This window comes from Eleutherodactylus coqui, chromosome 2 (genome assembly GCF_035609145.1).
Source record: "Eleutherodactylus coqui strain aEleCoq1 chromosome 2, aEleCoq1.hap1, whole genome shotgun sequence".
In the NCBI taxonomy this organism is placed as follows: domain Eukaryota; kingdom Metazoa; phylum Chordata; class Amphibia; order Anura; family Eleutherodactylidae; genus Eleutherodactylus; species Eleutherodactylus coqui.
The window spans coordinates 240,835,470-240,907,558 of NC_089838.1; the positions used below are offsets into that span (position 1 = coordinate 240,835,470).

At 44.5% G+C, this 72,089-nt stretch overlaps 1 protein-coding gene across 2 annotated transcripts; it reads left to right on the top strand.

Moving 5' to 3' along the window:
- The first annotated feature begins 2,354 nt into the window (after positions 1–2,354).
- LOC136610766 (cocaine- and amphetamine-regulated transcript protein-like) lies at positions 2,355–59,638 on the top strand. Of its 2 annotated transcripts, XM_066589975.1 has the most exons (4): positions 2,355–2,444; positions 54,244–54,386; positions 58,691–58,768; positions 59,199–59,638. In XM_066589975.1, exons 1-4 carry the CDS (start codon positions 2,417–2,419, stop codon positions 59,304–59,306), a joined length of 357 nt encoding a protein of 118 aa, XP_066446072.1. In that variant the 5' UTR covers positions 2,355–2,416; the 3' UTR covers positions 59,307–59,638. The 2 variants fall into 2 exon arrangements, with proteins under 2 accessions (XP_066446072.1, XP_066446073.1); XM_066589976.1 differs by lacking the exons at positions 2,355–2,444; positions 54,244–54,386 and adding an exon at positions 58,347–58,487.
- The last annotated feature ends 12,451 nt before the right edge of the window (positions 59,639–72,089 follow it).

Genomic DNA, 72,089 nt, shown 5'->3' on the forward strand with positions numbered 1-72,089 from the left:
GCTATGGATATACAAATTCCAAAGGTATAATTATTATCTCTGCACTCATTTTCACTCCTCAGCAGTATGTCTGTGTAGTGGCCCAGCGGGTCCTACAGAATAATCACGCACACTTGTCTTGTCTTTCCTGTCTATATGCTGTCCATGGATACAGAAGTTGCAGTCTATGGGAGAGACCCTGTGTCTCCTCTTCTGCTCTAAGCATAGAGTTCAACTCTGATGTCAGCTGGTCTCTCATTGGCTGACAGTCAGGTTTAATTTCACTGGTGCAGAGCCCAAGGGCGAGGAAGCAGCTTTAAAAGTCCCTATGCAGGAGAAGTCCAGAAAGTGCATGAAGGAAAGAGGTTATAAAAGGGAGTGACGGAGAACAGTTGGGCAGACTCAGACAGGTGTGAGTAAGGAGAGGTTGCAGTTCAGTTGTCGGAGAGGAGGAGTCAGCCTCATCACGTTTGTCACCCAAGGTAGAGTGAGGTGAAAAATACGCTCCCTTGGCATCCTACAGCAGAGAAAAAGAAGAGCCTTTCTAAGGTCCATCTCCACAAACAGTGAGTTATATAGCTACCTGGTGAAATCAAAGCCAGGATTAGCATACAGTCACTTGTCCCTCTACTTCATAAATCCTTCAGTCAAATCAACTATCATTCATCTAATTCCACTAGTGGGAAAATTGTCTAATTAAGCAATATCCAGGAAAGGAAGCGAGAGAGCGTTAAAGTTAGAGTAACTTCAATTCAATACTGTTGTATTTAAATTGCCTGCTTGCTGTTGCATCTTAGTGTACTCATTTCAAATACGTGTTACAGAGGACTTGTGTACTCAATTTGTGTCTGCAACTTTCAAAATTAGTAAATCTGCACACTCTCAGATTACTAAACTACCACTGGACTTGTCTCCATTATTTCTGCAGCATATCATCCTGAGTGTTCAGTTAGAGTGTTGGCGTCACGTGACAAGGATTAGGCCTCCTGCCATACAGATGATAAATTCATTTGGGGTGTTACATCTGCAAATTCTGATTATGCTAATAAGCATCTCTGAGTTTAAAGGTGCCTGCCCATACACATTAGACTAAATTTGATGGACCATCTCAACCAATATGATTGTTCATCGGGTGACATTTAACCAAGAACAATCATTTTAGCTGATGACAAACTGTCAGTATCAACAAGTCAGCCATGTTTGACATTTTGATTCAACAGTCAGATGCAAGATCTTTCATTCTCACTAACATTCTGTTCTTCATTGCCCGTTGTCATCGAACATGTATGGCCGGTCTGAATGACTCTGACAGCCAATATGAACTAAAATATGTAGGATTGTGTCTGTGAAAAGATCATTGACTGGACAGTCATTTGTTCAATAGCTGCTCAACCGTAACCCTACTTCTATTTAATATGTATGACTATACAGGGTACAGGCTATTTCTAGGTTTATTGTAGGGGAATGAATGTGAGTTCAGATATAATAATTGTTTATTTAGGCTCTGTCTTTTCAGCTATCCACACAGGTAGTTCAGGGGGTCTGCATGATCACAGTTATTCTTTAAAGACTGCAGAATATATGTCTACTAGCCCGGGTACCCGATACAGAACGTGTGCTGTGCAAAACGTGACATTTTATGATGTCATTTGAAAACCGAGTTGTACTTCCTCATATTTTCCAGGAAATAATTAGATCCGGAAGATGACCCTCACATAACAGTCTCTAGTGGTTTAGGAGGAGTTCTAAGCGTTGATAGTAAAACCTTTCCGTCGCAGCAACATAGTCGAGGAGTCTCCTTGGGCCACTTTTGAGCATTGCAATATGAACGTGGTCTGTTCATTCATTCAATAGAAAGCTGGAGATGACACTCATAGTTATTGTTTGCATTGTATCTAAAAGCTCCCCCCCCCCCCCCCCTCCAAGAATTTCCAAGCTGTTCTTCACAAAATTGAGTGTCTCTCTCAGGCTGAAGAATGTCGGGCATGCTTTGCTTCGTCAGTTTCTACAATTCAAGCGGTCGCTTGTTGCTTGTGTTGATTCTCGATTCGGTCGTTAGTTGGCTCTGACGTCTTAGCTAGTCAAGCCATAGGCGTAGCGTCAGGGGGTGCTGGGGTCGCCATGGCGACCCGGCCCCTGAGCTCAGGGGGCCCCGTGGCCGCCCTCTGCAATACCAACATGCACATTTAGTGCATTAATCGCTGGCCGCTCTGACCACAGCAAAATTCTCATCATGCGGCAGCCGGAACGGCCAGCGTGAGAGGAAGGCTCGGCAGAGCAGGGAACAGGAGGGAGGTACTCACATGGGCCGGCAGGGGAGGATGGAGGAAGTCACATGGGACGGCAGGGGAGGAGGGAAGAAGTCACATGGGGCGGCAGAGCACAGTGATCATGTGCTGCCCCCTGCTTCCTGCTGGCTTCCTGCTGCTGCAGTCACATGAAGGAAAAGTGGACCGGGCCCTGGGGTAAGTGCATATGTGTGTGTGTGTGTCTGTCTGTCTGTCTCCCTCCTTTATCTATCTGCTATCTATCTATCTATCTATCTATCTATCTATCTATCTATCTATCTGCTATCTCTCTATCTATCTATCTCATATCTATCTATCTATCTCATATCTATCTATCTATCTCATATCTATCTATCTATCTATCTCATATCTATCTATCTATCTGCTATCTATCTCTCTATCTATCTGCTATCTATCTCCTGTCTATCTCTCTATCTATCTATCTGCTATCTATCTCATATCTATCTATCTATCTATCTGCTATCTCTCTATCTATCTATCTGCTATCTATCTCTCTTGCTATCTATCTATCTGCTATCTATCTATCTGCTATCTATCTACTATCAGCTATCTATCTGCTATCTATCTATCTGCTATCTATCTATCTATCTATCTGCTATCTATCTACTATCTGCTATCTATCTATCTACTATCTGCTATCTATCTATCCATCCCATATATAGATAGCAGATAGACTGATAGTATATAGATAGCAGATAGATAGATAGATAGTATATAGATAGATATGGGATAGATAGATAGATAGACAGACAGTGGATAGATAGATAGTGTATAGATAGATACGAGATAGATAGTGTATAGATAGATAGATAGTGTATAGATAGATAGATAGTATATAGATAGATATGGGATAGATAGTAGATATGGGATAGATAGTATATAGATAGATATGGGATAGATAGATAGTATATAGATAAATAGATAGTAGATAGATATAGGATAGATAGATAGTATATAGATAGATATGGGATAGATAGTATATAGATAGATAGACACGTGTTCAGAAAACGCAGCTTGAAATTGTGGCATTTTTACCAGGATTTTGAGCAGCGTTTTCAAACACAGGTTACAGCGTCTGACGGCGCTTTTTAATGCACCCCATCGTTGTGAGGAGGTGTGTTAAAAACCACGACAACGCAAAAATAGAACAGACAGCTCTCGAAAATCACAGCGTTAGAAACACCGTGTTCGAGCGCAGGTTTAAGTAAGCTCATTAAAATCTCTGGGAGTGTTGTACCGCGGTTAGTACGGCGCTTGGGACACCGCGCTAATAGCGTCAAAAAGCGGTGTGTGTGAGTGGCATGCGGGGCTACAAACAAATGTTCATGTGCAGGAAATGCGTCATATTTGGAAAGATTACGCCAAGGGGGAGATCGTGTATGCAGCACGATCTAGGTATTGGTGCGGGGGAGTGTGGGGTGGAGGCCCAGGGGGGGGGCCCCAAGCTGAACCTTTGCACCCGGGCCCCATAGCCCTTAGGTATGCCCCTGAGTCAAGCGGCAGCTTGTCGAGTGCGTTAATTCTCGAGTCGGGCGTTAGTTTGCTCCGGCACTGCAGCTACTCAAGCGGCTTAAGTGCGGCTGTTGTCCTTCTGCCCAAACAGGTACTTCACTTGCTTGGCATCTTATATCTAAAACACAAAGTCTGTTTGTTTGTGTCGTATACAAATCCCCAGTTGTGGTCCGATTTGAGTAAAATTTGGCATTTTCTGTTGCCAATAGCAACCAATCATAGCTCAGCTTTCATTTGTTATTCTGCTGAGATAAAATGAAAGCTGCACCATCATTGGTTGCTATATATTATATTGCTGAGATAAAATAAAAGCGGCACTGTGATTGGTTGCTATGGGCACCAAAAAACGTTTTTTACTCTTTGTTGATTTACTGTTAGACAGTTTTGATGAATGAGGGCCAGTGGTCATAAATTTGCTTCATGTCTTCCTATCTGGGGACAGATCATTTTTGCAAACTGTTATCCACACGGACATCCAAGGTGGAATTACGAAGGACAAAGTGGGCAAATAATTGATGGCTCCACAAGGGTTAGACTGGGGTATTACTTGTTGGAAATAACCAGGAATACTAAATCAAGCGCGTAGACTCCATTGGTGAAAGCAAATTTGGGGGTTGCGGCATTAAAATTCAAGCAAATGCAAATATGATTGCCAAGACAACACAATTTGTCACAAAGTAATAAAGGCATAGACAATCGATTCTGTGGTCCTGGTCAACAATTTCACACTGAGGTTGTTACAGTACAGCTACTTATAGTGTTTCCGCACATACTGGAATATTCCACAATACATAGCAATATGTTCCACACCAGAATCTATATGTTTAACATGCAGATTTTGACGAAGAGTTGAATATAGCAAAATCACCGTGTTAGGCCTCCTGTCCACGGACGAGGTGGAATATCACTAGCGATATTCCGCCGCCCGGGAGCAGGGGAGAGAACTGTCAGTTCTCTGCGGTGAGCCTATCTGACAGATAGCCTTATTGCAGAGAATCGCGGCAAATGGCAGCATGCTGCCATTTGAGTCCCGCGAGCGGAGAATCGCTATGATTCTCCGCTCATGGACAGGGGGCTGCGCTTGGAAAGTGTGCACTGCGTTACTCGCGGCCGGATTATCGCCGCAAGTAACGAAATGCGAGATCAGCCGTGGACAGGTGCCCTTAGATATGCAGATTTTGGTGCCTACTTCCTCATCAAAATATTGCACTGTGTGTTGCAGAATATTCCGGGATATGCGAAAGCAGCTTAAGAGGCAGGTTTTGGTCAAAAAGTGTGAATCGGGGTGTACTTTGGTGGAGAGTGTTCTTTCTCTTCCTTTCAGTTTGTGGAAAAACCTGGAAACTGCTGGGTTCCTGAAATGGAAAAAAAGAAGCTTCCACTCAATTTTTCTGGACAGACTAGGGCTTGGGGGAGAGACATAAAAAAGGTGTGATCTACTCACAGAGGGCTCACTGCCTAGAGACAAACAGGTGATGTCTGCCCCTGGGAGCCATGGTACTGACAAGGACAGATGTGTTTATTTTGAGGTGCTGTGCAGTAGACCTTTCACTTTGATTGTTAAGAAAACTATGATGTATAATCGGTGGGCAGACCGACTAGGATTTTCTTTGTATTGTAAATATGAATTGCTCTTTCTGTATGAGAGGCAAATAAAGCTGCTTGAGGCCAGTTGGAACAAGAAATATCTGCTGTGGATGAACTTCTTGGTGCAGTGATCCTATCTAACCCAGGAGACAGCAATCCTGTCAGTAATGGTAATTCCCCTTACAAAAAGTTTACACTGTTCAAAAAAAAAAAAAATATAGATAGAGAGAGAGGGCTTATGCCCATGGACAGATTATCGCTGCGGAATTCGCGGCAAGACGCCCGACATGAATTCCGCAGCCATGTCCATTCATAGACATGCTGTGTTAAATGATTCTCCCCTGCCCATGAGCGGAAATCAACTGCGATTGTCTGCTCGCGGGGGAGAAATGCAGCATGTTCTATTCTGTGCGGAAAAATGCACGGAAAGCTTCCATTGTAGTCAATGGAAGCTGTCCGTCCTGTGATACATCCGCATGTGCGCCGGATGGCCAAAGGAGACACTCGCGGTGAATCCGGAGAGGTGAGTGTAGGGTTTCGGGGGGGGGGGGGGGGGTGTCTGGGTCTGATTCCGCTGCGATATTTCGCAGGTGGAATCCGACCTAGTTGTGGGCATCAGCCCATAAAGATAGATATTTTTCTGGGGCATATTGGGAAATGAAAGCAACAGCTTTACTGACTTTGCTTTGCATTAATTTTGATAATTCTGCTGTATGCAACATCATTCATCAAACAAATGCCATTTGCATTATACTTTTGAAATATACTTGTTTATTGCATGAATCCACAATTATTCTCCATTTTATCCAATGATTGGTGATCTTTGTAGAATAGTAAGCACTTCCACAGTCCTCTGTAGATTAAGGCCAACGTCGCACACACAAAATTTACACGCGCAAGTCGCAGAGAAGAGAACCCATTGATTTTAATGGGTTTGTTCAGATTTCCTCTGGGAAAAGAACACAGCTGGCACTCATTAGATGAATTAACCATTTCAATCTTTTGTCTTTGTTTGCCAAGTGCAAATGAACATGCCATGCATGCAAAAAAGTACAGTAAGATATGTGCGCAAAAAAGCCTTATTCGGTGCACAAAAAGGTCACACTGAGGCGTATGCAAAGGCGCATACACTAGTGTTACGCCAGCCTAACATACGTGACATTTTGTAGCAGCGCTCCTTTTAAAGCATACTTTAAATCTTATTGGAAACATACGGATGCAACAGTGTCACCTGTTGGCAGCAGTCTAATTTCCTTTTATGAAAGAATCACAGATGTGGTTGATCAGGAAAATGCAGTGGATATAGTATATCTTCACTTCTGCAATGCATTTGATAAAGTATCTCATTCTACCCTTAGGCCTCCTTCCCACGAACGGATTTCCGCCGCGTAATTCGCGGCGAAAATCCGCTGCGTTGCCCGCAGCTATTAGGTTCTATTGAACCTAATAGCACAATGCTCACGATGCGTAATTCCACCGCGGAATTACGCACCGCGATTTCTCCCGTCCTCACCCGCAGCATGCTCTATTTTCTGCGGGTGAGGACGGGCTGTACGCACTGACGGCTTCCATTGCAGTCAATGGAAGCCGTCCATTCACGCTATCTCCCGCTGTAACCAGCGGGAGATAGCGTGAAAAAACGCTTTCCCGCCCACCGCCGAGCGTCATATGACGCCAAATGACGCGGTCCGGCCGCGTCACGTGACACGGCCGGCCGTGCACGTGACACGGCTGGTGACGCGAGGGCGGTGGGCGGTGACGGGCGGTGACGCGCGGCGGTGGGCGGGGAAGCGATTTCACGCTATCTCCCGCAGGTAAGTATAGGGGCTCTGGGGGGCGCCGTGACGGGCTTCACAGCGGAATATTACGCTGCGGAGCCCGTCACGCTCGTGGGAAGGAGGCCTTAGGGTGCCCACCCACTAGCGTTTTTTTACTGCGAAATTCGCAGCGTTTTTTTTTTTCTGCAGGGGTCTTTGGGCTATGGGACATGCAAAGCTAAAATCGCGATCGCGCAAAATCGCGATATCGCGGTAAATCGCGATTTTGCGCGATCGCGATTTTTACATTACAAGTCCCATAGACCCCCTGCAGAAAAAAAAAACCTGCGAATTTCGCAGTGAAAAAAAACGCCAGTGGGTGGGGGCGCCCTTACTGAAGAAATGGCCAAATATGGGATTGACTAGGCAATAGAGATGAGTGAGCATACTCGTCCGAGCTTGATGCTCGTTCGAGTATTAGGGTGCTTGAGATGCTCGTTACTCGAGACGAGCACCACGCGGTACTCGTCTCGATTAAACGAGCACTGACCATTGAATTCAATGGAGCCGGCAATACAGCCGGCTCCATTGAAAGCAATGGGCTGCCGGCGATCGCGGGATGAATTGTCGGGAAGGGCTTAAATATATAAGCCCTTCCCTGCAATTCATCCAGAAATGTGTAAAAATAAAAAAAATATATACTCACCTTGTCCCGGCAGAACGATGTTAGTCCATTGAAAGCAATGGTCTGCCGGCGATCGTGGGATGAATTGTCGGGAAGGGCTTAAATATATAAGCCCCTCCCTGCAATTCATCCAGAAATGTGTAAAAAAAAATAAAAAAAATATACTCACCTGGTCCCGGCAGACGGAGTTCAGCGCGGCCGGCGGCAGTCCTCCTGAACTGCTCTGAACAGCTGTGAGTAGTATTCAGCAGCCGGGGATTTAAAATCCCCGCCTGCTGAATTAGCTGCCTCTAATTGGTCACAGCCAATTCAGATTGGTCCCTGCGCTGAGCCAATGAGAGGCAGCAGTCACTCACCCATTCATGAATTCATGAATGGGTGTGTGAGTGAGAGCTGCCTCTGATTGGTCAGGCTGTGACCAATCAGAGGCAGCTCATTCAGCAGGCGGGGATTTTAAATCCCCGGCTGCTGAATACTACTCACAGCTGTTCAGAGCAGTTCAGGAGGACTGCTGCCGGCCGCACTGAACTCCATCTGCCGGGACCAGGTGAGTATATATATATTTTTTATTTTTACACATTTCTGGATGAATTGCAGGGAAGGGCTTATATATTTAAGCCCTTCCCGACAATTCATCCCGCGATCGCCGAAGCCCATTGCTTTCAATGGAGATGGCTGTATTGACGGCTCCATTGAATTCAATGGACTAACATCGTTCTGCCGGGACAAGGTGAGTATATATATTTTTTATTTTTACACATTTCTGGATGAATTGCAGGGAAGGGCTTATATATTTAAGCCCTTCCTGACAATTCATCCCGCGATCGCCGGCAGCCCATTGGTTTCAATGGAGCAGGCTGTATTGCCAGCTGCATTGAATTCAATGGGCTAACATCGTTCTTCTCTGCCACAGCTGTTACAGCTGTGGAAGAGGAGAACAATCTTTATGCTGACAGTGCGGGGGGGGGGGGGGGGGGCGCTCTTGCCGCTATTGTGGCTTAATAGTGGGACCTGGGAACTTGAGATGCAGCCCAACATGTAGCCCCTCGCCTGCCCTATTCGTTTCTGTGTCGTTCCCATCACTTTCTTGAATTTCCCAGGTTTTCACAAATGAAAACCTTAGCGAGCATCGGCGATATACAAAAATGCTCGAGTCGCCCATTGACTTCAATGGGGTTCGTTACTCGAAATGAACTCTCGAGCATCACTGAAAGTTCGACTCGAGTAACGAGCACTTGAGCATTTTGGTGCTCGCTCATCTCTACTAGGCAACTGTTAGGTGGATTCACAGCTGGCTGAGTGATCGTACTCAAAGAGTGGTCATAAATGGCTGCACATCCAAGGGGAAGAATGTATCAAGTGGGGTACCACAAGGCTCTGTCCTAGGCCCAGTGCTGTTCAACATTTTTATAAATGATCTGGAGGAGGGAATTGATGGGAAACTGATCAAATTTGCCGACAGCAAAAACTAGGACAGATAGCTAACACTAGGAAAGAAACAGAGGATTCACAAAGATCAAGACAAGCTTGAACAGTGGGCGGCGACTAACAGAATGGTATTTAACAGGGAGAAATGCAAAGTCCTACATCTGGGCAAGAAAAAGCACATACAGAATGGGAGGAATTGGGCCAAACAGCAGCACATGTCAAAAAGACACATCTAGAATACTGTGTCCAGTTCTGGGCAGCCCAATTTAAAAAGGACCGACAAACTGGAACAAGTTCAGAGAAGAGCTACCAAGATGGTGAGCGGTCTGCAAATCATGTCCTATGATGAACGGTTAAAGGATTTGGGAATGTTTAGCTTGCAAAACGAAGGCTGAGAGGAGACTTAACCCTTTCCAATCCACTGTCTGACATCTGAAGACATTCTGATTGAAGGCTGTACAGCTCCAATGTCGAAAGAGGTTCGGCAGGGTATTCTTTCTGTATATTACTGGCCGCTCTGTTGTCGGGGGCCTCTCCAGCATGCCCCATACCGCGGTACTGGCTCTAGCCAGCAGATGGCACCATTGTATAATGGCAGAAAGAGAAAACCCCCTAGGAAACCCTGAATCTAAAATTGGATTGCAGAGTGTTAATAGGTGTCTACAAATATCTGAAGGGCTGTCACACTGCAGAGGGATCAGCTTTATTCTCATTTGGACAAGGAAAGACTAGAAGCAATGGGATGAAACTGAAAGGGAGGAGACACAGATTAGATATTAGAAAAAAAAACTTTCTGACAGTGAAGGTGATCCATGAGAGAACAGATTGCCATGAGAGATGGTAAGTTTTCTTTCAATGGACGTCTTCAAACAAAGGCTGGACAAAGATCTGTCTGGGATGATTTAGTGAATCCTGCATTGAGCTGATAACCCTGGAGGTCCCTTCCTACTGTACAATTATATGAATCTATGATGCCAGTACCTGGCATGCAATAGGGTTCTGCCTATCAAGCACTATTAGGGCAAATTTATGTCATAGAGATGTGTAGCTAATATAATCAGAGGACAGAAAGAGCTGTAGAGTGGCTCTCCATCTGGTGGACTTGATGTGACCATGTATTACATGATCACCCATTAAAGCCATGTGATATACGACATTGCAAAAGAAATATGGATGCATAGGCAGCTTGCCCACACCATGACAGCTGATTACCTGGGTTTTCATTGACTTTATAAAACTGTCCATTTCAGGGGGCTGTCTGAAAAATGGGGATGTCCTTGGTGGACAATGTCTTTAAGTAAATGGCTTAATTCTGTTTCTCTATAAATAGTTCATCTACACATTGCTGGGATATCAATGGGTTTGGTTATGAAATATAGTGACACTATGTAATGGCATTCAAAAGTAAAAAGGTCAAAATTAGTGCGGCCCTAGATTTCCCAAAACAAACCCATCACATGATGCTATGTGAAAAATGATGTTGTATAACACAAACGGATGACATAAATACTGAGACAATTATACAATTATCCATTTAAGTCTCCATAAAGAAGCACGGTTACAAAGAAGAGCAGTAAAGGGATATTTTGATCAGGAGTTCATACAGAGGATTTCTTTTCTTGGCTAGTTGCTTCTGCTGAAATGACAAACAGCGTTCTGGCTGATGTAAGGGCCCATTCAAACTGGTGTATGCTAGTTGCGCTTGAGATTCTCGGGCGCAACTCACATCAGAGAGCACACAGACTCATGTCGCCATGGTCAGTGATACAGACCAGAATAGGAAATGCTGTGATCTTTTTCACATGAACCATAAAAACCTAATTGAAATACATGAACAGCATATACAAATCTGTCAAAAAGTAGACATCTTGGTGCATATTCTGACTGCCTTCTCTAAGTTTAAGGGAGCACATTTATGACCGGTGTTCCACTAGAATTGTGTTGTAAGTTATACAAGCCTTATAGCAATGACTGTACATTGATGATGGAGTAAAAACCCTGAAACAGCTGTCTGTGTATGGTATTCTGGCTTGGTTTATAATTCCCAGTCATCGTTATGAGTCTTGTCTAAAAGGTCTGACATTGATTTGCAGGAATGCTGCCTTCCAATAGGTGGCGCTGCAGAGGTATTGTTCAATCTTTCCTGTGTGCGAAAAACTGTTACACCTCTCACTCCACTTTTTAAAAGTGTCTTTAAAAGTGGGCATGCCTTTCTTCTTGGTCAGGATTTAGAAACATTTATAATATGCAACTTTTTAATAGTTGCTAAATTTGTGGCAGTCTCACTCCAAATAGCTGGCTAGTGTACAAAGTGACTCCATATCTCTACTAGAGATGAGCGAGCACCAAAATGCTCGGGTGCTCGTTACTCGAGACGAATTTTTCGCGATGCTCGAGGGTTCGTTTCGAGTAATGAACCCCATTGAAGTCAATGGGCGACTCGAGCATTTTTGTATATCGCCGATGCTCGCTAAGGTTTTCATTTGTAAAAATCGGGGCAATTCAAGAAAGTGATGGGAACGACACAGCAACGGATAGGGCAGGCAAGGGGCTACATGTTGGGCTGCATCTCAAGTTCACAGGTCCCACTATTAAGCCACAATAGCAGCAAGAGTGGGCCCCCCCCCAACAACTTTAACATCTGAAAAGTCCTAATTAGCAATGCATACCTTAGCTAAGCACCACACTACCTCCAACAAAGCACAATCCCTGCCTGCATGACACTCCGCTGCCACTTCTCCTGGGTTACATGCTGCCAAATCCCCCCCACGACCCAGTGTCCATAGCGCACACCAAACTGTCCCTGCCCAGCCTTCAGCTGCCCTCATGCCATGCCACCCTCATGTCTATTTATAAGTGCGTCTGCCACAGGAAAAGCAGGCACACACTGCAGAGGGTTGGCACGGCTAGGCAGCGACCCTCTTTAAAAGGGGCGGGGCGATAGCCCACAATGCTGTACAGAAGCAATGAGAATCCAATCCTGTGCCACCTCCATCTGGAGCTGCACACGTGGGCATAGCAATGGGGAACCTATGTGCCACACACTATTCATTCTGTCAAGGTGTCTGCATGCCCCAGTCAGACCGCGGTTTTTTATATATAGTCACAGGCAGGTACAACTCCGCAATGGGAATTCCGTGTGCACCCACAGCATGGGTGGCTCCCTGGAACCCACCGGCGGTACATAAAAATATCCCATTGCATTGCCCAACACAGCTGAGGTAGTAATGTCATGTTTAATGCAGGTGGGCTTCGGCCCACACTGCATGCCCCAGTCAGACTGGGGTTCTTTAGAAGTGGACACATGTAGTTACAACTCCCTGTGGACCCACAGCATGGGTGGGTGCCAGGAAGCCACCGGCAGTACATAAAAATATCCCATTGCATTGCCCAACACAGCGGATGTAACGTCAGCTGTAATGCAGGTGGGCTAAAAATTCCTTTGATTACACTGTAGGCGAGGGCCCACAAAAATTGCTGTATCAACAGTACTAATGTACATCAGAAAAATTGGCTATGGCCAACCAAGAGGGCAGGTGAAACCCATTAATCGCTTTGGTTAATGTGGCTTAATTTCTAACTAGGCCTGGAGGCAGCCCAGTTAAAATAAAAATTGGTGGAGGTGAAAGTTTCAACGCTTTAATGAGCATTGAAACGTATAAAAATTGTTTAGAAAAATTATATGACTGAGCCTTGTGGGCCTAAGAAAAATTGCCCGTTCGGCGTGATTATGTGAGGTTTCAGGAGGAGGAGCAGGAGGAGGAATATTATACACAGATTGATAAAGCGAAAAGGTCCCCGTTTTTGATGGGGATACAGAAAGATGCTTCCATCCGCGGGTGCAGCCTACCTATTGCTTAGGTATCGCTGCTGTCCGCTGGTGGAGAAGAGAAGTCTGGGGAAATCCAGGCTTTGTTCATCTTGATGAGTGTTAGCCTGTCGGCACTGTCGGTTGACAGGCGGGTACGCTTATCTGTGATGATTCCCCCAGCCGCACTAAACACCCTCTCTGACAAGACGCTAGCCGCAGGACAAGCAAGCACCTCCAGGGCATAGAGCGCGAGTTCAGGCCACGTGTCCAGCTTCGACACCCAGTAGTTGTAGGGGGCAGAGGCGTCACGGAGGACGGTCGTGCGATCGGCTACGTACTCCCTCACCATCCTTTTACAGTGCTCCCGCCGACTCAGCTGTGACTGGGGAGCGGTGACACAGTCTTGCTGGGGAGCCATAAAGCTGTCAAGGGCCTTAAAGAGTGTTGGCCTGCCTGTGCTGTACATGCTGCCTGATCTCCGCGCCTCCCCTGCTACCTTGCCCTCGGAAGTGCACCTTCGGCCACTAGCGCTGTCGGATGGGAATTTTACCATCAGTTTGTCCGCCAGGGTCCTGTGGTATAGCAACACTCTCGAACCCCTTTCCTCTTCGGGTATGAGAGTCGAAAGGTTCTCCTTATACCGTGGGTCGAGCAGTGTGTACACCCAGTAATCCGTAGTGGCCAGAATGCGTGTAACGCGAGGGTCACGAGAAAGGCATCCTAACATGAAGTCAGCCATGTGTGCCAGGGTACCTGTACGCAACACATGGCTGTCCTCACTAGGAAGATCACTTTCAGGATTCTCCTCCTCCTCCTCCTCCTCCTCAGGCCATACACGCTGAAAGGATGACAGCCCAGCAGCATGTGTACCCTCACCAGTGGGCCAAGCTGTGTCTTCCCCCTCCTCATCTTCCTCCTCCTCCTCCTCACCGCGCTGAGATATAGACAGGAGGGTGCTCTGACTATCCAGCGACATACTGTCTTCCCCCGGCTCTGTTTCCGAGTGCAAAGCGTCTGCCTTTATGCTTTGCAGGGAACTTCTCAAGAGGCATAAAAGAGGAATGGTGACGCTAATGATTGCAGCATCGCCGCTCACCACCTGGGTAGACTCCTCAAAGTTTCGAAGGACCTGGCAGATGTCTGCCAACCAGGCCCACTCTTCTGAAAATAATTGAGGAGGCTGACTCCCACTGCGCCGCCCATGTTGGAGTTGGTATTCCACTATAGCTCTACGCTGCTCATAGAGCCTGGCCAACATGTGGAGCGTAGAGTTCCACCGTGTGGGCACGTCGCACAGCAGTCGGTGCACTGGCAGATTAAACCGATGTTGCAGGGTGCACAGCGTGGCAGCGTCCGTGTGGGACTTGCGGAAATGTGCGCAGAGCTGGCGCACCTTTCCCAGCAGGTCTGACAAGCGTGGGTAGCTTTTCAGAAAGCGCTGAACCACCAAATTAAAGACGTGGGCCAGGCATGGCACGTGCGTGAGGCTGCCGAGCTGCAGAGCCGCCACCAGGTTACGGCCGTTGTCACACACGACCATGCCCGGTTGGAGGCTCAGTGGCGCAAGCCAGCGGTCAGTCTGCTCTGTCAGACCCTGCAGCAGTTCGTGGGCCGTGTGCCTCTTATCTCCTAAGCTGAGTAGTTTCAGCACGGCCTGCTGATGCTTGCTCACCACTGTGCTGCCACGACGCGCGACACCGACTGCTGCCGACGTGCTGCTGCTGCTGACACATCTTGATTGCGAGACAGAGGTTGCGTTGGAGGAGGAGGAGGAGTGTGGTTTAGTGGAGGAAGCATACACCGCTGCAGATACCACCACCGAGCTGTGGCCCGCAATTCTGGGGGTGGGTAGGACGTGAGCGGTCCCAGGCTCTGACTCTGTCCCAGCCTCCACTAAATTCACCCAATGTGCCGTCAGGGAGATATAGTGGCCCTGCCCGCCTGTGCTTGTCCACGTGTCCGTTGTTAAGTGGACCTTGGCAGTAACCGCGTTGGTGAGGGCGCGTACAATGTTGCGGGAGACGTGGTCGTGCAGGGCTGGGACGGCACATTCGGAAAAGTAGTGGCGACTGGGAACTGAGTAGCGCGGGGCCGCCGCCGCCATCATACTTTTGAAGGACTCCGTTTCCACAACCCTATACGGCAGCATCTCCAGGCTGATAAATTTGGCTATGTGCACGTTTAACGCTTGAGCGTGCGGGTGCGTGGCGGCGTACTTGCGATTGCGCTCAAACACTTGCGCTAGCGACAGCTGGATGCTGCGCTGACAGACATTGCTGGATGGGGCCGAGGACAGCAGAGGTGAGGGTGTGGGTGCAGGCCAGGAGACGGTAGTGCCTGTGTCCTCAGAGCGGGGTTGGATCTCAGTGGCAGGTTGGGGCACAGGGGGAGAGGCAGCGGTGCAAACCGGAGGCGGTGAACGGCCTTCTTCCCACCTTGTGGGGTGCTTGGCCATCATATGCCTGCGCATGCTGGTGGTGGCTCCCCGGCTGATCTTGGCGCGACAAAGGTTGCACACCACTGTTCGTCGGTCGTCTGCACTCTCAGTGAAAAACTGCCAGACCTTTGAGCACCTCGGCCTCTGCAGGGTGGTATGGCGTGAGGGGGCGCTTTGGGAAACAGTTGGTGGATTATTCGGTCTGGCCCTGCCTCTACCCCTGGCCACCGCACTGCCTCTTGCAACCTGCCCTGCTGCTGCCCTTGCCTCCCCCTCTGAAGACCTGTCCTCAGTAGGCGTAGCAAACCAGGTGGGGTCAGTCACCTCATCGTCCTCCTGCTGCTCTTCCTCAGAATCCTTGGTGCGCTCCTTTCTCGGACTTAATGCCCTTACTACTACCTCACTGATAGACAACTGTGTCTCATCGTCATTGGCCTCCTCACCCACTGAAAGGTCTTGAGACAGTTGCCGGAAGTCCCCATCCTCATCCCCCAGACCCCGGGAACTTTCCAATGGTTGGGCATCAGTGACGATAAACTCCTCTGGTGGGAGAGGAACCACTGCTGCCCAATCTGAGCAGGGGCCCGAGAACAGTTCCTGGGAGTCTGCCTGCTCCTCAGAATGTCTCATTTTCATGGAGTGAGGAGGCTGGGAGGAAGGAGGAGCAGCAGCCAGAGGATTCTGAGTTGCAGCAGTGGACAGCGCAGAACTCTGGCTGGACGATAGGTTGCTGGAAGCACTTTCTGCCATCCACGACAGGACCTGCTCACACTGCTCATTTTGTAATAAAGGTCTACCGCGTGGACCCATTAATTGTGAGATGAATTTGGGGACGCCAGAAACGTGCCTCTCTCCTAATCCCGCAGCAGTCGGCTGCGATACACCTGCATCAGAAGCTCGGCCTGTGCCCACACCCGGAGTAGGGCCTCCTCGTCCTCGGCCGCGCCCACGTCCTCTAGGCCTGCCCCTACCCCTCAGCATGCTGTATTACCAGGAATGCAGAAACACAACACTGTAATTAAATATGCCGCTTATTGGCCTGTGGTTGGAGGCTGAGTTCGCTTACGGAACGCCAGGAAATAATTTGGCGCAAGCCTGCTGTAACACTTAGCTGGCTGCGTATTTATTTGGAGCAATTTTACCCCCAGCAGACACGGACCCACAACACTGAGCAGAGTGACAGGCAGGCCAAATAGCTTTTTTTCAAATCTTTTTTTGCAAAAGGAAGGACCACTGCGTATATTCAATCTATAAGATGTCTTCTGGCCCTGCCTACACAATTCTGTCCCTGATGTGTGTGACGGAACTGCAGTGTTGCACTGTTATTAAGTGCAACAGAGCGGTGATTTCAGAGCCAGGAAATAATTTGGCGCAAGCCTGCTGTAACACTTAGCTGGCTGCGTATTTATTTGGAGCAATTTTACCCCCAGCAGACATGGACCCACAACACTGAGCACAGTGACAGGCAGGCCAAATAGATTTTTTTCAAATTTTTTTTTTGCAAAAGGAAGGACCACTGCGTATATTCAATCTATAAGATGTCTTCTGGCCCTGCCTACACAATTCTGTCCCTGATGTGTGTGTCACGGAACTGCAGTGTTGCACTGTTATTAAGTGCAACAGAGCAGTGATTTCAGAGCCAGGAAATAATTTGGCGCAAGCCTGCTGTAACACTTAGCTGGCTGCGTATTTATTTGGACAACTACTACCCCCAGCAGACACGGACCCAGAACACTGAGCAGAGTGACAGGCAGGCCAAATAGATTTTTTTCAAATCTTTTTTTGCAAAAGGAAGGACCACTGCGTATATTCAATCTATAAGATGTCTTCTGGCCCTGCCTACACAATTCTGTCCCTCTAGTATTACTGCAGGGCGCAATGCTCTGCACGGCCGATATACCAAAAAAAAAAAAAAAGTGCAACACTGCTAACAGCAGCCTCCACAGTACTGCACACGGTTAGATGTGGCCCTAAGAAGGACCGTTGGGGTTCTTGAAGCCTACACTAACTCCTAACACTCTCCCTGCCTAACCACCACTTCTGTCCCTGTAATATTACTGCAGGGCGCAATGCTCTGCACGGCCGATATACCAAAAAAAAAAAAAAGTGCAACACTGCAAAAAGCAGCCTCCACAGTACTGCACACGGTTAGATGTGGCCCTAAGAAGGACCGTTGGGGTTCTTGAAGCCTACACTAACTCCTAACACTCTCCCTACAGCAGCTCCAGCACGATAGCACTTTCCCTCAGCTAAGTCACAACCCATCTAAGGCGAGCCGCGGGAGGGGCCGATTTTTATACTCAGGTGACACCTGATCTCCCCAGCCACTCACTGCAGGGGGGTGGTATAGGGCTTGAACGTCGCAGAGGGAAGTTGTAATGCCTTCCCTGTCTTTCAATTGGCCAGAAAAGCGCGCTAACATCTCAGAGAGGAAAGTGAAAGTAACTCGAACATCGCGTGGTACTCGTTACGAGTAACAAGTATCTCGAACACGCTAATACTCGAACGAGTATCAAGCTCAGACGAGTACGTTCGCTCATCTCTAATCTCTACACATAGTTAAAGATGTCACAAATTTATCAACATCGTGTGACATTTGATACATTTGTTGCATTTTACACTGGAAAAGGGAAAAGGTTTGCCGGAAAAGTGATAATAAATACCCCCAAGCTGTTTAAAAATTAGGCAGCAGTTTAGTGATGTTGTATATCATATGCTTTGTAATGCACCAAATAAAACTGGTAAAGCACAAAGGGGAAGATTTACATAGAATGGCGTTATATATGCCAATCTTAATCTAGAAAATGTGTAAAATGCATCCAATTTATTAAGAATTGTAATTTCTCACAATATGTACTGTATGTGTATAATAAGGGATGAAAACTGTTTAAGGCCCCCTGTCCACGGCAGTGATTTCGCCAGTGGTAAATCGCCGGCAAATCACGCCGTCTGAAGCTTTCCATAGTGTTGCTATGGAAAGCGCTGGCCCCCTGTCCACGAGCGGAGAATCATTGCGATTTTGCACTCACGGCCGGCAATGCACAGCAGCTGCGAATTGCCCCAATTCTCCACGGTCAGCCTATCTGTTAGATTAGGCTGACAGTGGAGATCCGTCTGCGGCTCCTGCTCCTGGGCGGAGCTCCGCAGCGGTATCCCACAACATCCGTGGACAGGGGGACTAAGGCTCTATGTCTTGGATATCCGCGGTAAAATAGAACAGGCCGCATTCTATTTTCCACGTGTGGATTACGCAATTCCAAACTGCTAATGTGAGAGGAATTGCATAATCCAATGCATTTGATGCAACAGCGTATTACTGCAGATCGTACAATCACAGAATTGGCAATTAAAATCTGGTTGTGTTTGACCAGCCAAAGAAAGAGTTTACTATAACAAGCAAATCCTTTTTTACTGTATAGTAAGCCTTACTACATAATAAATTAAAGGAGATGTCCCGAGGCAGCAAGTGGGGTTATACACTTCTGTATGGCCATAATAATGCACTTTGTAATATACATTGTGCATTAATTATGAGCCATACAGAAGTTATAAAAAGTTTTTTACTTACCTGCTCCGTTGCTGGCGTCCTCGTCTCCATGGTGCCGACTAATTTTCGGCCTCCGATGGCCAAATTAGCCGCGCTTGCGCAGTCCGGGTCTTCTGTAGTCTTCTATGGAGCCGCTCGTGCCAGAGAGCGGCTCCGTGTAGCTCCGCCCCGTCACGTGCCGATTCCAGCCAATCAGGAGGCTGGAATCGGCAGTGGACCGCACAGAAGAGCTGCGGTCCACGAAGGCAGAGGATCCCGGCGGCCATCTTCAGCAGGTGAGTATGAAGACGCCGGACCGCCGGGATTCAGGTAAGCGCTGTGCGGGTGGGTTTTTTAACCCCTGCATCGGGGTTGTCTCGCGCCGAACGGGGGGGGGGTTTAAAAAAAAAAAAACCCGTTTCGGCGCGGGACATCTCCTTTAAGGTCTCTTTGCTTTATACCGGCTTCACACGACTGTGTCAGATTCCGCATGCGGGTTTCCACCTGTGAAGCCAGCCGTTACTGCAGACTCTCCGCGTGGACGCCAATCGCGGAGGCCATAATATGAATCTGGTTGTGCGAAGCCGAGCTTACAGATTGTAAAAGTGGAATAATCAGTAGAAATCTTTTCAATGATAAAAAACTTTCCTCTGCGTAGTAAAGTGTGGCTGAGAGAGACTCATGTGGCAACTGTAATGTATTTAGATGAAAAACCCAGAAGTGTGATTTTCTGCCACCTTCTGGAAGATGATAGGAAATTCATGCTGAGCCTCATTTTACCTCTGTATGCTACTTTTGATGCTTTTTTTTTGTTGTTTTTAGTATTTTGTTTTAACTAAAAAGAGGGGCAGTGTACTTTTTGCACAACAAGAAATGGCAAATACATGCATTGTTTGCTTATTTAATACATTGCTTCAATTTGTTAGTTTTTCTTTGTGTACTGTTTTGAATGAAGATCAAATATGGATATGTCCACATATGCTAGAAAATAAAAGAAAAAATAGGGTGCTCTTAACTTTGATCATGTATGAAGGCTTCTTACCACTTTTAACGGCATGAATACATTTTTTATTTTTGTTACAAAATGGACGGTACTCTTTTATATTTGAAATGTGGTAGTGACCAATGCCAGGTGTGACGTGGCGTTATTCAGTAAGGTGGGCTGTATTCTCCAATCATTGTGCACTTTGTTGAGCAATGAAGTGCTGACCATGCTGCTCTCACAGATTAAGGCACTGCTCAGCTATTAACAGTCTATATCATGCATGAACCCCAATGAGTCTATGATCTGATACTTTGCCTTGGAGGTTATCCGTGTATAAGCTCCTTCATTGGCTGATCGGGGACATATTTATATGGCTCAATGCTTAGACAAATGTTTGTGCCTGTTGAGCAGCTTGTGTGCAAGGGCCTTAAACTGTGTAGTGTACACTTTGTACATAAATGGTCTAAAAAAGTAAAAGCGTTTGCTGTTATGAGGTGTATATGTAGCCCGGTCTGAGATTCTCAGGTGCTTGCATGGCTACTGGGCAGGAAACAAGATAATCCAAAGAAATTCCAAAGATCCAGCTCTGAAATTTTCCTTTATTCAAGCATCATCAAACATGTATAAACCAATATGGTCCATAGAGCATGGTGTGCTCATGCTTACATGTTTTGAACCAGATGGTTCTTGATGACAGCATACAGAGCATTGCATTGTGGTCATATTTAAATGAAAAGGAACAGTCCATACTGAATGGCAATTAAAGTGATATATTCTCTTGATTTACAAGAAGCTGCACATCCAAGTTTAACAGACATCATAGAATTCCCAAGTACCATATACCTTCCATGTTAAATTTGGCTACTATAGCCTCTAATGCAGATTCTCCTCTGTATTACATATGGATTTTGGCACAATTTTTACCCCCTCATTTGAAGAGGTGAAATCCACTCTGAAAAGTCGCAGCATAACTTGCAGTGCGGCGGATTTAAAATCCACGCCACAGGTTAATTTACACTCCAGATTCTTTGTAGCATGGGGGTGGGATTTCTTGAAATATTATCTACGTTGCCTGAAATGTAAAATGCAGCAGATTTTCTGTAGCCAATTCTGCAGCATTTCTATAAAGTGTGACGATACCCTTATGGTTACTGTCTTCTAAACATACCCTTTACTTTTCAGTGCCCACCCGCACCAATCCAATGCTGCTGGCCTAACACAATGTTTCTAGCACAATGATCTTACATAACATGCTGGTACAATGTTTCTTTTTTTGTAAACATAAGATACCCCTCTGGCAGTTACAGCCCATTCAGCGCCACCTAATAAAAGATGCAGCAGTACACAATGAAGAACACATTTCCTTGTGCCCAAAATACCTCTCAGCCCATAGTTCATTACACGCTGTGGAATAAATTGGCGCTATACAAATAAAGATTATTATTATTCATTGTACAATAGAGCTCTTGGCAAGGTTGCTCAGAGAATAATACTCTGTAGCACCATCCTCTTCTATCACCTATGGTTTGCAGGCCTCAGAGGTATGGACTATTTAAATCTACGGCTGCCTCATCTTCTCCACCTAAGCAATAGAATTTAAGGGCTCGGTCAGATGAACGCTTTTTTGTGCACCAATAGATGTGCTGCTAACAGCAGGTCATTTAAAACCTGCTGGCCAAAACCACATTTTAAATGTTGCACTGTAAATGCCTGTTAGTCCCCACAGAGATGCGGCGAATCCCCAAGGGTTCTGTTAATCCCCGCGGGGACTAAGAAATTTACAACGGGACATTTAAAATGTGCTTCTGGGCAACACCTTTTAAATGCCCTGCTGTAAGCAGCAGGTTATTCCTCCTGCTAGGCAATTCCCCCAGCAGCGGGGGGCAGTTGGGGACTTCCTCACCCTCTCTCCCCGACAGCGTGGGGGGAGGAGGCAGGTCTAGAGGAATTCTACTTCTAGCCCGCTCCTCTAGCTCCACCCCCTCTATATTTGATACAGGGGTTCTCTGTGAGATGCCCTATAGCCCCGTCCACTCTCTCTGCGCAATGGGGATATCCCTCTGGGATCCCCATAGCAGGGTGAGAGAGAGGGGCTATGGTGAATTTCCCCATAGCAGGGTGGCAGAGCGGAGCTATGGGGGTTTTCCCCATAACAGGGTGACAGAGCGGAGCTATGGGGGCGGGATGTATGAGGGATTAACTCATAGCCCCACTCCATCTCTCCCCGCTATTGGTTAATCCCCTATAGCTCCGCTCTCTCTCCCTGCGATGGAAAAATCCTGAAGCCCTGCGGGGCTTCTTCACTTCCTACTCCTGGAGTAGCTGCGCTTTAGGCTGGGTTCACACAGCGGATTTGCCGTGGAAATTCTGTCCGGGATTTTGCCTCGGCAAATTCCCCTGTGGCCGCTAATGCCGGAATTAGCCAGCCATGTGGACGAGATTTCTCGATTCCTCCCTCTCTGATCCTCCTGGTAAAGCTACTGCCATTCACTGCATTCATGCAGAGAATAAATGCAGAGTTGACTGTTAAACTCCCTATTCCCTACTATAGCAGTTACATAACAGGCAGTAAGGATTAATAATAGTAGGGCATAAGACCAGGCGTCATCTTCATGAAACAATCCCTTTAGCTCCTAACAACTTGCAAAACCACTGTTCTGTAAGCTATTAGCAATGAAATACCTTATACCCTATCAGAGAATTCCTGTACTGGTGATCACACAGTTTATATATGTACATGTTCACCAATAGCTGTACCTGTATAAACTGCCATGTGACTTGTTATAGCATTGCTATGTTGTCATGGCCTCACAGACCTCATATGCAGCAAAGATTATTTTTTATAGTGAAATATTGGGTGCAGGTTGTGCTCAATAATCTTCCATAACTAAATGTTCGGTTTTTGCTTGTAGTTACATATTAAGGTGTCTCTTATTCTTTTGATCACTTATCATTCTACTACCGGCCCATTTTTTACTCTTTTCCATCTTTATTCTGATTCTTGTCTCAGTTCTAGATTTCATTGTGACATTTCATTGAATATAACATTTATTTGTATAAATAAGTTAAAAAAGGATCTATAATGTAAAAAGGCTGTGTGGTTACAAAAAATTTTTTCAACAGCTGGCCATCGGATAAAACAAAAAAAGAGGACATACTCGCCTGCCTTTGGCGCTCCGGAAGAAAAGTGCTAGCCATTAGGAGTCTTCCTTACTTCTAATTTGCTGTCCACTGCCTGTTGTCAAGTGAGGTTCATCTCTACTAACAAAGATAATAAGATGAAACACAAAGTAGAGGAGGGTGATATCTCATGCTGCCAATGGAACTCTATAGGAAGGGAGAAGGAGAAAGACGCTGCTGCAGATGGAGACATAGGCAGAGAGACTTACACAGAGGTGGCTGTGGCTAATAGTAAGTGAGTTACTGTCTAACAGCTACTGTAATCACATCTACACTGCTCAGTACTGCTGTATAATGTCCTCCATGATGCTGTTATGTCTCTGTGTGTACTAAAGAGAGATAGGAGGCAGAATACTGTTTTCTCCATGTGCAGTGTATGGGATATGACATAGCAACTATTCTCCACCAACCAGCTCAGGAAATAGTGAGAATTAGAGAGAGCCTGCAGACCAGAAAGCTGGTGATAACTGCAGGATGCAAGTCATTTAATGGCCATAAACCGTGTTATTACTCATGTACACACATGGCAGCTTATTCTGAAAAGTCCTCTAAAAGTGCATTTACGCTTTAATGTTCATTTCATACATCGTGATCTTATCCATTCCCTTTGTCCCAATCTGTTTTCCAAAATGTAATAATCATCTTCATCGTTAATTTTCTATATATTCCTGAAGTTTGTCCTTCAAAGCCTTAATTATGACCGAGATCAGCTTGCTCTGAATTTCAGTAGCACTTGCCCCAGGGTGAGCTGCACATACATCTATTTTCTGGTCTTTCTAGCTTCTTCACTGAAGCATAAAGCATTTGACAAGTCATACGTCACTAATATGTTTACCCATTGGTTAGAATTTCCACTGTAGAAGTTGTCATTTCTGAATTTGTGTACACAGTAATTGGATGTTAAATAAGCTTTTCTAGCTGTATGGCTCAACCTTTGCTGTGTTAAATTACTGACACCAAACTACGCTGAACCCGACACGTTTTACTATGTCATCAGATTTAGAAGGCCTGTGTTGCAGGAATATGGGTGCCTGTTCTTAAACCCTACATGTGTAAAAAAGGAATCAATTATTTACTGTTGTAAATTTTTATATAAAGGGAATAAAGTATGAATGTAAACTAGTTTATGTGATTCTTCTTTCTACTTTTTAAGTATAAAGCCCGTGTGCATGCACCCATTCAAATGAAAATCAGACTGAAAACACGTCCGTGTGCATGTACCCGAAATTGTTTGTTGTATGCTGTCATTTCAAGGCACATTTGAGACATTAAACTATGTGAATATCAATAAAATTGGAAAAATTGAGGTGCTCTGAAATTTTTGACCAGTAGTGTTTGTGTGAGAGACCAAACCTGTTTGTGTCTTAGTGACCAGGCCAAATTTTGGAAATCTGACGTGTGTTACTTTAACATAGAATAACTTTGTAAAAATTTTGCATAAGTAAGCAATTCTGACATTGCTTTTAGCCACATATTGTACTTCATTTAGGGGGTAAAAATAGACTGATAGAATTTGTGTGTATTTATTAAAAGCACCAAAATGGGGGGGGGGCATTTTTCTTACTTTTTCCCACATTTTCAACTGCAATATGTCAAATATATGCAAACATATTGTCCAAATTTTTGATGAGATATATATTTCTATCTAGTTACTTTTATTCTGGAAGCACATTTGAAAAACTTTAGCTTTGTTTTAGCAATTTAGGAGATGTACAAATTTAACATTAAATGCTTTCTTTGCTTCTATTTGTAGGCTTAGGCCTAAGAGAGATGTATCATAAAGGTATGGACCCATCTTTCCCAGGTTATAATTAAACAATCTGGTATTAGTTTCCGGATCCATCTGAAAGCATGGCCACCTGGACGTTGGCGGATAGGCCAATATACTTTGATCAAACTGCATACTAACAACCTTGCATTTTCTAATGTGGCTAGTATATACATTAGAGTTATGTATTTTTCTGATAAAAAATGTATTTGAGTACTGTTGCCATGTGTTTCAGCTTAGACTGCTGCTACCAATGACAGAGCTCAGCAATTGACTACTAAGCTCTGTTATTGGCTTTTGCAACCCGTGACATTCAGAGCAGAGACCTGAAGCTACTGGTGGGGGACTTGTGGGGAGAGGAAAGTATAGGGGGGTTTATTTTGGGACATGGAGAAAAAAACTAAACTTAGGCAACCCCTTAAAAAGGTTTTAATAAGATTTGGAGGATGGCTGGTGTCTGTAAGTATTTTTAATTTAAAAAAAAACACCACGTAAAAAAAATGTAATAAATAGTGATCAGAAAGTTGGATGTACTATTAAGGCTGGTTTACACGGGCCGATGATCGCTCAAAGATCGCTCAAATAACAGTTTGAGTGACAGCTTTGAGCGATCATTTTGCATAAACTATTAAGCAGCTACTCAGCTACTTAATAGCAATTAAGAGTGCAAATTAAACCTTCCCTGAATGCAGTTAACAGCCCAAGGGCTCTTATCTGCACTCGGGTCCTATCAGCACTCCCCGTGGGGAACTGCTGATAAGGCTGACCATTGATTTATAGGTTGGAGTTAATTTAATGATCAGCTAGCAGTGCCCGAAAAGCGCACGATGGACACACATTTAGATGCACCGATTATCACTAAAACGATCCCTGATTAGTGATTTTTTAGCAATCATCAGCTGGTGTAAATCGGCCTTATGATGGTACCAATAAAACCAAAGGAAGTCCCATGAAAAGGATCCCACACATAACCCCATTGCTCAGCGCAGGGACCAATCAGGGGCAGCTCTCACTCACACCCACTCACACCCACTGCCGGCCGGCCGCGCTGAACTCTGTCTGCCGGGACAAGGTGAGTATATATATATTTTTTATTGTAACACATTTCTGGATGAATTGCAGGGAAGGGCTTATATATTTAAGCCCTTCCCGACAATTCATCCCGCGATCGCCGGCAGCCCATTGCTTTCAATGGAGCCGGCTGTATTGCCGGCTCCATTGAATTCAATGGGCAAACATCGTTCTTCTCTGCCACAGCTGTTACAGCTGTGGCAGAGAAGAATGATTTGTCTAGTATATGCTCTCAATGGGGTCGGCGCTGCTGCCGCCGGCTCCATTGAGCGCATATAGAGAAGAGAACAGGAATTGCAGATCGCAGATAGGTGCGATCTGCGATTTCTGTTCTATAATTTATCAGACGAGCGCATAAAAAGCGCTCATATGTCCGATACCATTGCAAAGCAATGGTTTTATAAAATCGCCAGACGCGTGCGCATGTGCAAATCGCGCGAAAAAACGCCCGTCTGACTAAGGCCTTAGTGGATTACATATGTGGCCCAAGACATAACAGGTTATTTTTTGTTTACTTTTTTATTTTTCAATATCCTGGACAGCCTTTTTAAGGCCTAAACATGATGGGTTAATAAAGGGATTTTCTGAGACTTTAATATTGATTACCTGTCCTCATGATAGACTATCAGTATTACATTGTTGGGGGTCTGACTAACAACACCCTCACATTTTAGCTGATTGAAGGGGCTGTGCAGTTTGGGTAAGCACTGTGGCCTCTTCATTGTTTACCAGGTACATTAACAGCATAATCATTCTGTAACGCATGTGTCTGGTAGTGCAGTTTATTCCCACTAACAGAAATAGAACTGAGATGCAATACCAGGCACATCCACTACAAAATGTACAGAGCTGTGTCTGCTAAATTATAAAAAGGACTGCACTGGTCACATTATAATGCTGTGACCAGTGGTAGTGCTAGGAGTAGAGCACCACTGATCTGATAATGATAGCCTAACCTAAAGATAAGCCATCAAGTCCAGGAAAACCTCTTTAAGGGGTTGACACAGTGGGGTTTCTATGGTGATTTTGTAAAACTATGAATTATAGTTCAGGTTAGTGAGTCTAAGATTCTAACTCCAGGCTATAGTTATGCAGCAGCTTAACATCTGTCTTATGGCAACGGCAATAACTTTCTTTTGGAATTCATATATTGCTCCTTGGCTCATGCTAGTAACCACTGAATACATTCCAAAACCACTACTCTCCATCTGTATTATACATCAGACCACTTTTTCCCATATTTCCATATGTTCAGGACTGCTCCATTCCAAGGTGTTTAGAATATAATCTCTCTCTCTCCCCCCGTTCCCCCCCGCCGCTCTCCCGCATTTGCTCGGACGAGTATGCAGTTACTTGAGAAGAGCGATGCTCGCTCAAGTATCTGCCTTTACCGAGCGTGCTCGCTGATCTTTAATGGGCACAGTCTAGTATAGCTGCTTTAGATGTTTATCTAGATGACATAGCCAGTAGAAACACCCTTGATAGAAAACGAGTGATGTCGCAGCGTGTGCTCGAATAGCAAAAACAAGATGATAAAGCAAAACTAATGTTCTATAATGCACACTTGCTTTGTTCTTTTAATGACTAGGTGGATGGGCAACCCTTTGAGTTAAAATTAGAAAGGTTTGCTGTATGATAAAATAAAATGGAGAGGATTCTGATTACACTAAACTGCGTGTGGCGTGTGATGATTTCCAGAGCAGATGCTATCTTTTTATAACAAATGTGACACAAGCAAGGTATACCTGTTTTTTTCAGACGTGCTGCGACAACTACTATTATCTGACCTTTCCAGCCTGAAATGTTAATAAGCTGCATTTAACTATACAACCAACATAGACGAGATGGACTTTAGATTAAAGCATCATGAAAGGGGTTATCTCTGGGCAGACACTGTTTATCATTGGAGAATTACTGTAAAGAGAAGCTGTCACCAATCCGGACATGTCTGTTTTAGTAAATTCCTACATTCCCCATGAAATAGTGATTCTGATGCATCATTTCTTAGAACTCTACACTGTTCTGTTCCTGTGTTATTCTTCCTGAATGCTTATGAATATACTGACAATTGGCTGTTGCCATTCCCTTCAGCAAAGTGGTGTTTCTCTACATTGTCTACACTGTGTTGTAGTAATAGTAATATAAATGTGTTTCTTAAATCAGCCTATGCAAATAAATATATATATATATATATATATATATATATATATATATATACACCTTCATAGAAAATAGCTAGCAGTGAAATGTTTAACTGGTTCAATACTGTACACTGTGTGTCGCATTCTTGTGCTGGTATCTCTAACACACCCCTACACTTAACACTGTCTACAGATGTGTTTCTTATGAGAAAGACCTGCGATGCCCACCGCTCATAAGAGGGGGGCTGCCCCTTATCTCCTCCCTTGGATTCCTTGGTCCAGATTGGAATAGTAATAAAGTCTATGCTACTTGGGACTATAGGAATTACATGTTCACATAGCAACATACACCTGGGGCGTAAACATATCTTAGTCTTCAGCTTCGTTACATACTAGGCCAATCATGAGTTGTTATGATGTTGGCAGGGGCATGCATGTAATTGGTGAGTCATATTCTGGTTTATTGAAAGGAAATACAAATATACTGACGAGTATGGGGGCTGACGGATAGCATCCGTGAGTTCAAATGCATATATTCATGCATGAAGCTTCTCATTATAACCAATCTGAAGCAAACCAGTGAAATCTTCTGGAATATGATTTATTCTCATAACAACTGTAAGCACTAATTGGGCAATGTCAGATTATGTATGGACACAACCCCAAAAGGTAATGCCCAGTCATTGAATTATTTATGCATTTCTAGGGGAAAAACACAGTGCCGAGTTCTAAGAAATAATTCGCCATAATTATTTAACCAAAAATACAAGTATTTAGTAGAGTAGACAGGTCATAATTACATAATTTTCTGTGCATAATAAATGTGTTCTGTTCCCTAAGGGCATATTTACGTGACTTAATTGTCAGATCTGCATCACATTTTCCCAGCATGACTCTGACACTTTATCCATGGCAAAATCCGAGGCAGAGTTTAGGTGTTCTGCTGCAAAATGCAAATTAGCATGCGGATCCGCATGTGGATTTACTGTATGTTGGGATGTGGGAAGGGGACCATTCTTGTGACATGTATGTGATGATGCAGAAAAAAGTTAGTGGTTGTCCCACAAAATCAAGTTAACCCCTATCAGTCTGGAAATAAGTGCCAATCCCAGAGGAATAACTCAGACATTTATAGCATATGATGTGAATATGCCATAACCTTCTATGATAGGAATACCCCTTTAAGTGGAATACAGTTGTTATTTAAACCTATGTGTATCTGTGATTCCACATATTTCTATCTCTATGCTACATTAATTCAGATGACTTCATAATACATTTTAAGTTTTGTTGTAAATCCCAGTATGAGTCTCATCATTATTATATGCCATATATTGCATTATGCTGCTCTGAGCACCGTTATTGTACACCAGAGTACAGATAATTTATCAAAAGACATTGAATATGTATTTGATTTAAACAAAACTAAGGCTATAATGTGTGTGATTGCCCCATTTTATAGCAGTTTCCCAGATTTGATATCCAGTACATTAAATAGATGTGGACATTATAATATACAAATTGTCAAACATTTCTGTCTTCACACAGGAAATATTAAAAATAATACATCTTACCAAAAAATGAGATAATCTTCTGTATTATTACATTTTCCATACAAAGCGACCATATTGTTCCACTATTGTACTACATAGATTAAGAGGGCAAAACAGCGGTTACATATCTTATGGAACAAAAGTGTAAAATCTCTTAATCCGTTTCTCTATTACCACTTCTATTTTAATAAGAAAATGAAGATTAGGAGGGCGCTCCAGCCGGAAACCAATGCAAAATAAGAAGGGTATTTGTGATATTACAGACCCCTGTAAGCAGCGCTGATGTACTTTTTTGCACTCATGTGCAACCTTTCTCGTCTATTTTAATAAGGCAGGGGATGAACATGACAGCTGTATTCTGAGTGATCCTGCAGGGCAACCACACAACTTGAAATTGCCCAAAGCACTGCAAGATTATGAGTTTGAAAATAGCCTTTTTTTGCAGAATTTAAGTCGCAGACCTCACCTATAAAAAGACATTGATAAAACAGAACAGGTTCAAAGACAGAATACAAAATGATGGAAGACCTTAAGCATAAGCACCATTCTTGTGTCTCGTCTTTCGACCTGTTCTATTTTATCAATATCGTTGTGTAGGTGAGGTCTCAAGAACATAATGGTTCATCTGCTCACCTGTCCAGTGTCCTTCTCCTCACTGCTAACCAAAGAAAAAGGCACCACAATACGCAAATTCTATCCCAGTTGCTGCCTAATGGTTTTCAAGGCACAAGCCAATAATCCAAAAAAAGGAATACCCATAAGGAAAAAGTGCACACTCGAAAATATATGCAAAATATGTATTACAATTAGAGATGAGCGAGCATACTCGCTAAGGGCAATTACTCGAGCGAGCATTGCCCTTAGCGAGTACCTGCCCGCTCGAGAGAAAAGGTTCGGCTGCGGGCAGGGAGCAGCAGGGGAGAGCGGCAGCCGAACCTTTTCTCTCGAGCGGGCAGGTACTCGCTAAGGGCAATGCTCGATCGAGTAATTGCCCTTAGCGAGTATGCTCGCTCATCTCTAATTACAATCCTTCTTAGGAAAACTCAATAGGACTAAATTGGACCAATGTATACATTAAAGACATTTATAAAAAAACAAAACTGCTGTCAGTTCCACAATTAAAGAATGACAAACTCCAGGTTATGCCACTCCAGGCTATTAACTTGTGTGTATATGTATATATATATATATATATATATATATATATATATATATATATATATATATATATATACTATTTTTGAGCCCTATTATGCCATGACCTGGGGTCTGTCATTCCCTTACCATAGGACTGCCAACAGTTGTGTCTTTTCAAATGTTTTTAAACCCTTAACGACGCTGGATGTACAGTTACATCCTGTGCGTTCAGGATTTGTGTAAAGGGGGATTGGGAGCTGTTCCTGCTCCATGCAATGCGGGTGCCAACTGTTTCCTACAGCTAACACGCACTGGCAACAGCTGTGATCAGCGTGATCACAGTTCTCATAGTGGCTTTAAATTGCTGTTAATGCAGCATCCGAGGAGTGGGCCCACAGCTGAGGAGATGGTGGGGTAGATAAAGGTTTCTGTCACGGTGGCTCTACTATCTCCTTCCCTGGGGGCAGTCAGGACCCGTCCAAGTTACTGCTGGGAGAGGTCACATGGAAAGGGTAAAGTCCGTTGTCACTCTGACGCCACCATTCCATCCCCTGTGGTGAATCCTGAGATGGCAATAAAGTAGTGCACACACAGGGATAACTTTCTGAATATAACCGAGAATGGTCGGTAATATCCGTTTACTTCAATTCCAACACAATAACAATAAATCAATGTAAATTACACTCTTGGAAGGTGGTGTTCAGGGAGGCTCTCTCAGTGAAATCCAGTCAATCCACAGTCTCAGTTATCTGTGTGATCCTGCTCCCAGCGACTCCCTTTCTCTTCTAATCTCTCTACCGGTCAACACTCACACTTCAGGTGCTTTTATTCTTCCTCTCTCTCAGTGCTAGTGTCAGCACCGGCACATCCTGGGTCAAGCAGTCCCAGGCTGAGCTGATGAATACCTTTTGGCCTCTTCAATTCTGAACTACACAGATCAGACAGTGTCTGTGTGGCTCACTCACAGACTTTCTCATGCTAACTAACTTGCAACCTGACTTGCATCCACCTTGCAAACATATATATGAAACACAGTCCCATGACTTACAACATGATACATTTCTCAGACATAACCCAGACGTTAACCCATTCAGTGCTGTAGAGGTGCAATACACATTCTACATAGAAGACACTGACAATACCATTGCACGAGACAAACATTTAACATTACGGAGGGGCCCTGTTAACTCTGGGCTGCTACATTAATAGAGCAGAGAAGCAGCTCAAGCAAGATGGCTGCTCCATAATCCTGTAAAAATAGGAAACAAATGAACAAAAGATGTATTAAAATGAAATATTATTTTTCGGTACATGGTTTTAATTAGTAAAAACCCTAGGTTATATGTTCTCTTTAAAGGGTTCATTTTCCTTTTTTTAACTTATTTTCTTCTTTTTGCATTGCTTTTATGTGATGTCACTAACATTAATATTGCAGAAATATGTGTTGGGGATTGCTAAATCCAGAAATGAACACACAGAATGTGACAACAGATTTAGTTTATGCATCACAGTGAATTACGAAACAATGGTTTACACAATCTGTCCAGGGAACACATGCAGCCTAGAGCATGGCATCGGCTTTATACACTTAGGACTACATCGTTGAAAGAAGAAAAGCTTTCACAACAGACAAGTACAGCTGCCAGATTTTGTGGACAAACAGCAAACTACATAGACAGTATGTGTAAATTATTCCGATGGTTTAAATCAGATGTCCACTTGCAGGTTTAAATTTGATTTGGATATCCCTGCCCAATGCTTGCTTGCTATTTATTTACAGTGTTAGACCAGCACAAACGGAACTGCATTGCGGAATTCATGGTCGGCGTCTGCAATGCAGATCTGCAGCAAATACCGTTTGTAACATGCTATGCAAAAGCGCTTCTTCCTGCACACTTCCGGAAACCAATTGCAATTTCTGCGAGCGGAGGAAAAATGTTTTATTTTAGTGCGGATTCCGCACGGATGGCTTCCATTGAAGTCAATGGAAGCCATCTGAGCCGCGGCCCTTCGGCAATTGACATTGCGGAAAGGTTGCGGATTCCACTTCATTGTCTAGCGATGGTGCAGGAAATATAAACATTTGAAAATAAAATCTGTACTGCACATGACCGACGGCGGCTTGCTGCAGCCATTTGCAGTGCAGATAAAGCCTACAGGCAAGAGGTACGTGCAGACACTGGCTGTAGTCAGGGCCGAATTCCCTTGCGGGCTCCCGCATGCCGAATCCAACCCGTTTGTGTACAGCCAGCCTTAGGTCTAATGTCCCTGACCGGGTTTTCACTGCGTATTATGTATGCATTGCAGGAACGCATGATACATGCTGAATAGAGGCAGTGAAAGTCAATGGACTTTCATTGATCCATGCACATGTGCGTGTAGACAATGTGTATTGATACACAGGAGAAATAGATCGCAGCATGCTCTATTTCTCTGTGTACCACGCAGCGTGAGCCATATTTGTTTGTATAGGCAGCGTATGAAATGCTGCCCATACGCAGTATATTGTGTATGGGCAGCGTTTTCATATGCATCCCCAATGTGAAACAGGGTGCGGAATTAAAAAAAAAAGTCACACTGTGCATGTCTGTGTGCGTGTGATACGCAATCATGTGCAGCTCACTCGCAGCCATACGTGGTCTGACGGCTCTTTTCAGAGGCGATGTTCACAAAATTAGTAAAGACTAGAGATGAGCAAACGTACTCGTCCGAGCTTGATATTCGTGCGAATATTAGGGTGTTCGGGATGCTCGTTACTCGTAACGAGCACCACACGGTGTTCCGGTTACTTTCAGTTTCCTCTCTGAGACGTTAGCGCGCTTTTCTGGCCAATTGAAAGACAGGGAAGGCATTACAACTTCCCCCTGTGACGTTCAAGCCCTATACCACCCCGCTGCTGTGAGTGGCTGGGGCGATCAGATGTCACCCGAGTATAAAAGTCGGCCCCTCCCGCGGCTCGCCTCAGATGTCTTGTGAGTTAGCTGAGGGACAGTGGTATCGTGCTGGTGCTGCTGTAGGGAGAGTGTTAGGAGTTAGTGTAGGCTTCAAGAACCCCAACGGTCCTTCTCAGGGCCACATCTATCCGTGTGCAGTACTGTGGAGGGTGCTGTTAGCAGTGTTGCACAATTTTTTTTTTTTTTCAAAATCGGCAGTCTGCAGAGCATTGCGCCTTGCATTAATAGTACAGGGACAGAAGTGGTGGTTAGGCAGGGAGAGTGTTAGGAGTGAGTGTAGGCTTCAAGAACCCCAACGGTCCTTCTTAGGGCCACATCTATCCGTGTGCAGTACTGTGCAGGCTGCTGTTAGCAGTGTTGCATTTTTTTTTCTTTTCAAAATCGGCTGTCTGCAGAGCATTGCGCCTTGCAGTAATACTACAGGGAGAGAATTGTGTAGGCAGGGCCAGAAGACATATCTTATCTGATTGAATATAGTCAGTGGGCCCTCCGTTTCCCAAAAAGGGAAACATTCAATTTGTCCTGCAGGCTTGCGCCAATTTATTTGCTGCCTGGGAAAAGTAACCGCTGTGCTGCACTTCATATAACTGCATTTCTGTGCAACACATATCTTATCTGATTGAATATAGCCAGTGGGCCTTTTCTTTTTAAAAAAAGGGAAACATTCTATGTGCCCTGCCTCTGTCAGTCCTCAGTGTTCTGTGTACGTGTGTGGTGGGTGGAGATAGTAAACAAATCATACGCAGCCAGCTACGTTTAACAGCAGGCTTGCGCCAATTTATTTCCTGCCTGGGAAATCAAATCACTGGTAATACACCATGCTGAGGGGTAGGGGTAGGCCTATAGGACGTGGATGCGGGCGAGGACGCGGAGGCCCAAGTCAGGGTGTGGGCACAGGCCGAGCCAGTGCGGTGGCCAGGGGTAGAGGCAGGGCCAAACCGAATAATCCACCAACTGTTTCCCAAAGCGCCCCCTCGCGCCATGCCACCCTGCAGAGGTCAAGGTGCTCTACGGTGCTCTACGGTGTGGCAGTTTTTCACAGAGACGCCTGACGACCGACGAACAGTGGTGTGCAACCTTTGTCGCGCCAAGATCAGCTGGGGAGGCACCACCAACAGCATGCGCAGGCATATGATGGCCAAGCACCCCACAGTCCGTTGTCACTCTGACGCCACCATTCCATCCCCTGTGGTGAATCCTGAGATGGCAATAAAGTAGTGCACACACAGGGATAACTTTCTGAATATAACCGAGAATGGTCGGTAATATCCGTTTACTTCAATTCCAACACAATAACAATAAATCAATGTAAATTACACTCTTGGAAGGTGGTGTTCAGGGAGGCTCTCTCAGTGAAATCCAGTCAATCCACAGTCTCAGTTATCTGTGTGATCCTGCTCCCAGCGACTCCCTTTCTCTTCTAATCTCTCTACCGGTCAACACTCACACTTCAGGTGCTTTTATTCTTCCTCTCTCTCAGTGCTAGTGTCAGCACCGGCACATCCTGGGTCAAGCAGTCCCAGGCTGAGCTGATGAATACCTTTTGGCCTCTTCAATTCTGAACTACACAGATCAGACAGTGTCTGTGTGGCTCACTCACAGACTTTCTCATGCTAACTAACTTGCAACCTGACTTGCATCCACCTTGCAAACATATATATGAAACACAGTCCCATGACTTACAACATGATACATTTCTCAGACATAACCCAGACGTTAACCCATTCAGTGCTGTAGAGGTGCAATACACATTCTACATAGAAGACACTGACAATACCATTGCACGAGACAAACATTTAACATTACGGAGGGGCCCTGTTAACTCTGGGCTGCTACATTAATAGAGCAGAGAAGCAGCTCAAGCAAGATGGCTGCTCCATAATCCTGTAAAAATAGGAAACAAATGAACAAAAGATGTATTAAAATGAAATATTATTTTTCGGTACATGGTTTTAATTAGTAAAAACCCTAGGTTATATGTTCTCTTTAAAGGGTTCATTTTCCTTTTTTTAACTTATTTTCTTCTTTTTGCATTGCTTTTATGTGATGTCACTAACATTAATATTGCAGAAATATGTGTTGGGGATTGCTAAATCCAGAAATGAACACACAGAATGTGACAACAGATTTAGTTTATGCATCACAGTGAATTACGAAACAATGGTTTACACAATCTGTCCAGGGAACACATGCAGCCTAGAGCATGGCATCGGCTTTATACACTTAGGACTACATCGTTGAAAGAAGAAAAGCTTTCACAACAGACAAGTACAGCTGCCAGATTTTGTGGACAAACAGCAAACTACATAGACAGTATGTGTAAATTATTCCGATGGTTTAAATCAGATGTCCACTTGCAGGTTTAAATTTGATTTGGATATCCCTGCCCAATGCTTGCTTGCTATTTATTTACAGTGTTAGACCAGCACAAACGGAACTGCATTGCGGAATTCATGGTCGGCGTCTGCAATGCAGATCTGCAGCAAATACCGTTTGTAACATGCTATGCAAAAGCGCTTCTTCCTGCACACTTCCGGAAACCAATTGCAATTTCTGCGAGCGGAGGAAAAATGTTTTATTTTAGTGCGGATTCCGCACGGATGGCTTCCATTGAAGTCAATGGAAGCCATCTGAGCCGCGGCCCTTCGGCAATTGACATTGCGGAAAGGTTGCGGATTCCACTTCATTGTCTAGCGATGGTGCAGGAAATATAAACATTTGAAAATAAAATCTGTACTGCACATGACCGACGGCGGCTTGCTGCAGCCATTTGCAGTGCAGATAAAGCCTACAGGCAAGAGGTACGTGCAGACACTGGCTGTAGTCAGGGCCGAATTCCCTTGCGGGCTCCCGCATGCCGAATCCAACCCGTTTGTGTACAGCCAGCCTTAGGTCTAATGTCCCTGACCGGGTTTTCACTGCGTATTATGTATGCATTGCAGGAACGCATGATACATGCTGAATAGAGGCAGTGAAAGTCAATGGACTTTCATTGATCCATGCACATGTGCGTGTAGACAATGTGTATTGATACACAGGAGAAATAGATCGCAGCATGCTCTATTTCTCTGTGTACCACGCAGCGTGAGCCATATTTGTTTGTATAGGCAGCGTATGAAATGCTGCCCATACGCAGTATATTGTGTATGGGCAGCGTTTTCATATGCATCCCCAATGTGAAACAGGGTGCGGAATTAAAAAAAAAAGTCACACTGTGCATGTCTGTGTGCGTGTGATACGCAATCATGTGCAGCTCACTCGCAGCCATACGTGGTCTGACGGCTCTTTTCAGAGGCGATGTTCACAAAATTAGTAAAGACTAGAGATGAGCAAACGTACTCGTCCGAGCTTGATATTCGTGCGAATATTAGGGTGTTCGGGATGCTCGTTACTCGTAACGAGCACCACACGGTGTTCCGGTTACTTTCAGTTTCCTCTCTGAGACGTTAGCGCGCTTTTCTGGCCAATTGAAAGACAGGGAAGGCATTACAACTTCCCCCTGTGACGTTCAAGCCCTATACCACCCCGCTGCTGTGAGTGGCTGGGGCGATCAGATGTCACCCGAGTATAAAAGTCGGCCCCTCCCGCGGCTCGCCTCAGATGTCTTGTGAGTTAGCTGAGGGACAGTGGTATCGTGCTGGTGCTGCTGTAGGGAGAGTGTTAGGAGTTAGTGTAGGCTTCAAGAACCCCAACGGTCCTTCTCAGGGCCACATCTATCCGTGTGCAGTACTGTGGAGGGTGCTGTTAGCAGTGTTGCACAATTTTTTTTTTTTTTCAAAATCGGCAGTCTGCAGAGCATTGCGCCTTGCATTAATAGTACAGGGACAGAAGTGGTGGTTAGGCAGGGAGAGTGTTAGGAGTGAGTGTAGGCTTCAAGAACCCCAACGGTCCTTCTTAGGGCCACATCTATCCGTGTGCAGTACTGTGCAGGCTGCTGTTAGCAGTGTTGCATTTTTTTTTCTTTTCAAAATCGGCTGTCTGCAGAGCATTGCGCCTTGCAGTAATACTACAGGGAGAGAATTGTGTAGGCAGGGCCAGAAGACATATCTTATCTGATTGAATATAGTCAGTGGGCCCTCCGTTTCCCAAAAAGGGAAACATTCAATTTGTCCTGCAGGCTTGCGCCAATTTATTTGCTGCCTGGGAAAAGTAACCGCTGTGCTGCACTTCATATAACTGCATTTCTGTGCAACACATATCTTATCTGATTGAATATAGCCAGTGGGCCTTTTCTTTTTAAAAAAAGGGAAACATTCTATGTGCCCTGCCTCTGTCAGTCCTCAGTGTTCTGTGTACGTGTGTGGTGGGTGGAGATAGTAAACAAATCATACGCAGCCAGCTACGTTTAACAGCAGGCTTGCGCCAATTTATTTCCTGCCTGGGAAATCAAATCACTGGTAATACACCATGCTGAGGGGTAGGGGTAGGCCTATAGGACGTGGATGCGGGCGAGGACGCGGAGGCCCAAGTCAGGGTGTGGGCACAGGCCGAGCCAGTGCGGTGGCCAGGGGTAGAGGCAGGGCCAAACCGAATAATCCACCAACTGTTTCCCAAAGCGCCCCCTCGCGCCATGCCACCCTGCAGAGGTCAAGGTGCTCTACGGTGTGGCAGTTTTTCACAGAGACGCCTGACGACCGACGAACAGTGGTGTGCAACCTTTGTCGCGCCAAGATCAGCTGGGGAGGCACCACCAACAGCATGCGCAGGCATATGATGGCCAAGCACCCCACAAGGTGGGACGATGCCCGTTCACCGCCTCCGGTTTGCACCACTGCCTCTCCCCCTGTGCCCCAACCTGCCACTGAGATCCAACCCCCCTCTGAGGACACAGGCACTACCGTCTCCTGGCCTGCACCCACACCCTTACCTCCGCTGTCCTCGGCCCCATCCAGCAATGTCTCTCAGCGTAGCGTTCAGACGTCGCTAGCGCCACAGTTTGAGCGCAAGCGCAAGTACGACGCCACGCACCCGCACGCTCAAGCGTTAAACGTGCACATTGCCAAATTGATCAGCCTAGAGATGCTGCCGTATAGGCTTGTGGAAACGGAGGCTTTCAAAAGCATGATGGCGGCGGCGGCCCCGCGCTACTCGGTTCCCAGTCGCCACTACTTTTCCCGATGTGCCGTCCCAGCCCTGCACGACCACGTCTCCCGCAACATTGTACGCGCCCTCACCAACGCGGTTACTGCCAAGGTCCACTTAACAACAGACACGTGGACAAGCACAGGCGGGCAGGGCCACTATATCTCCCTGACGGCACATTGGGTGAATTTAGTGGAGGCTGGGACAGAGTCAGAGCCTGGGACCGCTCACGTCCTACCCACCCCCCGAATTGCGTGCCCCAGCTCGGTGGTGGTATCTGCGGGGGTGTATGCTTCCTCCACTAAACCACACTCCTCCTCCTCCTCCTACGCAACCTCTGTCTCGCAATCAAGATGTGTCAGCAGCAGCACGTCGCCAGCAGTCGGTGTCACGCAGCGTGGCAGCACAGCGGTGGGCAAGCGTAAGCAGGCCGTGCTGAAAATACTCAGCTTAGGAGAGAAGAGGCACACGGCCCACGAACTGCTGCAGGGTCTGACAGAGCAGACCGACCGCTGGCTTGCGCCGCTGAGCCTCCAACCGGGCATGGTCGTGTGTGACAACGGCCGTAAGCTGGTGGCGGCTCTGCAGCTCGGCAGCCTCACGCACGTGCCATGCCTCGCTGATGTGTTTAATTTGGTGGTTCAGCGCTTTCTGAAAAGCTACCCCCACTTGTCATAACTGCTCGGAAAGGTGCGCCGGATCTGCGCACATTTCCGCAAATCACACACGCATGCTGCCACCCTGCGGACTCTGCAACATCGGTTTAATCTGCCAGTGCACCGACTGCTGTGCGACGTGCCCACACAGTGGAACTCTACACTCCACATGTTGGCCAGACTCTATGAGCAGCGTAGAGCTATAGTGAAATACCAACTCCAACTTGCGCGGCGCAGTGGGAGTCAGCCTCCTCAATTATTTACAGAAGAGTGGGCCTGGTTAGCAGCCATCTGCCAGGTCCTTGGAAAATTTGAGGAGTCTACCCAGGTGGTGAGCGGCGATGCTGCAATCATTAGCGTCACCATTCCTCTTCTATGCATCTTGAGAAGTTCCCTGCAAAGCATAAAGGCAGACGCTTTGCGCTCGGAAACAGAGCCGGGGGAAGACAGTATGTCGCTGGATAGTCAGAGCACCCTCCTGTCTATATCTCAGCGCGTTCAAGAGGAGGAGGAGGAGCATGAGGAGGATGAGGAGGAGGGGAAGAGACAGCTTGGCCCACTGCTGACGGTACCCATGCTGCTTGCCTGTCATCCTTTCAGCGTGTATGGCCTGAGGAGGAGGAAGAGGAGGAGGATCCTGAAAGTGATCTTCCTAGTGAAGACAGCCATGTGTTGCGTACAGGTACCCTGGCACACATGGCTGACTTCATGTTAGGATGCCTTTCTCGTGACCCTCGCGTTACACGCATTCTGGCCACTACGGATTACTGGGTGTACACACTGCTTGATCCACGGTATAAGGAGAGCCTTTGCACTCTCATTCCCGAAGAGGAAAGGGGTTCGAGAATGATGCTATACCACAGGGCGCTGGTGGACAAACTGATGGTAAACTTCCCATCCGACAGCGCTAGTGGCAGAAGGCGCAGTTACGAGGGCCAGGTAGCAGGGGAGGCGCAGAGATCAGGCAGCATGTACAGCGCAGGCAGGGGAACATTCTCCAAGGCCTTTGCCAGCTTTATAGCTCCCCAGCAAGACTGTGTCACCGCTCCCCAGTCAAGGCTGAGTCGGTGGGAGCACTGTAAAAGGATGGTGAGGGAGTACGTAGCCGATTGCACGACCGTCCTCCGTGACGCCTCTGCCACCTACAACTACTGGGTGTCGAAGCTGGACACGTGGCCTGAACTCGCGCTGTATGCCCTGGAGGTGCTTGCTTGTCCTGCGGCTAGCGTCTTGTCAGAGAGTGTGTTTAGTGTGGCTGGGGGAATCATCACGGATAAGCGTACCCACCTGTCAACCGACAGTGCCGACAGGCTTACACTCATCAAGATGAACAAAGCCTGGATTTCCCCAGACTTCTCTTCTCCACCAGCGGACAGCAGCGATACCTAAGCAATACGTAGGCTGCACCCGCGGATGGAAGCATCGTTCTCTCTCACCATCCAAAACGGGGACATTTCTGCTTCATCAATCTGTGTCTAATATTCCTCCTCCTCCTGCTCCTCCTCCTGAAACCTCACGTAATCACGCCGAACGGGCAATTTTTCTTAGGGCCACAAGGCTCACTCATAATTTTTCTAAACAATTTTTATACGTTTCAATGCTCTTAAAAGCGTTGAAACTTTAACTTGAACCAATTTTTCGTTAAACTGGGCTGCCTCCAGGCCTAGTTACCACTTAAGCCACATTAACCAAAGCGATTAATGGGTTTCACCTGCCCTCTTGGTTGGCCATGGCCAATTTTTTGGATGTACATTAGTACTGTTGATACAGCAATTTTTGTGGGCCCTCGCCTACAGTGTAATCAAATGAATTTTTAAGCCCACCTGCATTACAGCTGACGTTACATCCGCTGTGTTGGGCAATGCAATGGGATATTTTTATGTACCGCCGGTGGGTTCCAGGGAGCCACCCATGCTGTGGGTCCACAGGGAATTATAAATGCATCTGTTTCCACTTCTAAAGAACCCCAGTCTGACTGGGGCATGCAGTGTGGGCCGAAGCCCACCTGCATTAAGCACGACATTACTACCTCAGCTGTGTTGGGCAATGCAATGGGATATATTTATGTACCGCCGGTGGCTTCCTGGCACCCACCCATGCTGTGGGTCCACAGAGAATTATAAATGCATCTGTTTCCACATCTAAAGAACCCCAGTCAGACTGGGGCATGCAGTGTGGGCCGAAGCCCACCTGCATTAAGCACAACATTACTACCTCAGCTGTGTTGGGCAATGCAATGGGATATTTTTATGTACCGCCGGTGGGTTCCAGGGAGCCACCCATGCTGTAGGTGCACACGGAGTTTAACCTACATGTGTCCACTTGTAAAGAACCCCAGTCTGACTGGGGCATGCAGTGTGGGCCGAAGCCCACCTGCATTAAGCACGACATTACTACCTCAGCTGTGTTGGGCAATGCAATGGGATATTTTTATGTACCGCCGGTGGGTTCCAGGGAGCCACCCATGCTGTGGGTCCACAGGGACTTCACAATAGGGAGTTGTACCTGCCTGTGTCTATGAATTAAAAACCGCGGTCTGACTGGGGCATGCAGACACCTTGACAGAATGAATAGTGTGTGGCACATAGGTTCCCCATTGCTATGCCCACGTGTGCAGCTCTTGATGGCGGTGGCACAGGATTATATTTCTCATTGCTTCTGTACAGCATTGTGGGCTACCGCCCCGCCCCTTTTAAAGAGGGTCGCTGCCTAGCCGTGCCAACCCTCTGCAGTGTGTGCCTGCTTTTCCTGTGGCAGACGCACTTATAAATAGACATGAGTGTGGCGTGGCATGAGGGCAGCTGAAGGCTGCGCAGGGACAATTTGGTGTGCGCTGTGGACACAGGGTCGTGCAGGGGGGGGTTGGGCAGCATGTAACCCAGGAGAAGTGGCAGCGGAATGTCATGCAGGCAGTGATTGTGCTTTGTTGGAGGTAGTGTGGTGCTTAGCTAAGGTATCCATTGCTAATGAGGGCTTTTCAGAAGTAAAAGTTGTTGGGAGGGGGGGGGCACTCTTGCCGGTATTGTGGCTTAATAGTGGGACCTGTGAACGTGAGATGCAGCCCAACATGTAGCCCCTCGCCTGCCCTATCCGTTGCTGTGTCGTTCCCATCACTTTCTTGAATTGCCCAGATTTTCACACATGAAAACCTTAGCGAGCATCGGCGAAATACAAAAATGCTCGGGTCGCCCATTGACTTCAATGGGGTTCGTTACTCGAAACGAACCCTCGTGCATTGCGAAAATTTCGTCCCGAGTAACGAGCACCCGAGCATTTTGGTGCTCGCTCATCTCTAGTAAAGACCTGCAGCGTTTTACGCTTACTACCATGGACAGGAGCCCTTAGGACTTAAACAGAAGGGCGTGAGCGCAACTGCGCCAGTGCGCGAAAGTTTGAAAAAAAGTGGACACTATCCTAAAACTACACATAGACTAATATACTGGTCACACTACACTAAAACTACACCTACACTAATATACTGATCACATTACACTAAAACTACACCTAGACTACCCATACTAACACCGATGGCTATATTTTTTTTCTTTTGTGGACACAATTCTCTCCTCAGCCCTCTCTCTCCAACCACCGATAATACACTGTGGTGGTTGGAGAGAGAGCTCCCATTATAACTAGAGCAAACTCAGTCTGCTGCACTGTGATTGGTCAGCCAGTGCTGACTGACCAATCACAGCGATCGCTGGAGCAAGACTGCTGTGGTTATTTTCCTAGTGGCAAATAGTAGTAGCTATCACTACAGTGTCTCCATGATTGCCCTCGTAGTGACACTTTAACCCTTTCCAATCCAATTTGTATTCTGGTTTTCCTAGGGGGCTTACTCTTTTTCTGCTGTTATACAATGATGCTATATGCTGGCTAAAACCAGTACTGCATGAGGTGACACGTTGGATAGGCTCTGACAGCAGAGAGGCTGGCAATATACAGTAAGTGAACCTTGACGGATGTCTTTCAACATCAGAGCTGTACAGCCTTAAATCGTAATGTCTTTAGACGTCAGAAAGTGGATTGGAGAGGGTTAAACACTTTCTGTTCCGCTAGGTACCATGCACCCATGAGATAAACTTACATCCTGTGGCATTATGGGGTTAAAAAATTACTTTGTGTTGCCATACCTTGAAACCCATAACTTTTTTATTTTTCTCTCAATGGGTGGGGACTTGTTTTTGTTGGCAAGTTGTGATTACATTTTGGGTGCATACAACTTTCTGATCACTTTTTATTCAATTTGGGGGGGATGGGGGTGGGACAAAAACATTCCTTCTGGTATTGTACATTTGTTTTCTGACAACAGTCACCATGCAGGATAAATAATGCAATATAATGCAATATTTTAGTAGGTCAACTTCTATAGACACAGTGATACCAATTATTATTTTGTTTTGATTTTTTTTATTTGAAAATGAAAATGTATTTTTTTTAGCATGTAGCATTTCTGTTGGTGAGATCAGCTATTAAAGTATACTCGAGTAAGGTCCAAAATCCATGGGCGTATTGGAATCCGCATGCAGGAGCCCGCAGCGGAATCCGACCCTGCCTGCGGTTGAGGACACTGTGATACCTGTCTGGGTCTTCTATTTTCTGGTTTGCGGATGCATGTGGAAGCGCCGGCTGGCCTGCCGCCGCACATGTGCGGAACTTTTTTTTTTTAACTCCTGCTCTCCCATGGAATCCGTAGCCCATCCACAATTCAATTGCGGATAGGCCGCGACTCGGACGTCTTCCATTGACGTCACTAAAATGGTGCATGCTGCAATTTCTTTTTCAGACCAAAAGGTCCACAAAACCAATCCGCATGCTTTAATTTATGTGCGGACAGCCCATGTTTCCCTATGGGTGGCTTGATTTACAGATCTTCCTCCCGGGTGACCCCCACGGATTCCGCAAATCAAATCTGCCCATGAACATTGGGTCTTACGGAGGAGGCAGTGTGTCATTTGTTTTGGTCAAGGGAAGAACTGGGAATGGTCAAGAGCAGTAAAAAATATCATGATACCATCATTGTCCCTCTTTCCATTTCTATAAAGTTTGGAGGTGCGCCATGCGGGCTTAGACTACATGGGCTGCCCCACACTACCAAAGTATGCCATACAAAGCGCTGACAATCTGGGCTTCCCCAGCATCTCAAGGCCAAACTGCTTCCTCAGAATATCCACCCTTTGCTTGTATGACAGCCTTGCATACTCTTGACGTATGATGGGTCAACCTTTACATTTTTTCGTTGGGATACATTTCCATTCTTGGTGGATAACTTCTCAGAGATGATTCTAACTAGTAATTTGCCCTTTAAACCCAGCATTTTTCCAAACTCCTGGAGGGTGGTGTGCAACTCCCTGCATGTCCACGCTGTTAGTATGCGATGTTAGAGGACATTGCAAGAGGTTACTAGGCTATTACTATGCAAAGAGGATATTACAAGAAAAGAGTACAAGAGAAAACTATAATTTCCAGAATGTCCAGGCTATTATTATCGCTATCCGAGGACATTAGAAGGGGGGTATATAAAACGTAACAGCTACACTTCCCAGCATCACAAATCCTTCAGTCATTTACCATGATGAGTTAAGGACCGAGGCTGCTGTCACACAGCTCATTTTGTACTGCGTTTAGCGTGGCGTTTCAAACGCACATAGAAAGTCCTATTTTTTTCTCCCACATAGTATCAATGTGCGAGAATCCCGATACTGAAAACTAAACCATTGAAATCAATGACTTTGTTTCGGCCCGTTTTGCGGCCATGAAAATCACGGGGAAAAATGCCCATATGTTTAGGCCCTTAACATATTGCCAAAAATATGCCCCAGATGTAAGCAACAATATGACAATTTCAACTGGCAGACAGCTGAGGTTGTGGGGCAGGGTTGCCCACTGCCCAGACATTCCTAGACCGTTCATAAAAACGGGGGACTTTTTTCCAGAGTGCATGAAAATGATTTGATGCATCTGTGAATTTTTTGAGGCTGCTGGTACTCGGTCACGTTATTATATCTGTATGTATCATCATTTTACACTTCACAGTACATGCTGGTATTGAATTCACATCAGTATCTGACCTATAGAGATGTGTCACTGATCATCTTTATCATTCAGTATGGTTTTACTGATGTGTCCTTAAAAAAATGTTGATTGTCTGTGATTTTTGGCTAAACTGAAAAACTTAGGTTGGCAACCCTGGTGTGGGGCTTAACATTTATCGCCTGATATTGCCAACAGAGCAGCAGGGGAGGTTGCTTCTACAGTCAGTTGCCTTACAGCAAGACATTGCACTGAGAAGGAAAAAGACGTAAGTTTCTGATCTCCCAGGATTCCTTTAGTAGAATTCTTTACATATTTCTCAGATACTAAGAGAGGAGTGTGTGGGCCTGTTTTCATATTTTCAGTATATTCTCCTGTACTTGCACTGTTCCTTTGTTGTTTGATCTTCAAGTAAACTTTAATAAAAAGACAATTTGAATAAATACCATATAAAGTTTTTAAGTAACAAAAAGTTAAGAAGGAAAATATTATTCAACAACTGTCTCTGTTTGAAAAGGCAGTTGCTCCTCAGTAATGCCTGTGTCACACGAGCGTATTTGAGCCCAAACATTTTGTGCGAACAGTAAGCAAAAATACAACTCATTGATTTCAATGCATTCATTCAAAGCACTGTTTTGAGTGTGCACTTGCGTCACGGTAAAAAAAATCATGCTTGGAGATGAGCGAGCATACTCGCTAAGGGCAATTACTCGATCGAGCATTGCCCTTAGCAAGTACCTGCCCGCTCGGAAGAAAAGATTTCCCTGTGGGGGAGAGCGGGGAGGAACGGAGGGGAGATCTCTCTCTCCCCCCCGCTACCCCCTGCTCACCGCCGCAACTCACCTGTCACCCGCGCCGGCAGCCGAACCTTTTCTTCCGAGTGGGGAGATACTCGCTATGGACAATGCTCGCTCGAGCAATTGTCCTTAGCGAGTATGCTCGCTCATCTCTAATCATGCTGTATTTTATTGCACATTTGCACAACAAAAGGACACGACTTGAAGTCATTAATGCTATATGACATACATTTACATCATGGCAGCATGGTACTTAACGCAGCAGGTCGTAATCTTATGTCATGTGGATGGCACAGGAGCAGAAGCTGAGCCCGCACCATCCCACAGCAACACCAGAGATTGATAAGATCAATCACCGCTTTATAGATCATGGCATGTAAAGGGTTCACAGAGAGAGCGTCATAGGATATCCTCTATGTAATTGTGGAGGCCCAATGGGCTCTCATGGCAACAGGACACCAGATACTGGCGTCCCGGCTTGCCATTGCCTATGATTGCAATCGTGAGCGATAAGGCGTTGCAGTACAGGAGTCCTGCAATGCATTATCATGGTGATCATAGCTGTTATGGTTCAAGTCCCCTGCAGAGACATAAAAAATTAAAAAGAAATAATAAAATAGTGTAAAAAAGCAAACTTTTTTGTGCACTTTCCCCTATTTGTATAATAAAAAATAAATTAAAAAAAATCCCCAAGATTTGGTATCATCATATTCATAATGACCAGTACAATAAATTGAACACATGGCAAAAATCCTAAAAAAACTAAGAAACAAAGGCAAAATGCTTATTTTGTGCATTTTGCCTCACAAAAAATGCAATAAAAGTGATTTTAAAAATGTATGTACCCCAAAATGGTACCAATACAACTACAGTTTGTCACATAAAAAACATGCCCTTACAGACCTCTGTCCATGGAGAGAAAAACAAATTATTGGATTTTGAATACAGCGATGTAGAAAACATAATAATTTCCAAAAAAGGGTTTTTATTGTGCAAAAGCGGAAAAGCCTAAAAAAAAATTGGTATCGTCGTAATCGTACCAGCTCGCAGAAAAAATGTATCATGTCATTTATGCTGCATGATTAAGGCCTTTTTCACACGGCTGAGAAAATCGTGCTAGATTTGGGCGCTGCACGACACACAAATATTAACCCTATTCTTTTGAATGAGGGATTGTATCCTATCTTGGAGCGTGCTCTCGCATCACATCACCCATTGCTTTTTAATGGGGCCGGCGGCAGCATCACACCACGTTCTACCTACATGCGGTGCCGTGCGATGAGAGGCAGCTCTCGCCGAATGAATGACGGGCGAGAGCTTCCTGTGATTGGCTGAGTACCTCAACCAATCACAATCAGCTCTCTCAGCAGGCGGGGATTTTAAATCCCCGCCTGCTTATAGATCAGCATTACAGAGCAGGGGGCAGCAGGAGAAGACGTGGCTGAGCCCCGGCAGCTGAAGGGAGGTTATGTATTTTTTTTGTTTTTCACACCACTTTTACTGGATTTTCAGGGAAGGGCTTATATTTAAAGCCCTTCCCTGAAATCAATAGACGGGGTGCTGGCAGCAGAATCGTCTACCGCAACTGACACATGAGAGCTGCTGTAGAGAATTGAAGAATTCCTCTGCTGCATCTGTCACAGATGTGGCAGATGTAGCAGCAGGTAAATTCTTTTTACTACCGGGGATAAGGGAAACATCTGCTGCATGCGGCAGATGTGTTCTTCATCCCCTCAGGGGTCACGGCAGCGGCGGACAGTTAAGTTTATTTTTTATTATTTTTTTTTTTACACTAAAATGTTTGTTTTTCAGGGAAGGGCTTATATGTAAAGCCCTTCCCTGAAAAACAATGCAGGGGTACCGACAGACCATTGTTTTCAATGGAGCCGCCGGCAGCAGCTGCGGCCTTATTTAAAACATTGCGTGCATTTACTATGGTGCACGCATGTCCTGTAAAACACGCCTGTAAAGCACGAACATGTGCACACACCATAGGGAATGCATTGGGGCCAATAGACACGTGTTTTTGTGTGCGCTTATGTGCGCTCTTCAGTGATGAGGGGACATTTGTGGAGCAGCTGCTCCAGTGAACAGGCAAAGTTTCATGCGCAAATTTTGCCCGTTCACGCGCTCTCCACATAAGCGAGGAGCGCATTTTTTTCGTGCACATAGGTGCACAAAAAAACACACTCTTGTGAAAAAGGCCTAAGGGTGCCTGTGCATGTAGATGTGACGTTTCTTTAGCACAAGCCACACACTCAAAAATTGAATTTTTAGAACACAGCATTTGGCTCCAAAACTGTGTATAGTCCTTGCATGCGCGACACACTACCCCTATCTGTATAGGTACATAATCAGTCAACCAATCAACCAAATGTCATTAATAATTAGGTCCAGTTAGCGTACCTGTACATTTAACAGTTTATGCGTTTTAGAGGTTTTACCATGAATTGCCAAAATTTTGCAATGCAGTTTTTGGCTGCATAACTTCTTTAGGGGACGCCCCGTGTAATCATGAGCTTCAACTGTAAAAGCCATGAGACTGAAAAGCACATCAGAAAGTTGCTGCAATGTGCAGTAGAAATTTGTGCATTTTTGCTTTCTAGATCTCTGGCACATGACAAAAACATTTACTTCAGTGGGCACCCTAAGGGCTTAAACAAATGAGCGTGATACCCAATACACTCACTCCTGCGCATTTTTTTAAATTTAAAAGGCTAATTAACCTAACGTGATGCCTGTGATTGCAGGTATGCATTGTGTTTGCACGTCTATAAATCATTCAGAAATAATGAGAACATTTTAGGAAATGCAGACCTCACTTACCTCAGATCAGGTCAGCATTCATTATTCTACCATTAGAAAATGATGGGTTAAAATAGTAGCCTTTAGAGTGTTACATAGTGAAAACTATGATGACCCACAAGCATTCTGTAATACAATTGTAGAGTCAAAAATGGAACATTTTGGAAGATCCCATTATATTTTTGGCATCGCTAATACAGCATCCAGATCAAGAATATTATATCACCCTTCCAATATAGCAGTGATAGTGTGATCATGTAATTGACAGAGCCATGAAGTATGCTCTCTGAATGAAAATGTTTGATGATGAGTCCATAATCGACGATCTGAAGCTCGGTGTTATTGTATCTTGACGCCACCAGGAAGTACTGCTGGAGACAACAGTGACAGCCTGGTGACGCCCCCGGTACCTGATTGGCTGCTGAAAATGCTCCCCTACAGGTCCTGGCAGGCCACTATAATTCTTCCGTTCCTGCTCCCTCTGCACAGTTCTCCTCCCCGCTGCAGCTCTCCCTCTCCCAGACTCCCCGGGCCAGCGGAGATTGAAGCTCCCCACTGCTGCAAGTGTAGCACGTCCTGGCAGCCCACTATACTTCTACAGTCCCTGCTCCTGGCCCACAGTTGTCCTCCCCACTGCTGCTGTCACTGCCATGGCTCCCTGTGGCGGCCGAGATTTATGCTCCCCTCTGCTGCAGCTGTAACTGTAGCAGGCTCCCCGGCCGTAAGGCTTGCTCACCAGTGCGGCTGTGTGTTCCCCGGCCATTTGCCGCTGCTCCCCGCTGTGCATCTCCCTTCTCTCCCTAGTGCCGGTGGCAGGACGTGCACTGTATAGAGCGGTAGTGGCAGCAGAAGAGTGCAGTCCAGCACTTCCCCACTGCTGCCTCTGATACCCGCTCTACGTCTCCTTTCAGTCCGCAGCTAACGCTTGCCATGGGGAGATGGAAGGGGGGCGGCAGCGACAGGGAGACAGATTGCTGCATCTGCTGGAGACATATTTGTCTGGCCTGGAGGGTAATGTAATCCTAAATGGAGAATAATCCCTAACCCTCCAGCCCTGGCTAAAACCTCTACATAGTGGGCTGCTAGGACCTTATAGAACTGACCCAATCGGGAGCTAGGGGTGTGACAGGGGCATTCCTGCATCCAAACCCTGTCAAACCCCTAACGTCTGGTGGCATCAAGATACAATAATACCCTGAAGCTCAAGTGCGTTTTGGTTTTGCAGCAATCTAAATTACAAGAGCAAGTGAATGGCTTTCTCTCTGTCCTATTATATTGTTATCATGTTACTTTATAATTATGTACTACATGTAATATTGTATAGGGGTCTAGGGTCCATGAAATACTAGTACTGTTACACTTATTGTAAATAGACAGGTGAATGAAGTTATACAATGGACATCAGCTGTGGTTTGGAGTACTTCACTTGAGGTCACCAATAAATGATGTAAGTGAATTGTCCAAGCAATAGTAAAATACACCGGTCTCTTGTAAATGATGGGAATATTCTCTCCTGAGGATTGTAAAGCAATGCCTCCAGTGATTGCTTACTAGATATTTATATCATACTGTAACAATCACTGCTATCAAGATTCATGTTTTGCATGATGTCTCATGAGATCCTGTCTCCTGACTACAATTTATAATGAGCTTTGTTTCGATGTCTAGGACAGCCTAATTACAAGGACTGACACTCAGAGGCATTGCTTGGGGCTTAAAAGATCAGGGGCACAGGCCCCAACAAATATGTATTGAAATCCCCTCACCCAGGCCAAATACAAAGTATACAGCACTACAGAACATACAAAGCTGATCAGAAGGCAAAATGCAGTGTTAGGCCTTAGTCACATGGGCGTTTTTTCCCGCGATTTTTGCGGATCGCATGACGGATGCTCATCCGCAAATCGCGTGACCGGGCTGAAAAATCGCCCGAAAAAACTGCTCCTAGCCGCGTTTCAATAGAAACGGGCCGGAGCTGTCCAGCGCATTGAAATTCAATGGAGCAGGCAATACAGCCGGCTCCATTGAAAGCAATGGGCTGCAGGCGATCTCACGATGAATTTTCGGGAAGGGCTTAAAAATATAAGCCCTTCCCGGAAATTATTCCAGAAATGTGTAAAAACAAAAAATATATATATACTCACCTGGTCCCAGCAGACGGAGTTCAGCTGCGGCCGCCGGCAGTTCTCATGAACTGCTCTGAGCAGTATTCAGCAGCCGGGGATTTAAAATCCCCGCCTGCTGAATGAGCTGCCTCTGATTGGTCACAGCCTCACCAATCAGAGGCAGCTCTCACTTACCCATTCATGAATTCATGAATGGGTGAGTGAGTGCTGCCTCTGATTGGCTCAGCACAGGGACCAATCAGGGGCAGCTCTCAGCTGTCATTCAGCTGAGGAGGGCTTTGTGGATGAAGGTAGCGAGTTTAAATTGAATTCTGTATTTAACAGGCAGCCAGTGCAGTGACTGGCACAGGGCAGAGGCTTCCGAGTAGCGGCTAGACAGGAAGATGAGCCTGGCTGCCGCATTCAGGATGAATTGGAGAGGGTAGAGTCTGGTGCAGGGGAGGACAATCAGCAACGAGTTGCAATAATAAAGCCGGGAGTGGATGAGGGCAACAGTAAGCATTTTTAGCGTGTCCACAGTGAGAAAAGAGCGGATTCTTGCGATGTTCTTGAGGTGCAGCTGACATGTTCGGGCCAGAGATTGGATGTAGGGGGTAAAAGAGAGATCAGAGTCAAATATGACCCCAAGGCAGCGGGCATGTTGTCTAGGAGTTATAGTGGCGCCACACACTGAGATGGAGATGTCAGGATGAGGTCGGTCAGTGGAGGGTGGAAATACCAGCAAGTCAGTTTTAGAGAGGTTTAGTTTTAGGTAGAGAGAGGACATGGTGTTAGAGACAGCGGGCAGACAGTCAGTGATGTTTTGGAGGAAAGGTGCAGAGATGTCACAGGCAGAGGTGTATAGCTGGGTGTCGTCAGCATACAGGTGGTATTGGAGGCCAAATCTCCTGATGGTTTGTCCAATAGGGGCTGTGTAGATAGAGAAAAGAAGGGGGCCGAGGACCGAGCCCTGGGGGACCCCAACAGCAAGAGGAAGAGGAGGGGAGGTAGAGCCAGCAAAGGAGACACTGAAAGAGCGGTCAGATAGGTAGGAGGAGAACCAGGAGAGAGCAGTGTCCTTTAGGCCAATGAAGCGAAGCATACTGAGGAGGAGTTTGTGGTCAACAGTGTCAAATGCTGCGGAAAGGTCGAGGAGAATCAGTAGGGAGTAATCGCCCCTCGATTTGGCTGTCAGTAGGTCATTAGATACCCTTGTAAGGGCAGTTTCTGTTGAGTGTTGAGGTCGGAAGCCAGACTGTAGGGGGTCTAGGAGAGAGTTCTCTGATAGATAGCTTACAAGGCGGGAGTAAACCAGGTGTTCTAGTAGTTTGAAGATGAAGGGGAGGTTTGAGATGGGTCGGTAGCTGGCAGCATCGGCCGTGTCCAGAGTCGGCTTCTTTAGCAGTGGGGATATGATGGTGTGTTTGAAAGAAGAGGGAAAGATGCCAGAGGTCAGAGAGAGGTTGAATATAGTGGTGAGATGGGAGATGACCTCTGGGGAGAGGGATCGGAGGAGGTATGAGGGGAGGGGGTCACTAGCGCAGGTGGTGGGGCGAGCAGAGAAGAGCAATTTGGAGATATGATTCTTCCCTATAGTCCCCGTCACTAGTAATAGTGTTCTCCCATAGTGTTTCCAATAGTAGTAATGCTCTCCAGAGTACTCATTATTAATGAAGCCTGCACAGTAATGATATTCCCCCAAAGGGCCCTATTAGTAATAGTGCTGTCCAGTAGTGCACCAAGTCCAAATCCAAGGATAAAAAAGAAATCCAATACTCATTTAGCCTCATCTATCCTGTGGCCTGAGCTGATTTTAGAACAATGCAGGCGAGCATGATGATGTCATTGTGCTGCCTATGCTTTAGATCCATTCTCTCCTAAGCTACAGGCCTAAAGTCGCCTGTGGCTTAGGAGGTTGAATGGCAGAGCAAGAAGCCATAGGCTCCCATGACCCACTGTAGTATTCAACTGTAGGCACATCCTGAGAATAGGGGTACAATTTATTGTGGCACTCACCTATAGATTTGGGACACTGGTAAAAAATCCAGGTCATATACTCTGGATGTCTGATGTTAGAAACTGCTGACTCACCATGTGGAGATTCAGCAAAAAATAGGGTGAATTTAAAGGGAACATGAGAAAAGAATTCAAAAGTATACTTTTAATATTCACCCAGCTCTCTATTCCCATGCTGTCACCCCTGAGAGAAGGTATGCGGACAATGCAACGGACTCTCTACGGGCTGTGTATTCAGTCCTATTATTCTCTATGCGAGTGTGCACACACAGCCTGCCAACATGAATCTACTGCACTGTCCAAGAGCTAACTTTAAGAGGTAACAGTGCGGAAATGGGGAGCTGGACGTGTATAAAAAGTACATTCCCTGACTTATCGAGACCTAGCCTATGAGCATCATAACTTAGTTTATGGTATTCATAGGTGATTGCATGTTCCCTTGAAGACAATGCTATCTCAGAAAAACGGCTATCCTTCAAAAAGTAGAAAATGGTTTATTCATTGCTTGTTATATGTGGCATCTTCTGTCTGCTTTAATAAATACTTGGATTCCACATAAAATAACAATTTTGTGATCTTTTCTTCTATATACTTTGAATGTTGTGCTGTTCCTCTGTTATTCCTTATATAAATGGATGAACTCATGTACCTTTTCATGAGGCATGTACCTACAGATTCTGATCCTGCCAGCAGTAATTGGACAGACTCAGATTTCACAAGGGGAATGGTAATGCCCTGCTGTCAATTTTTCATAATATCCATGAGGCATAAAAGAGGAAAGCACGGAGGTTTAACAAAAGCGTTGAGCACATAAATCCCAAAATGCAGAAGGAGGTCAAGACAACGCACAAGATTTACACATTCACCAAATGGTTCATACTCGACTGACGATTCTATGAAGGAATCTACTAACACTTTACCTTTTATAGATCGAACCATTTCAACGAAAAAGAAGGACGCCATTGATTCAACCAGCAGCGAGGAGGAGTTAAACATAGGGAGGACGAGCAAAAGAGAAATCCAATATGGCGACAAGGTCTACATGCAGACCACCTCCAGCACAAACCTAGTGGTAAATATTTCATCTAGACAATTATCTCCTATTGAATTGCATGCATTATCCAAAGGGCCTTCATTTTGCCCTATTAATACCACTAATTGGTTTCAGCTTGACCTGGACTTAAAACGTGTTTTTAGAAACCGGAAATTGAAATTTATGTTTTTCAGCTGTTCCTCAGAGTTGTGGCCCTGTGACACAGCCCGATACCCAAAGTGGATTTTCACTGACAGGTACTGGACTGTGTAATAAGAGCAATTTTCTGCCAAGTAATACGAATCATTGTATTGAAACTTACACCACATTTGTCGAAAGGGATATGCAAAAATTAAAGGCTTCTTATACGGGTTCTAACACCAATAATCTTATCAGAGCTGAAAGTATGGCCATTAAATCGTTATCTGACGATAGAAGCATCGTAATAAAACCAGCCGATAAGGGTGGAGCAATTGTGGTGAATAATTTGGTAAAATACTATGGTGAAATTACAAGGCAGCTTAATGACACCAATATTTACGAGAGACTATTTTCTAATCCTACTCTCAGATTTCAAACACAGATGAGAATATTATTTAACGTTGCTCTCCTGGCTGGCACGATTGATGCCGGTTTAGTCAATTGACTTGATATTGAACACCGAAGAGTACCTACTCTTTATACTTGACCCAAGATACACAAGGATTCGACTAACCCCCCAGGTAGAGCCATAGTCTCTGTCTGTGGGTCACTATTCAGTAACTCTTCCAAATTCCTAAGACCTTTCGCCACAAGTGCTCATTCCTATATTCAGGATACAGGTTATTTTCTTACTTAATTAAGTAGTTGTGAGTGTTCCAATTGAACCTCTCTTAGCGTTTCGTTACAATTCCTTGATGTAACTGTTTCAATTGATTCTGACCATATGGTAGCTGATCTTTTTACTAAATCTACATATCGTAATGGTATTTTACATTTTAACAGTAGCCATCCACATAATATGGTTAATTCACTCCTCTGGAGTCAGCTTCTTCAAGTTAGGAGAATTAATGACGATATACTTGTTGATGGGAGGTTGGATGAAATGGGGAAGAAATTTATCTCTAAAGGCTATCCAGTGACACTACTTATAAGTTTGATTATTGAAGCCAAAGAGAGAAGGAGGTCTGACCTTATGACCCCTAAGGTGAAACAGAGACCATTCAGTAGAATACCATTTACTTCCACGTATAATCCATGTGGTCACATCTCTAATATTATTAACAAACACTGGTCCATTCTCTCTAGAGGATGTGAAAATATCTCTGAATTTCAGAGTAAACCCCTTATGTCATATAGGAGAGGTCCCAACTGACGTGACAAGTTAGTTACTCCACTTTATTGTATAGTCTCAACACCCTCAAACACTCAAACAATTCTGGCGCCATTGAAATACGGTAGTTTCTCCTGCTTCAACTGTGCAGGTTATCATAATTTAATCAAGGGTGATACATTTTATCACCCACAGACAAGTAAACGATATGAAATTAGAGGGAGGTTCTCTTGTAGATCCCCTTTCGTGATCTATTTAATAACATGTCCCTGTGGTTTGGCATATGTGGGGGAAACCACAATGGAGGTACGCACAAGAATGACGAAACACAAAAGCACAATTAGAACGGGCAACACTGAACTCCCTATTTCCAAACCTTTTAGCCAGCAAGAGCATAGTATTAGCCAGTTTCGTGTCATAGATCATGTCCCACCCCTCCCTAGAGGTGGGACATGGATGGTTATTAAAAAAAAAAAGAACTCATGTGGATTCATAACCTAAATACATTGACTGTATATGGCCTTAATTTGGATTATTATTACATGCCCTTTATTTACGCCTGATCTCTATTTTGTCCTTGTTCGGTATATGTTTTGTTTTTAAGTAACCTGTTTTATTGCATATTTATATTATTTTTGCTTTTTTTCTAGAATGTCCTGCACCCTTGGTGCTCCCCTGTCTTACCATGCTGCTGCCATCTGCTTATCCTGCATTATCCCATTATAGATTTAAAAAAATTAACAAATATTTTTATGAATAAAATTCATTTTTGTGTATCAAAAAACATTAAATTTTTTCAACATTCTATATTTGTGGTGCTTCCATCATGCATTATATTAATTATGCTGCTATCAAATTATTAACTTAGAACTGGAGTTATTCAGTGTATACATTGAGCTTATTTGTTCTTTGACAGAGCTAATATTGTATTTGTGAGCTGTGACATCATGTTCCTATACTCTAGAGACAAACAGTTGCCACCTAAGGCTCATTTAGACCCAATTATTCTTGCTCAAAGACGTCTTTTGAGCGATAACCGTTGCGTGTAAATGCAAGGACATCATGCAGTTTTCGTGCACGAGTCATTCCTCGCTCAATTTTAGCTTTCTTGAATTGAGCAATGAACTCTTATTAGTGGTGCAGGCTGTTATCACAGTTGGCAGCGCTGCTAAGATTTTTTCAGCTTGCGTCCCGCTGGTAGTTCACAGCAGGACGCGAGCTGTAATCGCGGAGAACAATACAGCTGTTTGCTTATGCAAAGCAGCTGTATTGTTCGCCAAGTTATAGCTCTGCCTGCATAGCTCTTAAGTAGCTACTTAGCTACTATAGACTATGCAAAGATGATCGCTCAAAACTGTCACTTAAACTGTCGTTTGAGCGACTTTTGAGCGATCATTTGTCAGTGTAAATGGGGTCTTAGTGTTCTCTTCTAAGTGCATTTATATTTCAGAACTGGCTCTTTTGTTGTAGTGGTTGCCAAAATTATCTTTACGCCATATATTACAAAAAGATGCATTAGTTTATCGCTGTGGTTACCTTGATGACTGGCCTGAGCTAGCCACATGTCATTCTCTATAGGTGATAATGCATGTGCTCTAGTGTTCCCAGGGATTATTCCCTGGACATATTGTGGGACTTGCTTGATTCTGCACACGGGATGCGTCCTGTGTCTCCATACCGTCATGCCGCACTGCGTCATTGGGATGCAGCGGCATGACGGCATGGAGACACAGGACGCATCCCTCTATCCTGAACACTAGATTGGTATCTATAGCATTCTTTACATGTCACAAGTGATGCGTATTTGGGTCTAATTACTGAGGAGGGTGTGGATAGCATTCTGTGATTGGTTAACTATTACTTGCATGTCACTATATATATGGAGGTTGATACATACTGCTTTCTATGCTTGAAAAAGGCCAGTTTGTTGACCAAAATGTACATTTTACATTTTGGAATGAATAAAACCTTGTTTTTTTTATAAAGAACTAACCATCTATGCTGCCGCAGCCTCTTTCTGCATTTTGGATTAGTCTATGGGATCTGGGTTCTGATCTCTTATAGTGGCTTTGCATCATGATTCCCCTTTGCTATTTCTCACTGGACTTTGTATGCTGCTGGTAACTGCATATTTCTTGGATTGAACACATAAAGCTCATCGTAGGTATACCTTGACAGGTACCATTAATAGGGAAATAAAGCTTTATTGGAATCTGTTAATGTTCTAAAGCAGTTATGTAATACACGGGTATCCAATAAAACAACTTAAAATGCTAGTTCTGAAAGGTTGACATGTATTCTTTCTTTCCCATAATGCCCTCTTTACTGCAACAATCTAGACAGATTTATAAGATGCTTTCAGAGTATCCACAATGTATAAAGGCATTGAAACATGTCACTGTTAAATGAATCTGATAACAATTCCGTTACAAATGCTGCACTTTTCAGTGCTCAGCAAGAAGAAGAATATTGATTGTGCTCTATGAACGTCATTGGATGGCTCAGAAGTGTCAGTGGTTAAACAGCAAATCACACTAAAGTTCTGTCTCTCGAATCTGCTTGAGGTCACAGAGCAGGAGGGGCAATATGAATTTAAAAGCACCATGTGCGGGGCATTGGAGTCATTACCGGATAGACCCAAGGACTGAGCTAAGGTCAGCAAGAAGCACTGCTAAACTTTCAGCACCATGAACAGTTCTTCAATACTCTTCAGGCTCCTGTGTGCCAGCATCCTCCTCTCCTGCCTCTGCCATGGACAGTCTTCCAGAGAAACATCTGTAGAAGATTTTGATGTAAAAAAAAGTCCTTCATCTTCTGAGAAAGAACTGGTTTGTTATTCTTTATGGCTAGATCTTGTATTCTTATGTTAATATCAACAGTGTCACTTTACTTGGAAGGTCTTTTGAAACACTTCAAGGCTTCCTAATTTAGATTAAGCTGTCATTGATTAAATGTATTGTGACTACTAATTACACTTTCATAGCTCTTTTGTTAAGGTTGTGTTCTTATAGTTGTAAATGTGTTATTGCAGGTAGAAGCAATGGAAGAATTATTGGGGAAATTTCAGGATAGGTATCCCGCTTACCAAAAGAGAGCACAGATTCCTTTGGTGAGAACTATATGCTTTATTACTCATTGTAGTAATTTGTGTTGTATTACTTTATATTAATATGTACTTAAATAAGTTTGTCATCCTGAGAATTCTATATAACGCTATGGAGAGCAGGTTAGGACCTGTAGTTCTATTATACTTTGTCAGACATGCATTCTAGAAGTCATGTTGTATGTATTGCATAAACATAAATCCTAAGTAATATTTAGTAAATACAACATAGTTTAATGTTTCATTTATGCATAGGTTAAAATGATTTGAGAGGATCATTGAAAGTACAGAATAAAGTAATTTAACATTTAGGCTTGGTGGATTTATAAACTCTGATGGTAGTAGCATAGCTAGTGCTAAGATGCCATCACTTAATGCGCTGGCTATATCATAATAAAGTATCTCTTCTATGCTGTCTCTTTATCCCTCTGCTCAGTGTGATATTGGAGAGAGATGTGCAGTGAAGCAAGGTCCCCGAATTGGCAAGCTGTGTGATTGCTCCCGTGGATCATCTTGTAACTCTTTCCTCTTGAAGTGCATATGAAGAAGACAAGTACCCATTGCAGCCTTTGTATTTCCTGACAGCATATCAAGTAGCGGTTGTCTTCAACAGATCAGCAGCTCCATTGCCTGTCTACATAGAACAACTCATTTTGTTTATAACGGATGCGTACATCATAATTGTACAGCAGAGATCTGATTAACCACAAGTTTCCTAGAGATTACCAGAGGCAAGATAGTTCCAGTTATCTCATTTTCTTCTTATGTCATTGATTGATAAATGTGTCATTGCACTTTATAGTGATATTGTTTATTTTAGGCTGTAAATGTTACTTGTCAATTGGTTTGATATATTTATTCTTCACTATTAGTTCTAATTTGGCAATCTTTTATGTATTCCATGATGTATTTCTATTAAAACACACAATAAACATACACAGTAAACTCGCCTGCCTTAAATGTTTTATGATATTGCAACTAGAATATTCATGCTTGTAGTTATCTACAGGGTAATAACACTAAAGAAAGCTTTGCCTTCACTTTAAAATGTCTGTATTGTGAATCTTTGTGCCAGTATATTCCAAATAGTAATTTATCCTATTACTCTCAGTAGTTATCATTGACAGAACACCCTGTTTAGATGGAACATATAAATGGATAGTTCATAGTTGCATATGGCACAGTCAGATTTAAATGTACTTTCCAGTATGTGACATAGAGGCATATTAAATAATAACAAGTAAATAAAAAGTAAAACTATTATTAGAACATTATGTTGTATCACCACTGCAATATATGACTTATTATGATATATCACAAACAACTTAAAAATGGATCCAACTGCCCAAGGCATTCACTCATTGGCTTTTTATTGAATACTATATGATCCAGTTGTCTATGTAGTTTATTACAGGCTTTGTTGAAGATAGGCTTATTAATTTTACTCTGTTTGCGTATGCTCTTCTGTAACTTTAGACACTTTAGCTATGCTTTAAATACATATTCTATTGTATGTAATAAATACACATTTTAATCTGTTTAATATAAACTAACTGGAACATAACTTATCAGCATTACAATTAAATGATGATAATATAGCATTAAATGTGACAAGATAAAATTAAGAGACAGAAAATTATATTATATCGAGGAATTGCTGTTGATATATTAGGTAATTTAACTCTGTCTTCAGCATATACGCCGAAATAGTAGCTGTGGTCACTTGTCTCTAAAACCACATATGCATCGACAACTGATCATTTTTAAAGGTCCTCTTATTTTCTTTACAGGGGAATGACAGAATTGTACATATAAGTAAATATAAAAGTTTGGAAAAATATTTATATTCAGATTTTACCCTGTACCATCCTCTATTATGATGCTATGATCTTCTAGAAGTGACTTCAAAGTTTAATATAGTAAGCATGCTTAAACTAGTAACATGGCTATGGCACATTACTGAAAGGTTGTGATTCCCAAGATGGCTAAGACATTAGTGGGTTTTTGTAATTGGAGCATTGAAAATGTCATAATGAAAAGTTGTATAAGCTGATGTGACATTCTGAATCACATTAAAAAGAATGACACAGTATGCAAAATTGAAAGTTTAGAAAGGTTTATCTGATCGTATAAATGAATGCACTTCTTATGGTGTCATATCTAAAATATTTTAGAAAAAAAATGAAATTATGATAATATAACAAATTCAGGAGAAATATAGTCACCAGTTTAATTCTACATATCGCACTCTGCTCAAAGTGTAATTAGCTTTTGTATACTGTACAATCTACCTAATCGTGTAAGGTGTGCTGGGTTGGAAACAGTCAGCTTCTTGTGTGAGTTAATATTTTAAGTCATACACAAAAATGCATTTATCGTCCAACAAAATCATAGACATATCGCCTAATTACATTGTTGATTCTTGTATTGAAGTTAGATAAATGTCACTGTGCATCACATGACTAGGTAGATACACTGGAAAACAATTGCAGATTGGAAAGTATTTTTTTGATTTGTCATGGAAATGCATGAGTATTACTAAAGATATTTCAGCTATGTGGACCTAGGTTATCCATTTTAAACTTTGTCTCGGATGCCCTCTATTAATTACTGCAAGGATAGGAGGAAGAAAAGAAAAGCAACTTTACCAAATGAAGAAAGTAACTATCATGATACAAAGACACCTATTACACTTCTTTTTCTCCAAAGACTCGGTTTGTAACACACAATTTCAAGGCTATCTAATGCATAAATCTAGGGGGAGCCTAGTCAGGTTTGATCACCGTATATTTACTGTTTTTCCTAAATATTACCACCATATAATGCCAAAATAGTATGTCTTATTCTCATACTGTCTGCCCAAATTGCTAGATGCTCTACTCTTAGAAAGAGTAGCAAGTAGCAACCCTAATGATTAAGCCCGTCATATTTTTATTGATCAGTTTTTGTTCTCGCTACTGAAATGAAGAACAAAGTTAATGAATTAGATAGTTGGATAATCCTCTTTGTTAGAATATGAACAATGACATTTTAATCTTTGTGTGTAATTCTACATAAAATCAGTTTGTATGCCGCTGTACTTGGAGTGGATTTTGTCAAACCTGCACAAGACTACCTCTCCACAGGACCTCCTACTTCACAAATTCGAAGAAATCATTCACGGTGTCTTTTGTTCTACAAGAGATAAGTAGGGGGATCAACAAGCACCAGAATGTCATGTTGCATTAGGAAGAACCCACAGTTTGGTTTGGCTATAGGGTCCACTCCCCTTTATGTTTTCTCTTGACAATCTGTTTAGTGCAACCACAAAAAAGTCAAATTTTTACAATGTTGAATTTTTTTTATCCAAATCCCATGAATATGACCTAATGTTTGAAACACAAAATGATATAAGAGCAACCAACTCATTAAAGGTAAAAGGTGTTTCCATATAGTATAAAATCAAGAAAGATGTATGCAGTCATTGTAATGCACCAGATTCAACTGAGGTTGGCAACATTGTTTTAGGATGACGTGTTCCTCTTCATTCAGAGCATTAGATGTTAATGGAAGATTCCAGAGTGCACTATGTGCTTTAGATTTCTGCTACCTTCATTCCACAAATAATCAGGTGTCTCCTTCTTAAAAGTAGTCTATTATTCTCCTCCATACACCTTCAATAGTGGTTGCCCAGTGTTTGTCTGGCTGATAGCTATTTCTCCAGACTGTAGCATACACATGAATGCTCAGTTTCCATGTGCTTTCCTTGGAGACTGGAGAAAACCAATGCCAGACTGCTCTGGCAGCAGCTTAGCTCCAGAGGGTACAAAAGGAATAGGTGTTGAAATTAAACATGCCCAATCCTTCTTTTCTTTGACTTCATCTATTGAGCGAAAGTCAAAAGGCCCCAATATACATGCAATAGTCAACTGGTACGATACAAATTGGCAGGTTCAGACTACTGCACTAATGTGTATTGGGCTCTTTAGACATATTAATCATTCTCAATAGGAATGAAAGTTTTTAAGAAGACAAATATGGCCCTACATATTCTTAACTACATCGCACATATAGTGCTAAATGTTTACATGAATTTGGTTATCACTTGTACAATTTGCCACTCAGGAGCAGGCATTGAGTTGGTTAAGAGAGAAAGTATAAATTTAAGAAGAAATTAAATGAAACTATTTTCTTTGACGTAAAATGACCATAGAAAACACTTATTATAACCCAAGCCGCATACTTCAAAGAAGTGTGTATTCCCTGTAGTGTTTGCCTGCATCTAATTAACACATTTTAATGAGATTTCAGATAGATCTACAAACAATGTTCAGACAGGCAGTGTATCAAAGTGTCTATTCTTTCAGTGTGTACATTATTAGACATAATTAAATGAAACTGCATAGAACACAGAGTATTGGATGACATAGATATATAATGGATTTTCTGTTTTTCTGTTGTCACTGACAGTTTGAGTATCAAAAGTTATTCTCTTCTCTATCCTTTTTTTAACGGGCTCCAAGCATTGGCAATTCCAGGAACTGTGAGCACATCATCTAAAAAACACACTTGTTAGAGATGTGCAGACAGACAGGCACCTCGTATTGCCTCCATGTTTGAATAATGTTCAATTCACTTGAGATTCACCAGGTTCATAGTCAGGTGACCTTAGTGATAAATGGAAGTCTGAAATTATGAGGAAATATCTAAAGCGATGGCAACATCAGAAAAATGGAATATAATTTAAATCAGGTTCTTATTATTCAAAAATTTCCAATCTTTTTATATCCCTATTTTTGTGTAAGAGAAAAAAAAAGCAATCTTCACGCTAGCAACTGGTTCACATGTAATTGGATGACAGTCACTGTTTTCCAGTTAGGTTTTCAGTTTTGCTCATTATCAGTAGAGGGTGGAAAATTTAATGACAAATAACAGCTCTATTGCAGTGTTGGAGGCCTAGATAGACAGGATAGCAATATTACTCACATAGATAAGGACGTTTATGCAGCTTCCTTGTGACTCCTTAGGCTAGCTTCACATAGCCGAGCATGACAACGGGCTGTGAAATTCGGCCCATTATTATGCTTATGCATGTGCAATGTCCCCACGGTTGTGGGACATTTTTTTGTGTCAAAAATGCCTCCCATCACTTCCGTATAGTTGCGATCATCTGGTGTGACTTTTAGCTGCGCCGGAGGACTACCAAGTGTTTCCCATTGAAAACAAACCTTGCATTGCACACCATGCAATGTGTTTTCCGAACCCATTGAAAACAATGGGCGATTCGTTTGGAGGGAACACCCAAAGATAGGACATGCCACGATTTTTCCCCGCAATGCAATGCTGGAAAAAAAATCGTTCCTGTATATGACTCCATTCAAAGGAATGGGGTTCATATTCATGCCAGATTTGTGCATCTTGCAATGCATAAATCTCTCACAATTTTCACAGCCATGTGAAAGCGGCCTTAGGGTACTTCTATACTGGATGACTTGTTCCCTCTAAGATGAGCACTCTGTAAATGAGGTACAAAATATCAAACTTATAGATAGGTATACTTGTAACTGGGCTCTTGCCCTCATTAGTATCTTGCTTTAACTAGTGTTGCTCATCTTGATGGCCTTGGCGATAAAATTGTTCTGATTTTCGCAAAATCTGGTTATTCCCAACCGATTTTTGGTGAGAATAGCGGGAAAATTAAATTTATCATAATGCCTGCTGCAAAGGTGTACATGCAGCTAATCAGCAGCTAGGCACCTTGTTGATGCCACCAATTGCATATGGGCAGCAGTTTCATTGAACGCCTGCATCACATGACCTAGCCATATATAACATAGGCACAGTGTAACCAGTAGACATTTTACAGTTAAGCACAGGACAGTGAACTTGCATCATGTTTCTAACACATGATCTTTTGTTAATGTGGACAGATAATCTACAAAAGATATATTCCTGCTGAGTATAAAAGCCTGTAAACCAGCAGAAAACTTAAACTGGGTTCTATTGGAGGGAGTAGAGAAAGTTGCTACATAATGTTTATATGCCTATACGAAATGTGGTCTGTACATTGGGAGAGGGTATAGTTTTGCTGCTATCAATGAATATTGTGCCTGGGAATTACCAGTGCCATTGGTGAACTGCCCTCCATGGACCGTGCCCACTTCCTGACCTGCCAAGACCTGCAGACTTTCGTCCAGCAATCAGCTGCTCAACAGTGGAGCCATCCCGTACAGCCAGTACCAGCCCTTCAGGTGGGGATTCCCTCTCGCTACCTCCCGCTCCTCCTCTTACAGCCGACACTCCGCTTGCCTGACAGCTGCGGGGATCAGTGGAGCGCTGTCAACGGGAATCCCTCTCCACTTCCGAGTGCTGTTCCATCCTAAGTGCCGCCATCATGCCACGTAGCATGAACATCAGCTTGGATGAGGCAAAGCATGGGTGTGAACTAGGCAGTCTTTGCGGATGGTTATGAGGCACGTGCAAGCAGAGGCATAGACAGTGGAGCATGGGTGTTGTCTTTGCAGATGGTGAGGTAGTGGAGGGATGAAACAGTCTATGCAGGTTAGGGTGAGGCAGCCAAGTTGGGAGCAGAGGCGAGAGGTGTGTGGTGCGGCAGCGAACAGCCTGTGATGACTCAACCCCATCCAATCCGGTTTCCACCCCTCCACTCGACCCAAACTGCCCTCACAAAAGTGTCTAATGACCTGATAATGATAAGTCGAGGGGTGACTACTCCCTACTACTTGACAAAGACTTATGTAGTTGAAACATCATATGTATTTCTTGTCGTATGGGAGGAATAAAGAGAAAATATTGTTGCAACACTGATGCTGTCATGCCTGCGTTTCCTACTCCTTACTAATCCTCCTTGACCTGTTCACTGCATTTGATACTGTTGACCATAACCTCCTCCTTACTATGCTCCACTCTATTGGCCTAAAGGATTCTGCTCTCTCCTGGTTCTCCTCCTATCTCTCTGACCACTCTTTCAGCATCTCCTTCGCTGACTCTACCTCCTCTCCACTTCCTCTCACTGTTGGAATCCCCCAGGTCTCGGTCCTCAGCCCCCTTCTCTTCTCTATCTATACAGCGCCAATCGGAAAAACCATCTGCAGATTTGGCCTACAACATCCCCTCTATCCTGATAACACCCAGCTATATACCTCTTCCCACGACATCTCTGCACCTTTCCTCTAAAACATCTCCGATTGTCTCTCCGCTGTCCCAAAAACACCATGTCCTCCCTTTTTCTCAAACTTAACCTCTCAAAAAATGATCTTCTCATTTTTCCACCCTCTACCAGCCGACCTCACCACAAAATCTGTAAATCAGTAGCTGGCACTACCATAACCCCCAGACGGAAAGCCAGCTGCCTAGGGGTCACATTAGATTTGGACCTCTTCTTCATCCTCCACATCCAATCTCTGGCCCGAACCTGCCACCTGCACCTCGGGAACATTGCAAAAATCTGTGTGTTCCTGACCATGGACACGTTAAAGAGATTTGTTGTCGCCCTCATCCATTCCAAACTCGATTACTGCAGCTCACTGCTCATTGGCCTTCTCCCCACCAGGCTCTCCTCTCTACAATCAAACTACTAATGACCATTTGTCAGTTAGTATGTGAGTGCTTCTCATGCTCCACCCCTGGTGACATCATTGCTCCGCTTCCTGTTGACGTCATTGAAGGTCCTACAACATATATAAAACACAGAACCTGATCGACAGAAGAACAACACAGTTAGGGCTCTTGAAAAGGGGAGGACAAAAATAACAAAATGAGAATACAACTAAGCCATTATTATCTTAGACACATCTCCAGTCCTGACAAAAGACACTAACCTACCACCACCACAGAGATCCGGTGGGCTAAAAGACCTATGGTGATGTCACTCCTTTGGGAGAAGCAATTCTGCAGTTTGGTATAAATTACTGTATGTGGGTTCTTCTCATGCTCCGCCCCCTGGTGATTTCATCGCAGGTCCTATAGGATATATAAAACACAGAGCCTGACCGACACAAGAACATCACAGTTAGGGCTCTTGAAAAGGGGAGGACAAAAATAACAAAATGAGAATACATCTAAGCCGTTATTATCTCAGACACAACTCAGTGGTCCTGACAGAAGACACCAACCTACCTCCAGCACAGAGATCCGGTGAGCTAAAGGACCTGTGGTGACGTCACTGCTGTGGGAGGAGCCAAGCTGTTTGTCCCATGTGAGGATCAAGATGGATGTAGTAGAGCTGTGTGTGTGATGTGTTGTGCGTGTAATGTGTGGGGATCAGGATGGATGTAGTAGTGCTGTTTGATGTGTTGGGTCAGGATGCATGTAGCAGAACTGTGTGTGGGATGTGCTGTATGTGTAACGTGTGGGGTCAGGATGGATGTAGTAGAGCTGTGTGTGTGATGTGTGGGGATCATAATGGATGTACCATGTAGCATAGCTGTATGGTGCCACCAGAAATATTGGTACTATAATTTCCTAATAATTACTAGTCCATACTAAATGTGGCAGCTAGACTCATATTCCTGTCCAGCCGCTTCTCAGATGCCTCTGCACTATGCCATTCGCTGCACTGGCTGCCCATGTATTACAAAACTCAATTCAAACTCATCACTATCACTCACAGAGCTGTCCATGATGCCGTGCCACCGTACATCACCTCCCTCCTGTACATACATCAGTTAGCTTGCGTGCTTCGCTTTGCCAACACAGTCAGACTAGATGTCCACCTAATATGAACCTCACATGCTCGCCTCGAGAACTTTACCAAAGCAGCACCAACCCTATGGAACGCTCTACCCCAAAACATCCAGACGGTCCCTGATGCATGTCATTTCAGACATGCCCTAAAGACTCACTTCTTCAAAGAAGCATACCAGCTCTTCTGATTTAGTCCCCCACCCTCAAATTACACCCACAATGTACACTTCCTGTGCCCATACCTCCTATACCACCCCATCCTGATTCAACTCCCCTATGCATCAAAAGCACTGCAGAATAAGTTGGCGCTATACAAATAAAGATTATTATTATATAGTAGCAAAGCAGACAGACAAAAACGCTTTGGTGTGGGGAATATTGCAGTTCTCTGTTTGTGACCTCAGACATCTTTCAAAGTCTTGCAGCCACTGCAAGCTATTGGCAGACCTTACGCAGCTACCACTTGGGTTTGGGTGATTCAATTTTGCAGTGCCATGCAGGGACAGCTCACAAATATACAAGCTATACTCTGTGGCCTTCTGTTCTCACATATCGTGCCTCCTAGGGTTACTGGGTTATTTATTTGGCGGTGTTTTTTATGCTAATATAGAACAAAAAGAAAACCAAATCAGGAAACAGCAAATGCACACAGTGCATGTGAGCAACCTCAGACATTATTCAAAGTCTCCAATCCAGCCACTACAAATTATTTGCAGACCTTTCCCAGCTAGCAGTGGTTTTCGGCAAATTACAAAGTTAGCTCTTAAGTTACATAAAACTACACAAGAAATAAATAAATAGGAAACATGAAAAAAGCAAGTGGTAGAGGGCGTGTCAGTGGTAGTGGAGGTGGTAGAAGACAAGTCAAGTTGACACTTCAAGTGACTCCCACTAAAATAACACCTTCACGTGCTGCAGGAGGCGAGGCATGCCCACTGGCATTCCTTAGAAGTGGTTCTACCCATGCATTACATCCGCAGTACACATAACAGGTCATAGAGTGGATGACACAGCATGCCTCAAGTACCATCACCTCCTCTTCCTCCCAACCACAGGCACACAGCAGTCGGCCATGAGCATCCACCTCTAATTCACCTAATGCCAAATCCCTTGTACTCTCCAAAGACGTGCACATGGATTAGACTGAAGAGCTGTTTGATCATTCAATGTCATGGTTGTCAACTGGACAGTCCAAACAATCAGAGGGAGAAGACCAAGACATTGAATGCACTGATGCCCAGCCATTTTTTTTCCTCTGAAGAGGAAGATGAGGGTGGGTCAGTGCGTGTGGTCAGTACTCGGGGAGATGTGGAAACGAAGGGGCCAGGGGCATTATATGTTCTTAATACCCATCATTGGACAGCTTTTAGCCTTCAAAACTATAACAATTCATGTCCATCCACAGGTTTCAGAGGATACAGTGTGTGGAAAGAAAACATTCCTGACACCATTAATTTACCTCCAGCAGCCTGTACTGTTATCAACTGATACGAAGGATTCATCACTTTATATTGCTTGCACCAAATTCTGACCCTCTAATCAGTACGCTACGACAGAAATCTGGATTCAGCTGACCAGACAATGTTTTTACACTGCTCAGTGATCCAGTTCTGTGCTCTACTGCTTACAGCTTCTAATCACAGTTTTCGTTCTTTTGCTTTTCTGTTTTTCTTAGAAAGCAATGGCACTCAAATGGTTAACGGCTGTCATTGCCCATTTGTGCTGAAAAAAGACAAGTTCTGCGTTTGGAGATATTATTCAGTGCCCCGTCTTGTATAGAGCTGCAGTTTGCTTGACCGTGTATTCCCTGTTCATCAGAACAATTTTTAACACCCTCCTTTGACCCCTTTTGTTGACAAGTTGTTTACATTCACAAGATCCCCTTTCTCTGGATGTTTTTCCTCAATCACTCAAATTTCAGTATACAGACACAGCAAAGTAACCAGACTCTTAAGATATTAAGATAAGTTTTTGTGCCATAGCTTATTTGCTCCTTCAATAGCTATTTTAATGACTTTTGTTGTGTTAAGATAACACTAGCTTTTCAGTGACTTGAGACAAGTTAAAGGGGTTGTCCGGCCACACAGGGTAAAAATTTTTATAATGCTGCTGCTTTCCTTTCAGTAAGGATAGTAACAGACAGCATACAGGGGCTCAAACCGGCCGGCAGATCAGCTGCAATGTCAGTTTCTTACCTTAGATTCTGATCTTCACTGCAGCTTTCAAAGATGGCGCCTCTCTGCGCTCTCCGTCTTCTGTGTGCGCGCTCCCGATGGTAGTAAGAGACATGAAAAGGCAGGATTTCATGGCCTCCCTCAGCTCAAGTCCTAGCCCCGCCCATGACACGCCCATCTCTATTGAACTGCTCTACAGTCTCTCCCCGCCCAGGCCCCGCCCCCTGCTGCATACTATAATCAGAGGGGGTGTGGCCAGGGGAGACTGCATTATACACTCATGTCAGGATAAAATCCTGGCATGACTGTAAACACTAGCACTGTGTATAGTGAATGGAGAGGGGCGGGGGAGAGCCGAGAGAGAACTCTCCTGCAGCCCCCCACTGCAAGGCTACCTACTGCCCCCCCACCCTGCTAAAGTGAAACAAAACATTTCCCCACACACACATGCCCTCATAGTCCCCCTCCCATAGCGACCCCCCCCCCTCACAATGACCCCCCCCACAGTGCACTCTCCCACAGTGCCCCCCTAATGATCCCCCACAGTGCCACAAACAGTGCCCTCTACAGTACCCCCTACACATGCCCCCAGTGTCACCCCTACAGTGCCCTCCAAAGTAGCCCCCCTCATTCCCCCCAACCACAGCATTCTCCACAGTCCCCCCTCAACAGTGCCCCCCCCAGTATTCCGCCCCCCCAGTGCCCTCCGCAGTACCCCCCCTACACATGCCACCCCCCCCAGAGTCCCCCCCACTGCACTCCAAAGTAGCCCCCCTCCACAGCGTCCCTATACAGTGCCCCCCCTGTGACCTCCCCCACAGAGTCCCCCTTTACAGTGCCCACACACAAGTACACTAACAGCACCCCCCCCTCCCCCCTCCCCCCGGGACTTCTGACAGCCGGTCTCCTGGACATTGCACACACACACATCACTGCTGCTCGCTCGCTCCCGCCCCCCCCCCCCCCTCCCAGGACTTCTGACAGCCACTTGCACACACACATCCATCCATCCAACCTCCCCCCTCCCTCCCCCCCCCCCACGAGAGCCCGCCCCTCCTCTCATTCTTACCTTGGAGTTGAAGAGCCAGCAGACACGCCTCCCCTGCAGGCAGCTTCCCAGGCTGAAGTTCTTCTGCACATGCGCAGAGCTGTGCTGGAGAGGCGCGTCCCCGGTTGTCCCGACAAGAAGAGGAGAAGAGACTTGTCGGAACCAGGAACCATGGCAACCGAGGAGCAACACGGGGGGGGGGGGGGGGCAGCCAAGAGGTAAGTGAATAACTTCTGTTTGCCTAATTTACAATGCACAATGTATATTACAAAGTGCATTGTATTGGGCAAACAGAAGTAATGAGACCTAATGTTTATGGCCAGACAACCCCTTTAACTTACCACAGAAATTTATCACAGTCAATGTATACTTGGCTACATATGTGTTGTCGGCATCGTTGCGCAAGAAAAACCCTACCATGTTGGCAGTTTTTAGAAATACTGGCTAGTCTAGCAGAAATGACCATGCCTTATTTGAAATTGCTCAAATAGCTTGATTTTCCCACTTTGATGTGCATTCATACTGAAATAGATCTACAGAAAACTAGCTCACATGATGTTATGTTGCTCTCCGGGGTCTAATTTCTATACAGGGAAGCTCCAATCGTAAACAGGCAGGTGTCTCTAATAAAATGCCCATTCTGTGTATTTAACTTTTATGCTTCTGCAAAATCAAATATCTTTGTCAAACCATATTGTGTTCGGGATAGACACTTGTCTAGGAATGATCTCATTGTTACCAATCTAATGTTACTAGATGTCTGACTGAATGACTCCATTACTAAATTTGGATCTAAATCCAATGAAAGGATACTTCTTCTTGTATTGGGATTTGTTTAACCCTTTAGTAATTAAAGTAATACAAGTTTATTGTAAATGTGTATTTTCCTCCTTTCTGCTCAGTTGCTTATATAAAATAATTACACTTATGTTTTTGAGGCTTGATATCACAGAGAATGTTGAAGTAATGTAAGGGTACATTCACATGTAGCGGAATTAGTGCAGAATGTCTGCAGCAGATATTCTGCACCAAAATCGGCTTCAAATTCTGCAGCACAAATGCATCAAAACATGCACCATTTTGCTGTGGATTTAGCTGCGGATCCGCAGCAGACTTCATCTCTCCAATCCAAAGGGTGAAATTTGCTGTGAATCTGAAATAAAAACAGCATCAAAATATGCACCCAATGACATGGTTGTTGACACAGAAATGATGTGGATTTTGGTCCGGATTTTCCACAGTGGATAATCTGCACAATTTTTACTGCTCATGAACATATCCTACGCAATCAATGGCATAGGTTTAAGAGGCAGTCATTCTTGGATCCTGATACCACAACAGCCTATGACAGGAAGTTGTTCCTAGCACAAATTTGACATTAGTGTTCAGGGTCTACAATCTATGTTACTGGATGCAATGC

Bases quoted from the DNA above. Each gene is read 5' to 3' on its own strand.
- LOC136610766 (XM_066589975.1), top strand. From the start codon at position 2,417: ATGAAGGAAAAGTGGACCGGGCCCTGGG. The intron at 54,387-58,690 runs GTAAATATTTCA...GTGTTATTGCAG, and splicing joins CCTCCAGCACAAACCTAGTG to GTAGAAGCAATGGAAGAATT. The intron at 58,769-59,198 runs GTGAGAACTATA...CCCTCTGCTCAG, and splicing joins AGAGAGCACAGATTCCTTTG to TGTGATATTGGAGAGAGATG.